General features: G+C 37.8%; 3 protein-coding genes across 4 annotated transcripts in view; all 3 read right to left on the bottom strand.

Moving 5' to 3' along the window:
* Positions 1-19,670: 19,670 nt before the first annotated feature.
* Positions 19,671-31,204, bottom strand: LOC309511271 (5-hydroxytryptamine receptor 3A). The gene is made up of 9 exons (XM_082186365.1): positions 26,655-31,204; positions 24,314-24,474; positions 24,178-24,222; positions 23,694-23,803; positions 22,839-23,011; positions 21,644-21,804; positions 20,633-20,843; positions 20,361-20,492; positions 19,671-20,086 (listed from the first exon to the last, which is right to left on the bottom strand). Exons 1-9 carry the CDS (start codon positions 26,692-26,694, stop codon positions 19,839-19,841), a joined length of 1,281 nt encoding a protein of 426 aa, XP_082042491.1. The 5' UTR covers positions 26,695-31,204; the 3' UTR covers positions 19,671-19,838.
* A 361-nt stretch (positions 31,205-31,565) lies between these two features.
* tsen54 (TSEN54 tRNA splicing endonuclease subunit) lies at positions 31,566-51,167 on the bottom strand. 2 transcript variants are annotated; one of them, XM_082185916.1, is made up of 12 exons: positions 51,147-51,167; positions 44,908-44,999; positions 42,666-42,824; positions 42,520-42,583; positions 40,251-40,334; positions 39,952-40,050; positions 39,692-39,744; positions 39,471-39,575; positions 37,253-37,794; positions 35,564-35,624; positions 35,273-35,386; positions 31,566-32,847 (listed from the first exon to the last, which is right to left on the bottom strand). In XM_082185916.1, exons 1-12 carry the CDS (start codon positions 51,150-51,152, stop codon positions 32,700-32,702), a joined length of 1,527 nt encoding a protein of 508 aa, XP_082042042.1. In that variant the 5' UTR covers positions 51,153-51,167; the 3' UTR covers positions 31,566-32,699. The 2 variants fall into 2 exon arrangements, with proteins under 2 accessions (XP_082042042.1, XP_082042043.1); XM_082185917.1 differs by lacking the exon at positions 51,147-51,167 and having other exon boundaries at positions 42,666-42,838; positions 44,909-44,996.
* A 20,830-nt stretch (positions 51,168-71,997) lies between these two features.
* foxj1a (forkhead box J1a) overlaps positions 71,998-72,089 on the bottom strand; it is a 7,942-nt gene continuing 7,850 nt past the window's right edge. Inside the window, exon 3 of the mRNA XM_082167889.1 lies at positions 71,998-72,089. This exon is cut by the window's right edge and continues 1,774 nt beyond it. The gene's annotated coding sequence lies outside the window, so the exon portion shown is untranslated.

The following is a 72,089-nucleotide window of genomic DNA, read 5'->3' as shown; positions in this document are numbered from 1 at the left end:
TTATTTAATGCTTTGCTAACTAGCAGAAGACACTAGCAGGGTTTAAATCCCAGTTGTGCAGGCGGGGGCATGTTGTAACACTGCGTTACAATGTGCCCCTATTAGAAATATGCTATTATATTCTATACTATATTCTATAGAAAACATGAGAAAAAGGTGAATAAAGACTGAGAGTCAATGTTCAGAAATGACTAATTATTTATTTGTTTTGAACTATGTTGTATAGCTGTGTTTTCATGTGTTCGTAGTCAAAACTCAAAAATTAGTTTATATTTAATTATTAAAAATTGCCATTATTTTATATGAAAAAGTTTTTTAATTGTATTTTATTAAGAAAATATTTTAGTTTGTTTTGTACATTTTTTTTATTAGATCAGATAACATTTTAAGCTGTCATATGTTATGTTACAATGTGCCCCACTCATGTTACAATGTACCCCACCTATGGGGCATGTTGTCACATTTCACTTCCATTCTTTCGGGGTATGTCAAGAAAAAAGTATACACTGTATTACTAAAACAAAAACACATAATTGTACAAGATATGTGGGAAATTAATGTGGGGAAAAATAAATACTCTGAACCATAAGTAGATTTACACAAACTGAGAAAGTCAAAAAGCGTTAGGTTGTGCCCCGCTCTCCTCTACTTGACTTATACTGAGAGAAAAGTATTTGGCCTATACTTGTACTCAATCTTTTGATCGAGATATATTTGAAAGTACAAGTATACTTGGCTTGAAGTTGTGTTAACTCTTGATTGAGTAGCCAATTAAAAATACTTTTTTTACATAGTTTTTCATATACAGTCTCATGAAACTTACATTGTTTGAAAATATTGATTAAAATATTGATATAAAACAGATATGTTTCTAATTCTGCGTATCTATTTTTGAGTAGGCTAGTCCACTGGTAGTGCACATAGGAATTTACTCTAATTCTACTTTACTCTTTCCCCACCATTGACTGAATTTTCCAGCTATCCATGTTTTCACTGTTATACTGTAGGGGGCGCTATATGACACATCTTCTTCTAGTACAGACAGTGTTGCCAACTTAGCAATTTTGTTGCTAGATTTAGCAACTTTTCAGACTACCCTAGCAACTTTTTATTCAAAAAGCACCTAGCAACAAATTTAGCAATTTTTTCAATTTATTTGGCAACTTTTAGCAACTTTTGGAAAGTGATTCTAATCCAAACAACACACGTACAAGCTAGCTAAATAGACAGAGCGGTTCATTCATAATTCCTGTGGAAATGTGGAAATCGCTGTGAAAACCGGAAAACAAAAGACAATAAGCGCAGGGGCGGGGCTACAGGTCTATATAGCCAGGCACAGAGGTTGCGGGCGGCGGCAGCAGCAGCAGTAGCACGCATTTCACATTTTTGGAAAAATAATTTCATGTTTCACTGGTTGATAAGAAAATAGCCTACATTAAATGTAATTGTAAAGTGTTTAACTGTACAATATCAATGTTGTATTTAAAAATGAAAAAATCTGATCATGAAAAAGTGTTATTTGTATTACTTTTACAAATACTGTATGCATGTAGGCCTATGTATACATGTGTGTGTATATATATATATATATATATTTATTTTTTTTTTTTTTACAAACAAATCTAAATTAGCATTTCAAATAGGCCTAATATACACGTATGACATAATGGCGTAGTGTTGCGTTGCGATTACGTAATGTTGCTAAAGGCAGATCAATTTGTTGCTAAAAGTTGCTAAATGACGCTGTGACGTCATAGCGCTATGACGTCACAACGTCATTTAGCAACTTTTAGCAACAAATTGATCTGCCTTTAGCAACTTCCCCTGAAAATGAGTTGGCAACACTGAGTACAGAATCTCCAGATCAAAAGACAGGAGAATAAGAAGCTGAAACAAGCGATAGAAGATTGCTCACTCAAATGTAAAATAACGTGATCATCAAACATTAAACAGCTTGTAAATCAAAACTGCTTAATGTTTCCAAATGAAATGAAGGGTAACCCATGAAGAGAAAACGACTGTGAAGCTTTGGGGGTGTTGGACTCGATCTACTCCATCTGTGTTTTGATCACGTTTCTGAATTTGTCTTTGACAAAAATTAGATTTTCTCATCTTTTTTGTTTAAAACGTTGCCTTTATTTATGAAACTTACCAACATTCAAGTCTTGATAAAAAAGGATGCATGAAGCTAATAAAATGTTTTTAAAATTAAAGTACAGTTAAAGGTATTTTTCAAGTATAAAAAATAACATTTGAACATATGGTATAGGCCTACTGCAACTGCAAAAAATAATATATAAATAGTAAACTAAGTATAATGTTAAGTTCGCTTAAAGAATACTTGTAGTATAAAACTACTTAACTAGTAGTTTACTGAGAGTAAACTAAAAGAAAACTTGCAAGTAAACTTCTAGTATAAAACTACTAAAGTTTACTGAGAGTATACTTCAAAGTTGCTACAAGTATTAAAATAGTAAACTACTAGTATACTCATAAGTTCACTTGCAGTACAAATGAGAAACGTAATTATGAACTAGTTGTGCACTTAAAGTTTACTACTGTTACACTTATAGTACACTTAAACATATACTTTTATATACTAAAAGTGGGCCAATTTAGTCCCAAGCGGTATTAAAATAGTACACTTACAAGTTTACTAGTACATATTGACATTAGTATACTTACTACATAATGTATATATAAAAACATTACTTAAGTATACTTCATAAAATTATCTTTAAGGATACTTCTTTTTCGTAAGGGCTAGTGGAGTCAAAAACATTGAATTACGAGTTCAAAGCACATGAATAACAGAGAGAAGTTTTGTTTATGAATGACAAACTCAAAATTCATGACTCTAGATGATAATCTTCTCCAGACAGGAAATTAGGGGGAAATATCTGGACAGAAGTCATGTAGTGTATTCGCCTTTAGACTACAGCATTTTTAATTATTTTTTAAAAATGTACAGTTATTTATTATAGCGCTTTAAACAATGGATATCGTTGCAAAGCACCTTTATAGAAAATGAATGATTCTACTGTGTCAAAGCTATGTCCATTTGTCAGAATGTACAGTTCTAAGATAATACAGATCATGCAGTTAGCTAACATCATCTGTTAATTTAGGCAGAAACCTAAATTCCAAATTTTATTATAGCTTCATGCATTATTTATTTTTATCAACACCTGATTGTCGATTTGAAAGTTAAGTAAAAAAAATTTAGCATTCAATTTGGGGGAAAAAATTGGCTATGGAAAAAAGAACACGTATTCAAGACATAATTAAAGAGATTTCGAATTTAACTCAAACTTTTACCCACCCATCCAATAACGATGTATTAGAAAATGTGCAGAAAGAATTAGACCATATTTATCAAGAAAAAGCCTAAGGTGCTTTTGTAAGATCTAGAAGAAAATGGCTGGAAGAAGGTGAAAGTACATGTTTAGTCTCGAGAAAAGGAAGTAATCAGTAATCTGGTTAATCCGTGCGCACTGGTAATCATATTTTTTTCAAATAAAGACAGATAAAGCTAATATTACACACAGTTGAAACGATATGAATATGACAGTGGGCATCTGATATAGCACAGCATATTTTAAAATGAAGGATTTAAAGTTTTTCGATCGCGTGGCGGTTCTAGACCATTTCAACTGGGGGGGCCAAGCTGGGGCCAGTTGTACTGTTAGAGGGGCCAGTTTAGACCTTATTGTTGTCATATCATTTTCTGCACTGCACTATAGGCATTAACAGGCAAAATACCATGTTTACAATCATTCAACAATGTATTTGCATTTCCATTATATTTTTTAGATTTGCATTACATATTCAGAATCAGTCACATTAACTGTATTCTACGATTTTTGAGTTTTTTGGCAAAAAGATCAGCAAATTCATCTAGATTTAAGGCCTTTGCCCTCCTTGACTCAATACTTAGAACACCTAAATTGCTTAATCTGTCATCTGACATTGTGGACCTGAGATAGGTTTTCACCAGCTTTAGTGCATACAATATAATATACAATTAAATTATGCTTATTTTAAATGTATTGTGCAGGCTAGGTATAAAAAATATAGGAAAAACCATGATAATATGAAACGCTTCAAAACAGAGCGCACAAAGCGCGTATGCGCATCGCGGGTGCAGAATGATGTGCTCAAAGCAACATGGAGTCACAGTGTTCAGCGCTGCACAAGTGCGCATTTAAAAGTTCACGGCACAAAGCGAAGAAATGTCGAGCGCACAAATCCTAGTGTAGCCTATATCTGTCCAACAGTTTATTGATCATTTGTTTCTTCACATAGTGAAGTTTTAAATTCCAGTTATTGTGCGTTTGATGCCGATTCATAGTCCTTGTGGTGTGAACAGGTAGCGAGTCTTTTTAAAACAGCAACAAACATAAAATACAAATACACAAAATAAAGTCATTTTATTCAAATCCACAGCCTTTTATCTACAGCTCAAGCATTATAATGTGAATATATCATACTGGAGAGACTTTTACCGTGCATCCTGCTGTAACCGGACGAGGCGCGCGCGCTGTTTGAATACTGAATGGAGAATGATTGACAGATGAGGGAAAACGAGTTTCCATAAACTTTAATTTAATGATGTAAATAGACTTAAGCTATGGAATGGCTTCAGATGACTTTGTGAAATTATAATCAGACCCTCTCAGACCCAAGTCACCCAAACTGACGGGAAAAAGAGGCGCAGAAAAGCGCTCTTTGAGATGGTGGTCTAGTGGGTTAAACCACTGAACTGGTAAATCGAAGGTTGCTGGTTCAATCCCAGCAGTCACCACCAGTGTGTCCTTGAGCAAGACACTTTACTCCACGTTGCTCCAGGGGGATTGTCCCTGTAATAAGTGCACTGTAAGTCGCTTTGGATAAAAAGCGTCTGCCAAATGCATAAATGTAAATGTAAATGTTTGCATCCCTGTTTAAGTAAAAATACTCAGCACCATGAGTTTGTTGATCATATATTTGATCCTTTTTCAAACTGCCACAAACTAACAAACGGCAAGGTTAAGATTAGCTGATCTAACGTTACACTTCTGTAATGCATTTAAAACAAATACAACATATTAACAACTTTACTCACCTCTATATTTCCTTCTTTGCTTTAACTGTAATATTCGCGCAAAACGTCCACCAACTTCTGAATAGAAAAAAACCTGCAGATCCGATTTAAGCAGTCCCTCTAGGGTTACATTTGTGTTCCGTGTGTTGCCACTGTCTAATAACGGATCATGTGAAAAACAACGATATAGCAAAAAATAGTTTTGTAAAAATTATTTCACACTCCACATTTAGGGGGGCCACAAGGGGGTCCAAGCTTGTTGTCACAGGGGCACTGCGTAAACTAATGAAGACGGGGAATGTGAGTAAGCGCTGTGTGATCAGGGGCCTGTTTCAGAAAGGAGGTTCAACCAACTCTGAGTTAAAACTTGAACTCTGAGTTGACTTACCCTGAGATGGGAAACTCTGAGTTTTCGGTTACAGAACAGCTGAAATGAGTTAGTTCAATCAACTCTGAGTTGACCTATACTCTGAGTTAAGCGCGTGCACCACAACTATAAAAAGCCATTATCAATGGAGCACAGATATTATGAGTCACCATGGCAACAGCGCCAGACAAAAAGAGGTCTGCACGTTTCTCACCTTTACATTTTAATTAGTTATACAGTGTTGGGTGTAATTAATTACCAAGTAATCTAAATACTGCAATTTAATTAAAGGGATTACTCTTAATTATTCTGTAATTTAAAGTAAAATCTGATGTAATTGCATTAGACTATAGAACAATTCTGTATATTTAACATACATTTTTAAAAGGTATATTTTTTATGTAACCTTCTCCCTCTACACACTTTAGTCAATTCAAGAATAATTCATGCAATTGTATATTGTTTATTTGAAAGCATTAAAAGTGCAGTTTCTTGTCTCTCGTTGTATTGTTCAAGTGGTTGAGGTTGATATGGGATTTAGTAATTAGTAATAAGTAGACCTTCATCTAATTACACTGTTGAAGATGTCATTTGTAGTTAGTAATACAAGTAACTTACTCAACTGTTATAATATCAGAGGTGAAAGAACAGTATGTTATTCAACCTAATTTTAATTTTCATGTAGGGGCAATCCTGCAGGCATTAAAAGAACATGGCAGCAGCTGAAAATGAAATATAAAAACATAATTCAATCAAGTAAGGCTTGAGCATATCATGGGTGTAGGTTACCTGACTTTACATTTGACATAAATAACTAAATAGCATCCAGTGTCAAGCAGTGCAGCAGCATTTTTAGCTGAGGGAATTCCTGGACGGACTTCAGAGCCAGTCACTCCCGAAGATCCATGGGCCTTCATAAAATGTAAGAGGTTTACATGTGTCATTTTTTATAGGCTATTTTTGATATTTCCATTTATTTTACTTTGGGTTGGTTTTTTTGTTGGTCCCAACATATTCTGATGGTAATATCTGTCTTTTGGAGCCTCCTGTCCCAACAGAACCCCAGGCAGTTGTAAGTAGCCTATCAATACACCAGAAATTATGATAAATAGTGTTATAAAGTTATACTCAACCAAATGCTCATCTTCACATGACAATGAGGATTCTGCTGCCACAGAGAGGTAATGTTAATATTATGTGTCTACACATCACACAATCTACACATTCAGATTTTTTTTCACATATTTATGTGGAGTAGCCTATAGAATATAAGTTTATATCCAAGTAAGTATAAACGGGTATTCTTCTGTTGCACAGATGAACACAGTTCAGTGATTTTCAGTAAATGCCACAGTTTAATTCAGTAGAATTTGTTTACAACTACATTATGTAACTCTAATCTACTACTGTATTTTCATTTGCCAGTTAAGGAGTTATATAGACTTCATCTTATATATAAAAAAAAAAAAGCAGTAAAAATAGCAATATTTTATTTATTATTTTTATTAATAAAAATGTACTGAAAGAATGAATGAGGTGTTTAAACACCACTTCCTCTTTAAAAAAGGGGAGGAGACCGAATTAAACTCTGGGTTTACCGAAGAAAACCTGCTCCCGACCAGGTTAGGTTCACAGAGTAAGTTACTATGGTAACTGACTCTGAGTATAAGTTACCTCTCTTTCAGAAACAGGCTTGACTTACTCTGCTTTCTCAGGTTTAACATACCTCCCATTCTGAAACAGAAAACTCAGAGTTTCCCTCATTTCAGGGTTAACATACTCAGAGTTTTCACTTAACCTCCTTTCTGAAACAGGCCCCAGGTGCTGGTGTTCTCAGCGCCGCCCGTCAAAATAAAAGTCCCGCTTCCAACACATCGGCTAATCAGAAAAACGTATCGGCCTGTGCCGATATTTTAAAAATGCCAAATATCGGCCGATATATCGGCCTTGGCGATATATATCGGTCGACCACTAATTTAAGCCCTGTGTGTTACCTTGTTCATTGTCCGATCTACGTCGTACTAAGTGTGTGTGTACCTTCTGCCTGTCTTTGTTGTACCAATTTGATTTATATTGATATAATTAAAGGGACACTGTGTAGGAATTTCTCCCATCTAGTGGTGAAATTGTATTTTGCATTCAAATGAATAATGCTCTCCAGCGCCTCACTTTTTCAAATGCGCGTTGCATCTACGGTAGCTGTTATGTACCAAAAAGCTATGACAGGATGTCTTATAATAGCACTTCGAGTTTTTCTTGGTGAAACTGAAACTTGAAACAACGAAAAAAAGATTGTTAGTTATCAATTACTGACTGTGAAAAACATTAACTATGGTAATTAGTAGTAATGCCTTCTTTACTCGTTATATTTTTTGAAGTACGTGCATTGTTAGATATCATCATCATCAGAGCCTTCTCTATCGTTACTTTACTCAATAGCTGCTATTCATCAAAGAGTCTGTTTAACTTTTAACTATAAATGTTCTACTGTCTATATAACATAGCTGCCAACTTTTGAGTTCTGTTTCATTCCTACTGACCGCCAGAGGCAGTGCAGAGCACTAGTGGATAATCGCTGCGCCAGCTAGATAGATCGAGAAGAATATAACAAAAAAGTCACGTCATGACGCAGACCGAGACGCGAGGATATAAACCACAGTGACTCGGTGCCCAGCCTCTTTCGCTTTCTCGCTTTTGATAGGTCGTTTGTTTTCACGCTGTCCCGTGCAGCTTACATGAGTTGCGAGGATTCGCCCTCCCAAGCTGTGACAGCGCGCTTTCCACACCATCATCAGGACGGATATCTTGGATTATTTTCTTCATTACGTGAGTGCATACGATTATTTGTTGTTGCGTCGGTGATACCCTGTGCTTCACGGTACTATCCGGTGGCTGGTTTCGACCGCGTTTAGGTTGCGTTCACCGCAAACCTATAACGTTATCTGTTATATATATATAATATATATAATCATATCTTAGATTCATTGCATACTCGCCGTAGTGCTAGTCATTGAATGCCTCGCGGTTCTATCCGAAGGCAGACTTGACTTAACGTTACTTGTGAGAACGTTTCATGCTATAGAATTTTCGGTTCTATCCGAAGATTTTTTCGAACTGCTCAGTGGGTGCTATTACAGTTTTAAGTGCCTACGGTGCTAACCGAGGACGTGTTATTGACGGAGTCATGGATCATAGCTCTCACATCTCCGTTTCAAGTTGCAAATTGTGTCCGAATACGCTTCTTCCCGACGACGGACACGATCGATGCCCATCATGTTTAGGCGCTCAACATCTGAAGGAGGCCCTGACTGATCCGTGTTTGCATTGTAGTATGCTACCGATGTCAGAGAGACAGCTTCGCCTTGCTGAGTTAGACATTAACTCGCCTGTTACCCTCGCACAACAGCCGCGACGCGCTCAAAAGCGTCGCGCGTCAGCAGCGGCTGGCGCTCCGCCTAGCAAGAAAAAATCTGTACTACAGAAAGACACTTCAGAACACTTGTTATCGAAGACTGTAGCTTCTCTCTCTTCAGAAATGATGGAGATGAAACGTCTTCTTCAGTCTCTACAACCCCCAGTATCGGCACCACATACTGAGAACACACCAGTGGATGAGAGTGATTTCCAACCCCCACATGATATAGATTTTGACGCTCTCTCCATGAGCGCGTCTAATTCTCATTTTCTTGATGGAGAATCGGTGGAACCTGCCATACAACCCACCCTCCCAAACGATGTCTTTTCTAACCTATATGCTACAGGTGGTTCAAGCGGTGGGTCTGTACATTCATCGGGCGCAGGCCCATCTGCTCCAGACGATGTGTTATCTGTTCTGCAGATGGCGGTGGCTCGTTTGGGTCTTGACAAATCACCTGTCCAACCCATTCAAACCAATGTGTTCTTCAGACAAGCTGCTGATAGTAATGTGTTCACAATGCCACCGTGCAAGGATTTTGTGACAGAATTCTCCAGTGCACTTACCAGTCCCAATGTGCCTAGGAGGAGGTCAAAGACAGCCCGCACTCTTGCAGCAATGGCTGAGGCTGACTCCATCGGGGTAGGACGGGCGCCTGAAATTGAACAGCCGGTTGCAGCTTTGGTGGTATCACCAGATGAGGCTCTAAGAGGCAATGTACGCTGCCCGAGTGCACAATGTGGACGCACTGACACTTTCTTGAAGAAGGCATACGAGTCGGTAGCCTATATAACTCGAGCTGAGAATACTATCTGCCAGCTGCTTCTTGCCTGCAATAACACATTAGAGTCAGCGAGCGTTGACGCTTCTGCATCTCAGTTCTTACAGACGGCTCTGTTGACTATGGGCCATGTGACTCGGGAACTTGGGACACTTTCAGCGACCCTTCTAACAGCCCGGCGTCAGGTATGGCTTGCTCAGGCAAGGTTACCTGAAGATTGTAAGAAGACACTGAGAGAACTGCCAATTGTACCAGGACATCTCTTTGGCCCCAATGTTTCTGAGGTACTGGAGAAGAGAATGAAGTTGTCAGAAGCCACACGACAACTGACTCAGGTTCCACGAGCACCACCTTTTAGAATGCCTCTAACTCCGGCTCACCCACGCTATCCGAGCTCGGAGCATCGAGTGCGACAGCAGAACGTTTCTCAGCTTCAGGCTCCACAGCGGCATAGAGGGGCTGAGGAGGCCCAGGGACGCCGCCCTTTTCACCGTCACCAGCAGGGGAGACCACGTCAGCGCCCCCCCACAGGTCCTAAAGGCAGAGGCCAAAAACCCTGAAGCTATGGGGCCGGCGGTCGGTCGTTTCACTGTGCAGCATCTACATTACTGGGAAAATTCAGTGTCCGACCCCTGGGTTCTGGCGACTTTGAGCAGGGGATACACTCTGCAATTCCGACGCCGGCCTCCCAAGTTTTCAGGAATCTTTCCGACAGTTGTCAAAGATGTAACCAGTTCAATGGCCCTTTCCTTAGAAATTCATTCACTGTTACTGAAAGGAGCCATAGAAAAAGTTCTTCCCCTCAGTCAGAGGGACGGGTTTTACTCCACGTACTTCCTTGTTCCAAAGAAAGATGGCGGTTTTCGTCCAGTTCTGGACCTGAGACGCCTAAACGTGTTCTTAAAGTCTCTTCCTTTCCGAATGTTACGCACAGTCGACGTTCTTCGATCTGTGACGAAAGGAGACTGGTTTGTGAGTGTGGACTTGAAGGACGCTTACTTCCATGTTCCCGTTGCTCCCCACCACAGGAAGTTCCTAAGATTCAGCTTTCAGAATCAAGCCTATCAGTTCAGAGTTCTACCATTCGGTCTATCTCTGGCTCCTCGTGTTTTCACAAGATGCATGACTGCGGCCCTGACTCCTCTTTGGTCCAAGGGCATGAGGATTCTGCCCTACTTAGACGATTGGCTGCTCTGCGCCCCAACAAGACGACATGCGTTACACAACACCAGGATTGTGCTGGAGCATATCCAGAGGTTGGGCCTTACTGTGAACGACACAAAGAGTCACCTGGTCCCAGAACAGACCATAACCTTCATAGGAATAACACTCAATTCAATCACAATGTCTGCCACATTGTCTCACGCACGAACAGACAATATTTGTCAGTTACTGACTCGTTTCGGTCAGGGGACAAAACTTCCTTATGGTGTCCTTCTGCAACTAATGGGGATGTTAGCCGCAGCAACATCCGTGATCCCCTTGGGCTTGCTTCACCTCAGGCCTCTTCAGAGGTGGAGCAACAGCTTAGGGCTAGATTCAGCGAGACATCGCCATTGCATGATTGTCATTTCGCCTGCCTGTGTCCGTGCATTGAAACCCTGGAGAAAGGTAACATTTCTGAAAGCCGGTGTGCCTCTAGGGGTGGTGTCCTCCCGTCGAGAAGTGATCACGACCGATGCTTCACTAACAGGATGGGGGGCAACTTGGAACCAGAGGGGAATTGGTGGTCACTGGTCACCCAGGGAGGCCTTAGAACATATCAACGTCCTGGAGTTGAAGGCAGTGTACTTGGCTCTACAACACTTCTTACCAAACCTGATGGGTCGTCATGTGCTTGTCCGGTCCGACAACACGTCGACAGTCTTTCATTTGAATCATCAGGGCGGCACCAGGTCTCTGGCGTCTTTACTGCTAACTCACAAGATCCTCACATGGTCTCAGGGCCGGCTGGCCTCATTAAGGGCAGTTCATCTCCCGGGATTGGACAATCAAGTGGCGGATGCTCTGTCCAGGGATCTGCTGCTCCCGGGGGAATGGAGACTTCACCCGGATGTAGTACAGTTGATTTGGCAACGGTTTGGCAAGGCAGAGGTAGACCTGTTTGCATCGGAAATGACCACTCATTGCCGCTGGTGGTTCGCGAGAGCCGAGGCGTCCAGCCCATTGGGACAGGATGCATTAGCCCACGAGTGGCCGAGTTGCCTGTTGTATGCATTCCCTCCATTTCCACTTCTGTGGGAAACATTACATCGTATATTCCTAAACAAGCACAGGGTGCTTTTAGTGGCACCTCGATGGCCATCCAGGCTATGGTTTCCTCTCCTTCTGAGTCTGTTACAAGGCGAACCATGGCAGCTTCCCACCAGACGGGACCTTCTTTCTCAGATGCACGGCCGTGTTTGGCACCCAGATCCAACTCGTCTTCAGCTCTGGGTTTGGCCCTTGGGTCCAGATCACAGTTAATGGATTGTGAACCAGCAGTAGTGAACACTATCGGCAACGCTAGGGCTCCTTCGACACGACAGCTTTATGCTGCTCGTTGGAGGATATTTTCTTCTTGGTGCGGGGATCAAGGAATTGACCCAGTTCACTGTACTGTGCCGACAGTTTTGAGTTTTTTGCAGCATCTATTTGACGACAACAGGGCGGCCTCCACTTTAAAAGTTTACGTTGCTGCCATATCTGCTTATCATGACCCGGTTGCTGGTGCTTCCCTTGGGTCTCATAACCTTGTTTGTAGTTTTCTGAAGGGAGCGAGGCGTTTAAAGCCCGTTCGTTCTACTCCTTTTCCTGTGTGGGACTTACCGCTTGTTCTAGAGTCCCTTTGTACACCACCATTTGAGCCGTTAGCTGTGGCAGATATTAAGTGGTTGTCCTTAAAAGTGTCTTTTTTGTTGGCCGTTGCTTCCACTAAACGTGTTGGTGAACTTCATGCCTTGTCAGTGAGTGAATTGTGTTTACGCTGGTTACCAGAGGATTCTGGGGTCATTCTTCGGCCTAATCCAGCCTTTCTCCCTAAAGTTTTGTTACCACAATTTGTGAATCAGTCTATTCATCTGGCTGCTTTTCAGCCGCCTTTCAATCACTCAGATACAGATGGGGGGAGGTCTCATCTTCTGTGTCCTGTACGAGCTTTAAAGTGCTATATTAAGTCTACTGCTTCTTTCAGACAGACAGATCAGTTATTTGTCTGTTATGGTGAGGTACGCAAGGGTGCGTCTTTATCCAAACAGAGGCTATCACGCTGGATTGTCGAGACGATAAAGTTGGCGTATAATAAATCTCATCAACCCTTACCAGTGGGTGTTACTTGTCACTCCACTAGGGCTGTGTCTTCGTCTTGGGCCACTTTACGGGGAGTTTCCTTGGCGGATGTCTGCGAAGCTGCTACCTGGTCTTCTCCATGTACCTTCGCGCGGTTCTACAAGGTTAACGTGGCTGCTTCCCATGATGTGAGCTCTGTAGTCCTTCTGGAGCAACCCTGATGTTGCAGGTGGGTGGCATTCCTCATGACTGTGTTGATATGCGTCATCCACTAGTGCTCTGCACTGCCTCTGGCGGTCAGTAGGAATGAAACAGAACGCTAGTTACGTATGTAACTGTGGTTCTGTGAATTCCGGATGACCGCCAGAGTCCCTCGTCACTCGGAATGCGCGAGAAAGCATTCTGAGGCTGGGCACCGAGTCACTGTGGTTTATATCCTCGCGTCTCGGTCTGCGTCATGACGTGACTTTTTTGTTATATTCTTCTCGATCTATCTAGCTGGCGCAGCGATTATCCACTAGTGCTCTGCACTGCCTCTGGCGGTCATCCGGAATTCACAGAACCACAGTTACATACGTAACTAGCGTTTTGCTTGGAGTGAGATTTATGGAGGAGCGGGGGGTGGGGGGGATATCTACACAAGATAGGCATTAATTTTTCTCAAGAAAAAAACAACTCACCTAATGCTGTAAACATACAGAAAGATACATAATGCGTTTTTTTATTATTATAATAACTTTATTTAATGATATAAATACAAATATAATAAATATGTAATATAGTACACATATTTAGCAAAATACTCTTTATAGCTCTTTTTTTCTAGCCAACTAACTGCTAGCCTTTATTATGGTCATTAAATGGCTTTCCTGAGGTAAATGTTGTGACATACATAATTGTTCTCCAGCTGTTTACCATTTGTTTGATTGATTGGTCGATCATATAATGTATGAGGAATATACATTTCGGTAAGTTGTACTGTATCTTTCAACATTGTTCATTTGTGTTTATTTACTAGCTAGAGATGATCGGTTCACGTGCCGCTAGGGATCCGTCGTGACTCGCGTCACATTTACAAGCGCCAAAAACAGTATTGTTTGAATTTCGTAATAAAAGTGACAGAATCTGAGAGCTGAGATTTTTTTATATCATAAGTAACCTGCTCTGTCTATTCTGTCAGTCTCCATGTCCTCTTTGCTTCGCGATAAAGTACACAACCAAGCAATGAAAAAAAAGCTTGTAATTAAGGCCGTAACATTGACTTACCTGTCGAGAAGAAAGCAGGAAACTTCAGCGTCTCTTTTGAAAGCTTTCTCCTGCGTTAGCTATCCCGACATTAACCCTTGTTTTTGTAATCTCCGGTCACGTTTCCTTTTACGGTCTATTTTGAACTTTTTCGACGACGAGGACTCCTTATCCTGTGACTCATTTGTATGTGTGATGGCCGACGACGTGGCCACACAGCAAGGCGGTAACTAAACCACACACACTGACATGCCTTTTCCCCTTTTGTTTGTTTACATGTTATTTTGATTGTCCTTTATTACATTTTATAATTAAATCTTTTGTTGCAGATCATCCTATATATTTCATAATAAAGACACACACAGATTTGGTTCATTTTACCCACTTTATTTATAATTTACACTTTTACCATACATGACTAGGTTGGGTGCACACTTTCTAGTTATTAGTGGTATATTGTGTTAACGTTTATTTCTTTTGAGTTTAAGTTGCTTACGTGGGAAGAGCAGAAGTTTGGCACTGTCTGGGACGCTGCGCTCTGGTGGGGGTCTATTCCAATAAAGGACCGGCTGGTGTCAGTTGCTGCCATTTTGTTCTGTTGGGCTAATCCATGTTGCCAATTAGTTGGGGGGTGTATGATTGACTGTATGTTTGTTTTGTTTATTATAATTCTATTTGTATTTTGTTGATGATAATTATTTGGGTAAATTACTTTGGTTTATGACCTATTTCTTTATTTCTGAAGTTAATTACTTTATTTATTGTAATTGTGTTAAGTGATGTTTGTGGTGTTCCCTGTGTATGTGTAATGGACTAGTCCTTTGTGTATATAAGTTCCCCTTGTGTGTCATTTGGGAGGTCATGTTGTTTTGTTAGTTGGTTTGATTACTGTTAAGTTTGGTTCTGTTCAGTTGATCCTTTTTATGGGCCCAGACCTGACTTTATTTTGTTCAGTTTTTCAAACTATTTAATTTGTAACTTTGTTTTTGTATTTAATAAATCATTTTTGGTTGGAAATCCTGTGTCCTTTGCCCTTGACTGCTTGGTCCCTCACAGTATGTATGAATGAACGGTGTATAAATAACCGTGCAGTGCAGCCTTTTAAACTTGCCGGTGCAGTGACAAGCGCCTCTCACTGCTCTGCTCCTCCGCTTCTGCTGGCTTCAGTCACGTGACGCTGGTTCTGAACGAAAACGCGTTGTGGAAACGCGTTGGCCTAGTACTTTTTGTCCCTCTCTGCTATTATAGTTTTTCAAGATGGCGGAACTACATGGAAGCCTCCGTGGACTTACCCGTCCCATGTATATAAAGATAATAAATTCTTCGTTTACGAGGATTAGTCTGATCATTGGCATAGGTATTTGTACACCATTGAGGGCATATTTATGAATAAAAATACTGATTTTAGATAATAAAATACCTAAAAAGCTACACATAGTCCCTTTAAGGGAAAATGTAAGTGATTGTTGAGTATTAGTGATGAACACCTGCTGTTAACAAAGCAGAATCACTGAAGGAAAGAGGAACACAGAAAATAGGGAAACACAAGAACTACAAATGACTTCCAGCCATTACACATTATTACACTTATTATTAACCAGTATAACAACTTTATTTCTGTCATACATCTACATCTACAGAAGTTACTGAGATGTTTTATTGAAAATGTTTGGGTTGAAGTTACCATTATGGAGATCAGTGTTTGCTTTAGTTGGGATGCTGATTCTCTTGCTGCTTGAACAGTGTTTTTGCAAGTCACATTTGTGCACACACATGGTTTGTGAATGATTGCGGTTATATAGATTATAATGACAAAATCATCACATAGCCCGTTCATTCACTAATCTCAATCAGAGTTTAATCAGAGTTTAATCCTTTATCAAAAGTGTTACATTACCACCACTGTGAACCTACAGCAATGAGTTACAATGATGTTTTTTTTTTTTTTTTTTTTTTTACGAAACAGAGCTAAGCTACACTGTCTTGTAGAAACACAGAGATATAAAAAATCAGCACGTCTCTCAACAATGGTGGCAATATCTATATATTTTTTTAATTCATGCAGCAGTGCACGCTGGGAGTTTAATACTGGAACCCAGCATGCATTGTGACATGAAACTTTTGATTGTCACCATTGTTGAGATTCATATGCTGATTGTTGATGTCTGTGTGTGTCTAAGTTAAGCAGGAGTTCAAAATATTAAAATGTGATTTCAATATATTTCAGAATAACTGATTACTACGGAGCCCCCCTAGTCCCACTTTGGCAAAAAAAAATTATTATAACTATCTTGTGGCCTCAAGATAGTAACTCGTGGCCTCAAGATAGTATCTCGTGGCCTCAAGATACTAACTGGTGGCCTCAAGATAGTAACTCGTGGCCTCAAGATAGTATATCTCGTGGCCTCAAGATAGTAACTCGTGGCCTCAAGAAGTCAAGATACTAACTCGTGGCCTCAAGATACTAACTCGTGGCCACGAGAAAGTAAGTTTTTTCAAGGCGAACGTTCCTTTTAATGTTTCCATGGCGACGCGTCACGCGATACACCGCAGCCACAATAATACTGTATGACAGATGTGTCGCTTTTATTTAGCTTTTCCTTTTTTATTCAAAATATTCACAAACTTGCTTACCATGTCATCAACTAGCCCCTGAGAGTACGGCGCCACATTTAGAATGTTTAGTGCTGCCAGATTCAAACTGTGCTTTCGCGCATTGGCTGGCGCTGAGCCAGAGTCGGACGCGTTCAGCGCTGTCATCACAATAAGCAGTTTTTTCAACTTCATAATGTTTATTTTTGGTTTCAGATATTTAAATACACATAAGCACGAGTAAAACAATACATTTGGAGTTTGTAAAACACACTGATGTCTGTGAAGCAGCAATAACAATCTATTCAAATATAATTTGCCGACATGTGTTATTCAAGACAAACATAGTGCAAGACAAGGAACTATAAAGTTTACTCTATTCTTCTCAGTTCACCGGCCACTTTCTTGCATTTATTTCGGGAGAAACTGATGAATTTACGTGCTGTAAATCCGACTGACAGGACAACATTGCAGCGCCCATCTCATGTTATTATAGATCAAGATTATTTATAAAGGTTTTTAAACAAGCCAGAGTCGGACACGTTCAGCGCTGTCATCACAACTAAGCAGTTTTTCAACTTCATAATGTTTATTTTTGGTTTCAGATATTTAAAGCTGCCGTCGGCAACATTTTTTTGATCATATTCAGTGTAATCGACACTATAATCCGACAGAACAACATAAATAAGGTGGTTTTAGAAAAAAACCCGAGCTTCTTACTCCACCTGGAGCGTGTTATTTGTTTTGCAAAAATCCAGCGCTCCCGCTTCATCAGGTCCAATCAGCGCAGGGGGGTGTGAGATCTGACTGTCAATCACAGGTCGTGCACACGCCACAGATCCCCCCTCACTCGCGCACGTTAATATCACATGCACACGCCACGCCTGAAGTTCGCCTGGAGATTGCATGAAGCGTGATGGCGGAGAGAAAATCTACTAACAAGCTTCCAATTCCTCGGTTATTGCTATCTATGGATAGATTAGCCAGGCAGCCTACCGCCGAGTCCATGGTGTTGATAGATGCTGAAGAGACGGACGCGTTCACAGAAAATCAGGTACACACGCACAGTGACGCACTGACGAGCACGACCTCGATGGGAGGGTGCTCGCTGGTAGTGGGGAGGGGCATGAGAGTTGTAAACATTCAAAATTTTGGCTAATGACCCAATCTGCCAGACTTGCCGACGGCAGCTTTAAATACACATAAGCACGAGTAAAACAATACATTTGGAGTTTGTAAAACACACTGATGTCTGTGGAAGCAGCAATAACAATATATTCAAATATAATTTGCCGACATGTGTTATTCAAGACAAACATAGTGCAAGACAAGGAACTATAAAGTTTACTCTATTCTTCTCAGTTCACCGGCCACTTTCTTGCATTTATTTCGGGAGAAACTGATGAATTCACGTGCTGTAAATCTGACGGACAACATTGCAGCGCCCATCATGTTATTATAGATCAAGATTATTTATAAAGGTTTTTAAACGACTAAACACACTCACTTACACGTATGTGAGAATCGGAATATCAGATAGGCTAGTTGATGACATGGTAAGCAAGTTTGTGAATATTTTGAATAAAAAAGGAAAGCGAAATAAAAGCGACACATCTGTCATACAGTTTTATTGTGGCTGCGGTCAATCGCGTGACGCGTCGCCATGGAAACATTAACATGGAAAAGTTCGCCTTGAAAAAACTCACTTTCTCGTGGCCACGAGTTAGTATCTTGAGGCCACGAGTTACTATCTTGAGGCCACGAGATATACTATCTTGAGGCCACGAGTTACTATCTTGAGGCCACGAGTTAGTATCTTGAGGCCACGAGTTACTATCTTGAGGCCACGAGATATACTATCTTGAGGCCACGAGTTACTATCTTGAGGCCACGAGTTAGTATCTTGAGGCCACGAGATACTATCTTGAGGCCACGAGATATATCTTGAGGCCACGAGTTACTATCTTGAGGCCACGAGTTACTATCTTGAGGCCATGAGATAGTTATAATAATTTTTTTTTTGCCAAAGTGGGACTAGGGGGGCTCCGTAGATTACAGAAATATTGTTGGATTTCATATGGTAGCTTCACAGATATATGATAAATATTAAATAACCATAAGTTTAAATCTTATACACATGATAAGATCAGAGAATCAGGCATGTCCAGAATGATTATGGCATTATCACAATGTCCAAAAACATAAACGTTCCTCCATATTTTCGAGGTTATAGTTCCCCGAGAGGACTGGGATCAAACCGAGATGGGAGAGCCACAGCGGATCTATTTTTTCCTCCCAAAGGACCAGGCAAATGATTATGCCGTGCTGAAGAAGAAAATTCTTGTCTGTCTTCAGTCTCTGTGCCGCACAGTAAGTGCATAAATACATTTTGAGCCTTGTGTCCCCATGCAGATTCAGGCTTGCTCAACTTGTTGAACCAATTTAAAAAAATAGGGCTGGGAAATGATTAATCGCACCCAGAATAAAAGTTTGTGTTTACATAATATATGTGTGTGTACTGTGTATAATTATTTTGTATATAAATACACACACGTGTATATATTTAAGGAAATTATGTTATTAATATATAAAATATTTAGATATAATATCAATTATATATAAATATACAGTACATACATGCAAATATTTCTTAAATATATACATGCATATGTGCATATTTATATACAAAATAATTAAAACAGTACACACACGTAAACACGAACTTTTATTTTGGATGTGATTACTGTTGCCCAGCCCTAAAAAAATGCAGCAAATGTTTTAAGAAGCTTATTTTGTGAAACTTGATAATAAAGAATGGAATATTTTCATCCTTTTTCTATTTTTTATGTCAGAATAGAATAATTAATAGTATAATTATTAAAATGATCTTCACTCTAAGAAAATGGCATTGCTGCAAAAATTTCCTTTTGGAGCCTTTATTTTCAAGTTAACGTACTTCAGTAGAATGTACAGTACAGTAACTAAAAAGGAAAACTATTGGCTTATCTATATTTTAATATTTCTAATGAAGCATGCAGAAGTTACGAAAGCCTGCATCTCATGTACAGGCCTATAAGAGGATATTTACTCATGTGAACCAAGCCATGGACAGTGATATCAGAAACACAATAACAGAGGTTACGTACAGAAAAAAGAAGATAACATGTATTATTGTTGCCACTCTGGTCCAGCACAGGGGTTTCCTCTCTTGATGGTTTTGATGAGCAACCGCCTGAAACTCCATGAGGATCTGCTTCAGAACGTTAAGAGTGTACAGCCGCTCTTCACTGCTGTCTGCAACTGAGTCTGAAGGGTCCGTTGTGTCCTTTACGCTCTCTGTGAGAGGAATTATACATGTGTTTGTTTGAAATATAAGATGTTTTATCATGGATCAATTTCTTTTGAAGAACCCATATAAGAGTGAAATTAATTTTCATTTTTCCAAGCCTGCTGCAAAAAGTTCAGATATAGAAAGCTCAGATAGCATTTACAGCTCATGAACAATAAGTTCATGGAGCAAAGATGCCAACATCCAAATCACATTAAGATGAGTAATGGATAACTAACTAATACAATGCCCCTCGTTATTAGATGTTGGGTGAATATTTACCAGAAAGAGCAGATGTGCTTTCCATCGCTGCTACTGAAACTGTCTGATTTCCTTTAGCCATCAGAAAATTCACAAAAATAGTCTCCAGAACACTGATGCCCATGAGAGTGAAGATGACAACACAATACATCCCTGAAAAAAACATTTAAAAAATAATAATTATAATAAAAAGTCAAAAGTTTTTTTGGGGGAAAAAAATATGTTTTTGAAAGCAGTGTCTTATGCTCACCAATGCTGCATTTGCAATAAAAAGCAGTAATATATAAACTCACCAATCAGAGGGATATTACTGGCAGTCGAGGGCAGCATGTCTTTAAGAAGCAGCAGTAACACAGAAATAGACAGAAGCAAAGTTACTTTAAAACTAAGCTTCTCTCCTCCACTTGAATCGATGAAGAAGGAGGCCAAATCCAGCACAAGGAAGTACAATACTGGCATCAGAAAAATAATGACATACAGTAAAGGTCTCCTCTGCATGGTGATCTGCAAGAACAGAAACCTCTTTAAATGCTTTATCAGAGCAGCTTTACATTAACACTGGAGACCGGAGCTAGTTGTTACAAGGTCTGTGTCTTATCTGTAAGGTTTTAAGTCAAAAGTTCTATGACTGAACACTTGTTGTCTCTAGTATTTTGTAATAGCTGTTAAATGAATGCTATGAAGTTACATTGAGATGCGTGAACTATATAATGACGGAATTTTTTATCTGAAAGGTGAAAAAGAATACTTTAGCATACTTTTAAAAAGAGTAGCCTACTTATTATGGAAATCATATACTTTGAAAGAATATACTTAAGTGTGATCTGAATGTAATGATTTTGGACACTTAACTGCGAGTTATTTAACAGTTAAATGACAATGTTGTCAGGGAATATACCAGACTCAGGTATCAGGTGAGAAGACAACACAGGTTTATTTAGCAGTACAAGTGTCATTGTGTCCAAGCCTAATCTCACAGTTACATCATTGTTTTACAATGACAGGGTTCCGCTGTGACAACTTGCCCCATAGACAGTATTGTGACTGCATGAGTCTTATTCTTACTGAAGTGACTTGAAGTCAAGTCAAGTCTTCTTCATTTATATAGCCGTTTTAACGATGTAGATTGTTTCTAAGCGGCTTTACAGTAACAAACGGATAATTTAAGGTAACAGAGATTGTTTTGGCTTTATAGCGGTTCTTGAATAAAGATATTTTCCAGCTAAAGTCAGTTTTATTAGAAGTGCACCATTCACATTAATGATAATCTATAATTATGTGATTCTTATCGTTCTGCTCTGTACCGTATATATCAGCTGATCCTGGTCTGGTCCTAGAGGATTGGCACTGCCTTTAGAAATATTTATACTGAGGAGTTCCCACTCTCCCTGAGTCTGAAAGGCCTTCTTGGAGCTGAGGGTCAGGAATGATGCATCAGAGAAAGGGTTAATTAGGAGCTCCTTGCCTGAGAGAAAATCAACAACAGACTTAATGACTTTAATTTCAAATATGCATAGGATGGGATTCTTTTGTTTGTCTCACTACCACATGAATGCATAAAGGGGGTCAAACTGACCCGTATTCACCAGTTGACCTTCTATTTCTGCCATGATTCTGAAGGTCACATACAATGGACACTTTACTATCCATAAACCATGGGAGAGGAGTGGAGAAAGGCATGGAAGTGACATAAATCACTTTAGCTCACATGACAATGCTAACATGGTGGTGGATGATGTACATTCAGACTGCATTCATACCACACACATTCATACCACACACATATACCACACACATTCATGCTTGATAATATTCATACTTACATATATATTTTGTAACAGTTATTCATCAAATGTAGAACCTACTCAGACAGTATATGAGAAAACTAGAGAAAGGCTATAAAAACTTCCCACAAGTTTGCTTAGAAATGTCTCTGTCTCTCTGAAAAGATCATTTTCACATGGTCTGTGGGAGACGTGGGGAGTAAAGTTGAAATGTTTGTAAAGTTAAATCTAAATGAGTTTGTTAAGAAAAAGAACACCTGCATTTTATAAAGAATAAAGTTCAGCTTTTGTAATGCATATATAGCCTACAAGGAAAGTGGACAAATAAACATGTTTAATATATGAAAACATTTGTGTATCATCAATTATTTCATTAATAGGACACCTATTTTCAAAGAAAACCATTAATTTGAATACGGGTCATTTTGACCCCCTTTATGCATTTGTGTACTTTTTTGGTTCATACATTCTAGGGTTAATAATCATGTTTGCCAACATCAGGGTTGTGCACCAACATGCATATTTTGTCCGAATTAATGATGTTTTTGATTTCTCCTGGATTGTAATGTTGTAGGCTATATTTCTCTTCCTTTATTTCAGTTCAAATGCCAATTCAACATCCTGTGTGTGGGGCCAATTCCACTCAATTTCACGTTCAGTAACTGAATTCTTTGCCCAACCCTGATCATCATTGATTTCGGAGTTTCAGATGTACTTGAATGTATTGGAGACTGAAGGGTAAAACTGCAGCTTTGGACGTCAAAGGGAAACTGGTGAAGGTCCATCTTGCAGGCCGAGGTCAGAGCTAAAGTGTTAGATGTGAGAACAATGCCTTCACAACGCAACTGCACATGTTGATTCTCTAGTGTCGCAAACTCTGTCTTGATGCTAAATAGAAAGAAAAAGAAGAAAAGTAGTGCAATAAAATTAAATGCAAACTTTAAAAGGTATAGATCAACCAAAAAATACAAATTCTGTCATCCATTACTCAACCTCATGTTGTTCAAATGATTTAATTAATCTTCAAAACATAAATGAAGAATCTTTTTTTTTATAAAATTTGAGATTTCTGTCCCTCCATTAAAAGTCCATTCAAACAAAATGTTCAAGCTTCATTAAGTTCATAAAGACATCGTGAAATTTATCCATTTGATTTGAGCGATTTAATCCAAGTCTTCTGAAGGAATATAACAACTTTAAATAATAAGAAGGTTTAATTTAGGCTTTTATTCACATTTATTCGGTTTAAGGGAATGAAAGTATTGTGGGTTTAAGACAAAATGAGGGTGAGCAAATGATGCCTGAATTTTCATCTTTGGATGAACTAACCAACCCTTTAAAGACTATGGAGATTCAGAGCTTTTTTTTCACTTATAATATTATGTAATGGATCTTGATAAAAACAGACTAGGAGATATTTCTTTCCTAACATTGGGATCTGCAGCCAGAAAGTGCTTGGTTTCACTAAATGCTGGAAAGTTGTCAGTTCTGAAAGTTTTTGTAAAACCCTTCCTTTCTTCTTCCTTAGTTACTTAGCAAACCATGCTGAATTACACAACATTTGTCATACCTTTCAATTATGTTGATGTCTGGAATCCAAACCATATCTTTTTTAATTGAAGAGACATTGATCCCACAAAAGTCATGAGGATTCCATACGGTGAACTCATTGTACCAACCCTGCAAAGTTTTGGGTATAACATTAACAGTAATTATAACTTGTGGTCAACCGACTTGGTCCAATGTAACAAGTTTAATAAGTGGCTTTTAAAATAAAAAAGAATTAAAATGTAACTTTGTTTTAATTTTTTAATATCTACATATATAATATGTGACTTAAAATAAATTAGACCTTTCAATGTCTCGCTTTGGTTCATCAGTCAAATAGTTACTGGGCGACGCCAAAAATTATGTTCAGATGGCCTGTTAATTATAGCTTGACAGTGTATCAACAAATATTATCATCATTTTTTCCAGATAAAACATCTGATTACACACGTCATGGTTTTATAAGTCGAGTAAAACTGTGTGAAAAGGGTTCTGAAAACACTTACAATTATAACTGTGATTTGTGTTGAGATGCTCTGGGCTTTTTCATCCTTTAGGAAGAAAGAAATGTTGAGTGGTGATAATACAACGGCGTGACGTCCGGTGTCATTGACATTCAAGTAAATTATGCTGGATTTATACCACTTCTGTGATGGAGGTCACAAGCAGGTTCATATAGATATTGGTAGGAGTTGTCCAGTTATGCACGGGCCGTAGGGACGTCATCTGAACGTCACTGTTGTCCAAGCCGAGATGCTCGATAAGTGCCCTGTAACTGCAGTTTTCAGCAGCAGACACACACCCTGCACAGATGACACTTCATGTCCGTCATTTACACCTTTTTCTCTGTTCAACATTCACCCTTCCATAAATATACTTCTCAACTAGTGTGCTTGTTCCAATAATAACAATGCTAAAAGGAAGATATAAAAATGCAACAATGCTTATAACCTGTTCGGTGAACATGGTTTCTCCAAGTAAAACATGTTCCTGCATCAACATCTTTGTTGATCCTGGAACAACATTCCAATCAACCAATCAGATTTGAGTGTCGAGTTTACAGTTTATGTCAAGTTTAGGCTTACAGGGTGCTTCAACATCAGTAGGCGCGTTTCCATTACAGATTTGAGCAACACTTGAGTCATTTTTTCTAAATGTCGACAAAAAACTATTGCGAAATTACGGCGTTTCCATTAACTGATGTTATGCGACTAAAACAAAATTTTTCCTTTCGCGATAAGTAAAATCATTACGTCCGGTGACCTGTAAATGTGCAAAAACTGTTTCCATTGCAGTTTTGCGAAATATTTCTTTTTCGAATTGCCTGAAAAACCACCTCATGCGAGCCTAAAAACTTTTTTGCAATAAATGGGAGTTTTTGCGAAATTGACGTGTTTCCATTGGGCGTATTTTCAATTCGCAATTTCAATTTGTGCAATTTGAAGGGTAATGGAAATGCAGCTAGTGTTATTCACCTATCATTTCCCTCTGGTTTTAGGGATAAGTTATGGGTAGGGTTAGGTTTAGGGGTAAGGATAGGGTTATAAGTACATTTTCGGACAGGAATGTTGTTCCAGGATCAACAAAATATGTTGAACCGAACATGTCTAACTCGGCAAAATCACTGTGACCATAACTGTTCTTAACTGTTGATGTAAAAAAAAAAAAGAGGTATATACTTTAGCATACTTTTTAAAGAGTACTTATTGCAGAAATAATACTTTCAAGTGCAAACTGAATGTAATGTTTTTCGAAAACTTACATGCTAACTGAAAATTAAATGAAAATGCATTATACTTTAAGCAGTTAGCTGAACTTAAGTGTTTCGACCCACTTAAGTAGGACTTAAGTACATCTTTATATGTAATTGCATAATTACATCTACTGTCTTTAAAGGGTAACTAAACCCTAAACCAACTTTTTTTAGTTAATGATCTGTAAGAATGGGGCTTTATTAGTGCTGTTCATTGATTCAAGTAGTTTTTTTGACATTTGTGTTTAAAGTGTTTTAATTTTACAAAATATGGTGTAAAAACGTCTGAGTGCTGCCCTCTTCAGGTTGAACAGTGGCTACTGCAGTTGAATTTTCCTATTGGAAGTTGTGGTACCCTCTGACGTCAGAGGGTACCAGCTAACCACGCCCTTGCCTGCAGAGAGATACGTCACAGATGCACGCCCCCTCTCCACTGGGCTCTGCCTACTTTTCCAGCATTTTTCAAATATTGCCAGTGGGTGGAGTCAGGCTCTGACCAGGGGTTTAGTTACCCTTTAAAGGCACACTATGCATTTTTCCATTTTTGTCAAACAGCGACCTCTAGAGTCGGTGTGGAGTACTTGTATTTAACGTTACTGTCGTAAATGCCACTCGCGCAGAGCCGTCTCTGCAACGGAAAAATGCACAGTGTGCCTTTAATATATAAATAAAGTCACAGCTGAATGTACTGACAAGCATTTATGATAAACTAAAATAATGTAATTTCTATTGAAACTTTAATGTCATGTATTTAAATATATTTATAATTACACATTTGTAATGATGAATTTGCAATTTAGTACACTTAAAATATATAAACTTAATACTTAAAACATAACGATTTAAAATTTTTAATTTATTACAAAGTGCACTTTTTAAAAGTCTACTTAAGTGTGTTAAGAAACATATGAGTCTCTCTTTAAGTGCACTTAAGTGGCCTTTTATTTTATTAATATTATATTATCAGCAAGTAGTTTTTTTAAATATACTTTTAAGATCTGACATACACTACAAGTAAATGCAATTAAGCTCACTTCTTTTTCATAAGTGTAGATAGCTAAATTAAATATACATATCAAATCAAAAGGCTCTGGATCAAACCAAAATGCAGTATTTTTGTGCAAATTCATCTGTCATGTGACTACATGACATACACTCATCCTCAAACACCAGAGGCAAAACTGCACAACACAACAACAGAAAGAGTTAGACAGTTAAGAACCGACTTACCGACTGAGACAAGATAAAATATTAGCCACCGGAGATCCATGGCAAATAGTCAAATAGAGATGCAGTATTGAACAGATGGCTGTCATTTGCTCACATTTATATCATGTAAATGAAAAGCATGTCCAACCTCCTCTCCTGTTCTTGTGTGTGGCCAAAAAAAAAACTATTCAAACTGCTGATGTCATACCTATATGTCATTAATATACATGCTTTGTCTGATGTTGTGGATTGTGGATTTATAAGGGGTCTTTGTTCTAAACAGAGACACTTTGACACCATTCTAGCAATCTTTTCCAGACCATTATTATTTAGTCTTCTTGAACAGAACTTAATCAGATTTAAATAAAGTTAATTGTCAACCATGATTTATATGCTATATTTACCTGTGCATGTAACATCAAACAGACGGATAAGAGATGCAACAAAACCCACTGGTGCAAATGCAAACAAACTGCAGTGAGTGAGTCTAGACCTTTGTTCAATACTTCATTCAGAGCCCTTGTACCGTACAGTGTTGTTTGCATTTATTCATTTAGCAGATGCATTTATCCAAAACGAGAACAACGTCCTTGATTATGATTTCACTTTTTTAACTTTAGTTAGTGTGTAATGTTGCTGTTTGAGCATCAACAAAATCTGCAAAGTTACGACGCTCAAAGTTCAATGCAAAGGGAGATATTTTCTTTTATAGAAATAGTTTTTTAAGGACTACAACAAACCGCTTATAGGGACTACAACAAGCTTCTTCCTGGGTTGGTGACATCACAAACCCTAACATTTACATAAACCCCTCCCCCGGGAACATGCAACAACCCCAGCAAACACAGAACACAACGTTTTAACAACATGGCCAAGAGGTTGCTATAAATACGTTGTGTGGTGAAGGTTCTTACGGTACTGATCCACTTGTCCGTGCAACACTTCTGTCGCGCCGCACTCCACTTTATTCCTATGGGTGACGTCAAGCGACTTTAACGCGCCTGCAAAGCATTCCGGGAAGGCGGCGCTTCATTTGGAAAAATGCTGCGCGTCAAAAAGCTGGCCGATGCCCATCTTTATGCAAATGAATTCCGTTGAACGCGACGCGACTATCCAATAGAAGTAGAGCATATGGAGACGGGGGGGGAAGTCTCTCGCGGGTCCTTTGTTCTAGACTGGCCGCTGGCCCAAACCCCGCCCATAGCGGTAAACTAAGGAACGCCCATCAACGTACAAATGTGGGGAGGTGTCGCGACACCACGCGACAGTCGTGTCGCAAAAGTGGATCTGTACCGTTACAGCGTTGTCACAGTGTTTGACATTGATTGTTCAGGGCCATTGCTTAAGGTTGTGTCTAGGGTGTCTGGACAACCACTGGACGACATATGTACTCGTCACTGCCCTGAAGAGTGTAAATCAGCCTTTTAAATTTCAAGTGCCCTCATTTTTCATCGAGCAAGGATACAAGAGAATTGTGTTTAATTTACCTAATTATTCAAACACAACCTAGAATTTCATTGTCTAATGTGACTTGTCTTGCTTCCCAGGAAAGATGTCATCTTGATGGCAGTTTATGTCTCTTTGCAATCCAAATTTATGCCTCCAAGTCGATGGCACCTTCACACAAATGCAAGTTACCCATGCCATTTGCACAGATACACCCCAATACCATGACATATGTTTGCCTTTGCACCTGTCGCTGATGAAAGTCTGGATGGTCCCTTTCGTCTTTGGGACTGAGAACTCGTCTGTTTTCCCCCAAAACAAGCTGAAACATGGACTCATCTGACCACAGCACACATTTCTACTGTGTCTTAGACCATCTGAGATGAGCTCGGGCTCAGAGAACTCGCCGGCATCTGCACATACAACTGATGTATAGCTTTCTCCTTACGTAACAGAGATTCAAGTGGCATTTCTTGATGCAGCGTCAGACTGTGTTAAGTGAAAACGGTTTTCCAAAGTACTCCTGAGCACATGTGGCTGTATTTAACAGAGTAGCATGATGGTTTCTCATGCAATGCCTTCTGATGGGTTCAACAGAGGTCTCCTGCCTTGCCCTTCACAGGCTGAGATTTCTCTGGATTCCCTGAATCTTGTGACAATATTATGTATGGAAGATGGTGAAAGACATACATTCTTTGCAATCTTGCATTGAGAAATGTGATTTTTGAATTGTTTGACAATTCTCTCATGATATTTGGCACAAAGTGATGAGCCATGAGCCATCTTTGCTTACAAAGACTGAGAGGCTCTTTTACACCCAAATGCGGTACCCTCAACTATTACCAGTTCGCCTGCTCATTGTGGACTGTTTCTAAAGAGTTGGATAATCTAACTTGGATAATCTTTTCACTTTTATTTGGCCTCTGTCCCAACTTTTTTGGAGTGTGTTGCAGCCATCCAAATCAAAATGTGTTTCATATTTACAAAATACAATTATGTTGGTCAGTGAAAACATTAGAAAACTTTTATTTGTACCTTTGTCAGTTAAAATAAAGGTTAAAAACTATTTACAAATCACAGATTCTTGATTTTATTCTGTACAAAATGTCCCAACCTTTCTGGAATTGGGGTTGTAGTAAACTTTTAAATTAATCATAATTTTAATAACTAACATTTATTTTCCTTGCAGGAAATAACATTTATATGCTTTTGAAACCTAAATGTTTCCAAACACTTTGGTTAAAGTTAGTTAGCATGTGTGTGAATCATCTCCGAATATAACAAAAGGGGAAATGAAACTATACAGATGTTTCAATATATAAACTCATGACTTGTCGTCCGACTCGAAGCCAGTTGTCGACTGTAGACATAATATAGTATAAATATTATTAAGTGTCGACTATAGATGTTTGGGCGTCGGGGAAAATCTACCTTTTCTAAGACTTTCTCTTCTGCTGACCTCCAAAGCAGACAATGCGCTGCTCTGTGCTTCTAAAGCTGGTCATTGAAGAAGAGGGAGTACCTAGGCGCATTTTTATTGCTTTAATAATTGATACCCAATTATTGAGGGAATATAGGTTTGAGCGTCAGTCAATCCTTTGTCTCACCGCAACACTTGAGCGTTACATTGAGCACCAAACCCAAAGGAGTCATGCACTCCCAGCACTGCTTCAAGTTAATTTCTTTGAGGTTTTTTGCTTGCTGTACTTTTCAGTCTGTCCACTGTCAAATCCACTGTCTGCAGAGCTGTCCATCGAGCAGCCTGTGTCGCCGAAATGACATCTATGTGAAATAACTTCTTTTTTTTTTTTTACTTTTGGGGGACAGTGGTTATCCCTGTCATTCATGGCTTATGACACCTTTTAGGAATCAAGTAGGAGCTGCACAGGTAAAATTCATTTAAATAGCATCAGCTTAGCTATTTAGATGAATAAGTCTAACAAAAGCAGCGCATACTCAAAGTGCAAACTCCTAGCCTGTGGCGAAAAGAGGGGGGTTTGGGAGTGAGGAAGCAGTGCGTCTCTCACTGCCAGCGCACACCCTGTATGTCCCGAAGAGAAACTGCTCTCACTTTAATCACTGAAAAAGCAGTCTTTCAGAACCAAAACAAAAACCCTATGCCCAGCCCTCCTCCGGGAGAAGGAGAGGTGCGTTCACCACCTCCTGGGAAACAGCAGTCCCCTCCATCTCTGGTCGCCCGTCTCAGGGCCGCTTCGTTGACCGTTGGGAAGCTTTAGTGGTGGCCTGGGGGATGGGCTGCATCATCTTCTTGTGGGGGGACTCAACGCCTCGGTCTGCTACTGGACTGCCGAGAGCTGCTGTGCAAAGTCCTCGACAGTGTCGCGGAAAAGGCCACCTTGCGAGATGGGAGCGTCGAGAAAGCGCACTCTGTCGACATTTTGCATGTCTGCAAGGTTTAGTCAGAGATGGCGCTCCTGGACCACCAAGGTGGACATTGTTTGGCCGAGGACCGGCACCGTGAATTTTGTCGCCCGGAGGGAAAGGTCAGTCGCCATGCACAGTTCCTGAATCAACCCCGGCTCAGAACTACCCTTGTGCATTATGAGTGGTCTGGTGGACTTCCAGGATGGCCATCGCATGCAAGGCGAAGGCGGCCTGTCCATCGGCACTGTAAACCCTAGCATAGCAGCCAGAGCTGCCGTCGTCTCACAGGCGCCTCGGACAAGTGCGTTTCCTCCAGGCGGCAGCACTTTGCAAGCATAAATACACTCCACCTGGGGAATCCCTTAATGGCCCACCATCGAGGGTAGTGAGAGAGAAATAACTTTTTTAAGCAGATTTTGGCAATGTCGTTTGCCAAAGAAAGGCGGCGGCCCGGGGCAAGCATGGCTGTCAAATCCGAATCTGATTCAGCTTGAGCAAACACCGCTGAAGCTCAGCATCATCTTCCTCTCCAGAGAACAATAGCCCTCTATCTGATGCAGCTATCGACATCTGATCCTCATCCAGAGCGCCGAGTGGGTCATCGTGATGGGAACCCACGCTGTCATCTGGCACATGACATCTGGCTAGTTGCCACTATAATAGTATACTATAATAGAAAAAAAACTATAATAGTATATCAATGATACTAAAATACCACTGCTGAAAAAAAAAAAAATACAACAAAATACAGTACAATACAAAAAAAATTATTATTAAAAATCTTATTGTCATGCATTATGTGACATGAGAATCAGACACATGTGGTCAGTCTATTGTGCCAGCGTTTACGAGTATTATGAGTGTAAAGTATTATGAGTGTAATCTAATGCCTGATTCCTCTGAAACAGCTGTTCATTACACTGACAGATGAATGTGAAATGAGAAGTCTGCTTACTGACAGCTTAATCAGCCATTAATATACAATCGTGATGTAGTATCTACCATGATTCATAGTCATCTGTATGACTCTGTCCATGCAGTGACACCAAGTTGAATGTACACAACTGTAATTGAATCTTATATCACCACTTCAGCTGTTGATGTAGTGGGTAATGCTTTATTGACTCAGTATAGCTTTCCAAAGGCATACAGACGGAGCGAATAACTAGCGTAGAAGTGTCAGATAAGGTGGTGTGCAGTTTCACTGGGGCTTCAACGATATTCTCATTAACGCTTAGCACATAGTACGTAGTTTAAGACACTTTATATAAAGTGGGTCCCAATTTATTGTTTGATGGCTCTATCTAAATAAACAGATCAAACTCAAAATGCAATTTTAACTTGGAAGCTCATCCAAGAATGTAGATGCAGAGATGTGGGCGTGTGGATTCACAAACATGGCAGCACCCAGATATACGCTGTTATTGATAACAACATCAGATAACACAGATTGTTCTATTGAGTTATTCATTTAATTCCAATGCCAAACTTTGACCATTTGAAATGCTCATCTTTCCCATTCTTAACAGAATATGTGTATTGTGGCGACCTTTTCCACTGAAGCACAGTAATGAATAAGCAGAGAATGATGAACAACCACCATCACCAATATATGTGAACCAAGATATCTATATATTATTTCCAATATGGAGTACACAAACAAAGCCAAAAACAAAACTTAAAAATGATACCCTGAAAGCTTTTTCAATTAAATGTTTCTTCAATAAAAACAATATTGAAATAATGAAATCCAACCAGTAGAGATGGTCCTGAAGACAATACATAATTAACCTACCAAAGTAGGCTTTAATGTTTTCATTTTTGATGACATAAATGCTGGTGTAGTTTCTGGCATAACTTGCACATGACAAATTCTTAACAGTTTTTTATTAAAATGTAATTAAATGGTTAGTGCACCCAAAAATGTAAATTCTGCCACCATTTATTCACCCTCATGTCGTTCAAACCTGTATGACTTTCTTTCTTCTGTGAAACACAAAAGAAGATATTTTGAAGAATGTTTTTAATCAAACAGTTTTTTGTTCCCATGGATTATTTCCAGTGGAAATAAAAAAATAAAAAATGAAAGTCAATGGGAACCGTTTGATTACCAACATTCTTGGAGTGACATGAGGGTGAGCAAAAGATGACAGAATTTTCATTTTTGGGTGAACTAACTTTTAATACCCTGAGATAAATACCCATTTTTTTCAGTACAGTTTTAGAAAAGCTCCTTTAATACACATCGGTTGGAAGTTTGAAATCCTTGAAGCAGTAAAAAGAGATGTCACCATGATCCACCACTGCAAACGTTACTGGGACATCATTACTTTGGAAGGACAGCAGCTTCATGGCATGCAGATCTGGCACGGGACCGTCAAAACTGTCAATGAACGAAGACATAAATCAGTTGGCATGCTCAGATCAGGACCTTTTCAGACTGGACAAATTCCTTGTCACATGTTAATAATAATAAATATAGCTGAAAGCAGCAATTACAGGGCCAAGCACTTAATAAGGCCATTATTGACATTGATGGACATAGACTTTATTTAAGGAGATTTATGAACCTTGCAAAATTCACAAGGCTTAACACTTGCCATAGACTGGATTTGATCAAACAGTCTTTAAACCGCTAACCTGTTGCTTTACACAGCATGCCACTCATACACCGTGGTTTGCTTAATTTAAAAGTAGTGCATTTTTTACATGAAAAAGTCATATTTTACTTGGTGCTTGTCGCTTATCATTGGGCGACACAAGGAAGACATGCTTTCAACCAGCTGTCAAGGTTCAGAAAACAAAAGTTGGACAATGTTTTCAAAAGTTACGCGTTTTTTGCAAAAATTCTCATATCTCTGGAACACTAGGTGGCGCTGTGATCAAACTCCTCAGGTACTTTAAGGACATGCTGTCAATGATCCCTACCTAATTTGTTTGCCGATAATGTCAAATCGTTTAAAAGATATTGCAAATGGTGGACAGTAGGGGTGTAACGATACACGTATTCGTATTGAACCGGTTCGTTGGACCATTTTTCCTGCCGACCAAAATTTCGTTATTTCAAATGTAGGCGCGTTGCGCGTGGCAAGCGCGCTCATAATGTAAGAGACGCCGGCGCGACCACAACATTGCCCAACATCAAATGGAAAACGTAATGCAAGCGGAACAAAACTGCTCGTTATTGTGTGGTTGAAGGACCGTTTATCAGTTTGGACCAGTGCAGCGCGAGCCGATCGTGATCATGCGACACTGTTACTACACAGCGCTAATAAGAGATCCAGTAAAGAAAGCATTTGAATTTGCCACAGAAGTAATAACATCGCTGCGAGATCTAGTGAGAAACATTCACATTTCTCCGTTATTAACTGATCAAACTAAGAAACATTGTGCCATGAATGAACTATCCAGTGTCCACAGATCAGCAACATTCACCATGGATTTACTGTAGTAACACTAACTGCAACCATGGAAGTTTGTTAGGAATAGTAGGCCATAATGCCTTCAAGTAACATTACGTCAGTTTTATTTTGACATTATGAATACAATTGCTGCCCTCAAATGTTAATCTGAACTAAAATAAACCTTTGTTTATAACTACTACAATATTACATTTCATTTTTTCCAAGGAGCTGTTTTGTTTTATATGCTCCTATGAAGAGTCAATTATAGCTCTAGAATTGATCAAAGTAAAAAAAAAAATCATACTTTATGATGTTAGTCATAAAGATGTTAATAAAAAAGAGATGTTAATAAAAAAAAAAGAATAAAAAAAATTTAATCAAGGAAATTTCTCTGGCATTTCTTTATTTTTGCTGTATCAAAAACATACCGATCCGTACCGAACCGTGGCACAAGTGTATCGTATTGAACCGAACCGTGAATTTTGTGAACCGTTACACCCCTATTGGACAGGCAATTTGTCTGATCTTGGCAAAATTGGTATCTCGAGGGATTTGAATCTGCAGACACCAAGATCTTGACTTTCTGATAAAGATTTCAAAAGTTATGAGCAAAAAAATCCATTTCCGTAATGTGCTAGTTTTTCCCAACTTACGCATATACCCTCAGATCTGGGTGCTGACAAAGTGCACCAAGTTTCGTTTCGATTGATCAAAGTTTGGCCAGGATATAACATCTAACTGGATTTTGGGTCAACATCGGTAACTATTTTTTTTTTTTGTGAAGAGAAAGGTACATCAAAATTCTGTCATTTTGGTAAGAATTGGACCAAATTTAAAGGTGGAGTAGTGGAAAAACTGCATACAGTACATTTCAAAATGGCCACTGCTGTGTAGTGTACTAAAATTAATCTTTGATCACCAAAATTACATTTAAACATAGACATATAAACAACATTAAAAGCTTGAATTTTGCCACAGGGGAATTTTAAAACTTTTGTATTTATTTGAGCTGTAAAAAAAATAAATCAGTATCTGGTCAAAACTTAAATTCATGAACTTCCAATTGAAAGTAATTTGTTTAAATTACTACATTTGTTATGTCTAATCCTAAAAAAAATATATTATATATTGTAAAGGGTAAAAACATCACAGACGGGTCATATTATGAGGCCAAATAGCATATTTCAAACATTTTTATGACTTTATACTTATTCCATGTCATTGCTAAGTACTGCAAAATCATAAAACCAGTTTTCCAGCATGAATCAGCAAGTCTGTGTGATCCAGACACTGTATAACTAAGGCAAAATAACAAAACCAACACAGCAGGAAAAAGACGACCATTAAAGCACGTAATGAATGACTGGACTAATTTCAGTGTATTGTGTATCAGTGTATGTTTACCTGCAGACACACATGCGGCTGTACGGCTTTCCAGGATGGCTCTTTTTAAACTCCGCCACCGTGTCCGGCTGGTAAACATCAAAACTAATCTGCCACTGGTCTGACGGGGACAATCTGACAAAAAATATAGTTTGTTTAAAACAGCAGTTCAATCATCTCAAAGGCTTATTTGACTTCTCTGTCAATTTCGGGAGAAAGCTACCAGGTTTACTCTGACAGCGTTTAATTTCATCCCTCTGAATATGATATGTCTACAGGAAAGAAGAGTACAGTAAAGGTGGGCTTATTCACCTGGAAACTCCCTCAGACCAGCTCGAAGACTTGACAATGCTGATCTGGTCCAGCAGTTCACCTGCACCATAATAATACAAAAAAGATGAATGTCACATGAGAGTGAGGCAATGACATGCATCTTTCACAAACATTACATTTTCTAAGCACAAAAACCAAGATCATATATCAGACAAACCTAATCATCTAGTTTGTATCTGTTTGACACTGAAACCTCACTTTAGAATAATTATAATCATCATTACAAACCTATTTTAACTACTAAAAATGTATTTCACACATATCAAATTTTTTACATATAATCAATTTATAATTTGTACATAGTATAAATAAATTACATTGAAAATAACCCTTTAAATAACATTAACAGTAAAATTGCTTAAAGCATCAGGTATCATGAACTTGATAATATCAATCTTGGTTAATTTATAAACAAATACATTTTTAACATTTACTATTACTAAATTACTATTACTCAATGTATTATGAACTAACATTATATTATCACTGTTATTATATTATATTATATTATATTATATTATATTTCTTCATTTAACAATTTTTTACTTGTTTGGTTGTTGTTGTTATTGTTGTTGTTGTTGTTGTTGTTGTTATCAAAAACTACAGCTATTAAAACAAATTTTTTTTTTTTTTTTTTTTTTTACCGTAACTGATAATGTAACCTTTGCAGTTAACTGAAATAAAGACATACAAAAATTACTAAAACTGAAACAGAAATAAAAATAAATTAAGGATATATAGAAATGGCTAAAAAATGTAAGATTTTTTAAAAACAAAGCATGTAATTAAAATACTGAAATTAAACAAATTAAATTAAAATGAAATAAAAGCTAATTCAAAGTATTATGATAGTGTATAAACAATACTAAAATAACTTTTAATACCAATTTATTTAATTAATTTATTGCTAAATGTATTTACATTTCTTTCTTTTTTCCATTAAGAAAAGTAATATATTTATTATTAAACTAGATTAATAAATACTATAAACAATTATTGTTTATTGTGAAATCATGATATTCACTAACTAATATTAATTATAAATTATTATTATTATTATTTTGATACAGTCATGTAATAAAACCTTATTAGAAAGAATAACCAAATGCTTCTTTATTCTTATGTTAGCTTCACCAGATATTATGCACAGACCGCTGATGCATTTAGTCACGGAGAACAAAAAAACGAACACATTAAAGTGACGGGTATTTTCTAAACCAAGTAGGGCTGTGAAACAATTCATCGCGATTAAATCGCATCCAAAATAAAAGTTTGTGTTTACATAATATATGTGTGTGCGCTGTGTATAATTATTTTGTATATATATAAATACACACACATGCATGTATATATTTAAGAAATATTTGCATGTATACTTTAAATACTTTTAATATTTAAATATTTTACATATAAATAAAAAAAATTTCTTAAATATATACATGCATGTGTGTGTATTTATATATACAAAATTATACACAGCACACACACATATATTATGTAAACACAAACTTTTATTTGATGCAATTAATCGTTTCAAAGCCCCACCAAACAGAACGGCGTCTGTTAGTTTGAGTGGCCCCATCAGATCTTGTGAGTTTGAGACAGGGTATCTGTTTGACCAAACAATGGAGGACAAGGTTCGTTCTGACTGAATGAGTGTTTTCTTACGGTGTGAGGCGCACTGGCCGGGCTGAGTGAGCGGCGTCACCTCCCTCTCCCACAGATGTGCGGGTCTGTCCTTCTGTCCCCGTCTCCTCCTGTCCTCCAGCAGCTGGAAATACTCCACCCAGTTCCTGCAGCGCCGCACCTCCCGGTCGCTGTTAACATCCCTGTGGTAGCGATCGCGCTCTCTCTGCCGCTCCCTGTCCCGGTGCGACAGCTTCTCCTGCTTCATGTTGAGTCTGCTGAGCCATGGAGCCACGTCACAGTCGCCCACCTCCAGAGCGCCGGGTAATAGGCTACGGTCTGGGGACTCCAGGCACACGGAGCGGCTCCTACGAGAGCCCAGGTCTGGGAAAGAGATGCTGCTGAAGTCCCAGCGAGGAGCCGCGCTCTGGGCTTGAGGAGGTGGAGGCTGGACATCCCTCTCCATCCACCACGTCCTGTCAGAGGCATCGGCGGACTCCACGGGCGATTCGCTGCTCTTAACTAGCTCGTCACTTTGGTCTTCGGGTGTCGTCTTCTCCACTGGTGACGTGCTCTGTTTGTCACTGAGGCCGATCAAGACAGAGATGAGAATAGTGAGTAAGAAGCGGCAACTTTCCAGTCTCTCTCTTGAAACCAACACGGAAGTGACTTAAACTGCAATTCATCGACTGGCCGCTAGAGGCAGGCTCCAAAAGAGAGTCAATCCCATATATCCTCCATGTTAAAATGCCCAACTTTACAGCAGAAAAAAAAATGTTTACAGGCTGGTACAAAATGTGGTTTTGGTCTATACAGCTAATTTTGCACTTCATGACAACTGCGAGGGCGGTGAATTATTTTATAACTCATCCGTTTAAATTATATTAAGCCTTAAATTTCTGCATAATTAAAGGCGTGGCCACTTGAGTGACAAGTGGATTGCCGCTGCTGTCATTGGCCGTTTGTCTGCTGTCTGTTAGCCATCACGTCACCTCGGATAATCCGCCTCTTTGCCCATTTTCGTTTATCCGGGAGTGACGTAAGGTGACACGCTGCCAAGATGGCGATGGCCGGCTCCGCTCACTTTGGGCTTCAAAAATGCTCTTCAGAAACCTACGGGAGACGTCAAGGACACTACGTACATATTGTTTTACAGTTAGAACTTAATGCTCTTTGGTCATTTTTGACTGAAAAAATGTACGTATTGTTTTACCTATTTATTTTTTACTTTATCGGAAAGGTACGAAACTTGGTAAAGGTTTTGGCACTTGCTGTGTGAACAAAAAAAATCATGGACATGATTCAAAGAAGTTAAATGGTCCTGAAAAAATAGTCACACTTGTGGTCCTTGTGATCAAAATTACGGCATTGGCAATTAATGGGAGACAAATTTCATCTAGTGGAAACGTTTAGTACTGCGGCCAAATAAAATCTGACTGAAAGCTCTTTTTTTTTTTTTTGATATCAAGCTCAAATTTGAAACAAATTATTTCGATTTATAGCTTTGATTTTCTTAAATGAATTATAAATACATCGTAAATATAATTTAGTACTATAAAATCCCCTAAAAATACTAAATATTAAATAAAAAACAGTATCGCACTAAAATATAGTACATAAATGTCATTGAAATAAAAACAAATTCTGTAATTTTTGACCGACATGCGAAGAGCACCAGAAGGTTAAGTAGAGTAGTTGGAAAATTAACAGGGGCTTGGGCATCCTGCACAATTAAACAGAATCTATAACAACCGTCACGATTAGCAAAACGTGAACATGAATGAAAAGTGTTGATTGCGGCCAGCGTTGCCAAGTCGGGCTGCTTTTAAATTGTTGCCGCGGTTTGATTGTTTTCCCCGTTGGTTAAACTCGTTCGTATTTTTTATAACCAATAAACTTATAATTGAAGTTTCAGAGCCACACCCACCTATTACATCATCGCCACGGACCATCGGTAGTTCGAAGATGTTGGCAAGCTGTTTCAAACTCCCGAAATGAACACTAAACGAACTTTGTTTTGGCCTGATTTTGTTCTAAATGACGTCACACCAATTCATTCGATTTCGCTTTAAAGGGCACATAAAAGTTTCTGCCAATCTCATGTTAATCTTGAGTACCTATAGAGTATGTAAATTGTATGTATGTATTACCACTCCTACTATACACACCTAAAAATAAAAATCATAATCCAAAATTGTAACTATGTAATGGTTAACGTGCAACATGAGCATCCAGGAGCTGAAGAAGACATGAGGTGTACCTGGATACAGGACTTTGAGAGCGTTTCCTCTTCAGCTGTTTTCTCTGCTTGTCCCATGATGACGCCGGCAGATTCAGCTGTCTCTCATATGTGGATGGGACTGAACTGTGTGAAAGACGACTTTTATTGGACACTGTAGTGAAATATCTCATATCTGATGATATCATTTTGGTACACGCCAACGAAATTGATTGTGCTGAGGATAAGTACATGATTTTTACCTGGGGTCAAATCTGTTCACAACATACCCAAGCCTTTTCAAATGTCCAAAAACCTAAATGAAGGAAGACAAATTACACTTATGACTCAGTATATGTTCACTGTACGTTTTGCTCTTCTTTGTTCCAGTGGTTTGGAATTTTCTTCTGATGGTGACTATGTATATTCATTTTAAACATTTGTCAAAAGTGCAAAATATTTTTAACAGCAAACAATACTGAGTGCACCTTTAAGAAGAGTGTTTTCTCATCAGGAGACAAACCTGATACTGATGAAGAGTCACAGTCTCACTAGAGAGAAAGCGCTCATATCCCTCCTGAATGGACAACGGAAGGTCCCGGTAAAACACCTGCACATTGCCCTGGATTAGGAAGAAAACATTGCAAAGATACAGTTTACACAAAAATACTAAGCCGGTTTCAACACTGATGATAATCAGAAATGTTTCTTGAGCAGCAAATTAGCATATTAGAATGATTTCTGAAGGATCATGTGACACTGAAGACTGCATAAATATACAGTTCCCATTATAAAAGATAATAGCGTGATATGTCCACTCACACATTCCATGAGGTAGAGAGCCTCTTCGGGACGCAGGTACTGCTTCCCTCTCTCTGAAAAACCCATCGTCTGCCAAAATTTCCCCTGCAAACACACATGATCATTTCTAATGCCCTGTTTACAGCTGGTATTAAGATGCGTTTCAGTCTATCAGATCACAAGTAGACGAGGGAGACACATTCACGTTTACACCTGGTGTTTTAATCCGTCTCGTTTGTCCACTTTCAATCACTTCTGTCCTGATTTCTTCGAGGAGAGGGTCTATGAGCGGGTAAATGTATGGATTTTTTTTCAGATCTCTTATCAAATGGACAAAATAATAAGCTCACGCAATTTACAAACTCCCATTGCAAATCAGGTTTATTGGCAAAATGTCCAGACTTTCATCTGTTTGCAATGAACAAATCAAGCAAAGGTAATTGAAGCAGCTCAACACAACAAATGTTTCAAAGTGATTTGACCGAATTCAACTGAAAATGCAACTTTTTAATGACTTCTGCAATCTGACTTCTGAAATTATTCCACCCCCTGAACAGAATCCCTCACAAAAGCACAAATCAAAACAGGTGTAGTCTCAAGCACACCTGATGCAACTAATCAAGGGCTTCATTAGTTGCACCAGGGGCCTGTACCATGAAGGTAGCTGAACAAACTCGAGGTTACAGGATTAGTTTTGAGTTGACAAAACCAAACCGATGCAATCAGGCTTTATTGGTACCATGATGCAGCTCATCAACTTTCTCTGTCAACTCAGGCTTTGATCCTTAAGCTATGATTACTCCACGCGCGCGTGCACATAAAAGAGTGACGTCGACACTGAACAACCAATCGCGGGTAGAGCGAGAGCGATATATTTTTCCGCGGAGGAGCAAGAGATAATCATTCATAATTACGATGAATTTAAATATGTATTTCAAGCTCGAAACAATACGGTCTCTGCTGCCAAAGCAAGAGAAGACTGTTGGAGAAAGATTGCTGATTGTTAATGTGTAAGTTAAACAAATACGTTCTATATTTATGTAAAATTATGTATGTATGTGTAGCCTATATGTGTAATATAGCCTATAGCCTATTTTTATAATATATAAAAAATGATACATGCACATTTTTTATATATTATAAAAATAGGCTATAGGCTATATTACACATAGGCTACATATATACATATATACATAATTTTACATAAATATAGAACGTATTTGTACTACTAAGAAAGCTAGGGAATCCTATCATAAGATTAACAGAATAATAATAAATATTAAAAATAATTCTTAACATGTATTATATTGTATAGTAGCCTACATTTGTGCAATTTGCTTTAAAAAAAAAAAAAAAAAAAAAAAAATGTGTACATGTGATGTCACCCTATCAATATATCTTACCGGCAGTTTTATAAAAGCCCTCTTTTATGGACATGGTCGATAACTGTCCGGGGAACACTATTAATGAAACTATTCATGTACTCCTGCAGAACGAGGACCACCTTGCGAATGGTTCGACAAACCGTGTTTTCCCCTATAGCTTCTGTGCGTCACCCACCGTGCAAGAATGTACCACTTGCAAAAAAACGCAACGCAATGCCATTTGCGTTACAGTAAGTGCATGAATTCGACGTGTTAAATTCTTTATGTGCGGCTCAAGAAGTTCGCAAAGATAAGACATTCCTTCCGCGGAAAATCTGTATCTTTCATACAAGTAACTATCAGGAAAGGCAAGGGGATTTTGTCTGGCTAAAAACTCTTTCTCCACGAAGTGCTCGTCAAACAATTTGCGCTGAGATGTCACAGGATTTGGAAGAAAAGGTGAAGTCATTGTAACAGACACTGGGAATAAGTTACGTCACCTATATGTTTCTTTGCTCTCAGCTGATTGGTCAAACTTCAGTCTGAGATCTTGAATCCAGAACATAAACTGCCCCGGAGCAGGTTAGCCGTGCAGCGTAAGATACCATGGCAACGAACACCGATTAAAGCCAAGCTACTTTCATAGTACCTAAAACCCAGGGTTGGCGGAAACTAAACTGAAACATAGCTGGCTAGCCACCTAAACCGGCTTCATGGTACAGGCCCCTGGTGTGCTTGAGCTAGAACACATGAAATAACATCCCATAACGTTTACGCTTTAGGTCAGTAGGCGGAGAGTAGACGGTCCTTTGTGGCTGTTTGAACGCATCCAAAAACGTATCTTAACGGCAGGTGTAAACAGGGCCTGACAGTTGCCAATGAACAGATGGAGATGATGTTTCATTTGATGTTTGACATGGACTCACTGCTGGTGACTGCAGTTCCACTAGTCTTTCCTCAGGGGTCCAGACAGCTTTCACTAGATTCCCTCTGTGCGGAAACACAAACGCATCAGCTTTAGCCTAGCTCTTCTGTGCAGTGAGTGAGCGTGTGTTTATAAGACATCACTCACAGTCTCTCCACCCTCTCCTCGGCCAGGAGCGTCCAGTGCTCGTCCAGACTCTGCTGCAGACGGGCCGTCTGCTTCTCGGACCCATCGGGCAGGAAGTCTTTCTGACCCCTCACTGGTATCTTATGGCTACGGGATCTCGCCTCAAACAGCTCTGATGGACTGCATTCAAAGCCAACACAAATATAAAGAAATGCAGAAAATGTAAATATGCAAATATAACTAAAGCACGTCTAAGAGAACATAAACCCAGACTTAACAATCGGAACCCTGTAAACCTGACTTATGACATAATAGTCTGGAAGAATATTATTTGAAATGGAACGATTTATGTGAACCTTTAGACAAAATATAAAATAAATTAATGCTAAATAAAAAAGTGTTTTATGTTTTATGTCATATATATGACACATCAGGCTTTTATGGCTCATATAGTATGATATAGGGAGAATTTGAAGCTCACACTAGAGGAAGAACAAAACACCTCACTTTTATTCAGAGGCCCAAACTGAGCAAAAATATGCAGTTTGGTGCAGTTGCTGATATTTATAGGGTCAAAAAGTCAGATGAAATTCTGATAGCTTATAAATGTAAATCAATGAGATTTTTTTCAGTATAGTGACTACTTACATAAAATGGATATAAATATCAGTTGTCACTCAATATCTCTCAATCTTAGTAAGATGATATTTAATGTTTAGTTTGTCCAAAGGCAAAGCTCTGTGGTTTTAGAACATTGAGATTGAGAGATGAACAGATAAACGTTCCTCAAAAGCCTGAGAGATTTGATACTCATATCTGAACATGATTTTTTCACCAAATGTTTTAGGGATAGTCAAGTAAATCTAAGTTTTTTCAGGTACAATAAGGGTTCATCTTTGAATATCACTAACAATATAAATGTTAATCTTTTGTTTACTTTATAATAAAAAAATATGCTGATGGCATAAAAGTTATGACTGTCCATGTCTGTCATTTCCACCACAACATGCTTAAAAATGAAATATGAGACAAATAAGGTTAATATTTCAGATCAGAATATTTTTTTATTGTGCATCATTTTCAATCAAGCAGTAATTAAAGGTGAAAATATTATTTGTGTACATTTAAGATTATGCACCTATTATAGCAATGAAATTAGCCTTAACAAGACTACAGAGTGACAACTTGTTCTGCCTTCATTTCTAAATGTTAGCAATGTCATTTCCACCACAATTGTTACATGTCATGCATTATCTGAGGCGTTGGGGAAATGACATTCGTTCATCGTGGTTCAGAAGAAATACATAATTCTAGTGTAATGCATATATCCACTATTGGAAATTATTTAAATAAATAGTGTATAATGTGTAATGTGTGTTTTAAGGGATTGTAATGTTCATAGCTGAAACACCCTTGAATAATGGGCGATATAACATTCAGTGATCGGACGAAAACAAATGTGAGTTCCTCACATATTCAGAGTCATAATAAAATTCTGCAAACAAAGACATTTCTCTAAACTGAGAACATCTTCTGTCATATCCAGGTGTCACATGATCTAACTTTTGCTAGTTTTGGGTTCTGTTTTGGGAGAAACGAAACTGTTCGAAACTTTGAATCAACTGAATCAATAGATGATTCATAATGATTCGCTGTTTCGAAGCGCTCGAAACGCCACACGCTGGTCTCAAAGTTTCGAACAGTTTCGTTTCTCCCAAAACTAACAAACAAACATTTCTTTAAAAAACAAACAAACAAAAAAACAGTGTAAATGCAAGGAAACCTTTCACTAAAACTCAAACTAATTGAATATGTTTTATGGAAGGTGTTCTATTGCATACAATGAATGATCAATTCAAACAATTAATTATAAAGGCATTATAATAGGCCTATGTGTCATTTTATTAAATTGTAGGGCTTGTTTTGTTTGTTTTATGGAGAGCCAACTGAAACTTTGAAATATTTCGAAACATTTATGATAAAAGGAAGCCTCGTTTACTGAAATCACGTGACTAAAGTATTACGAATCACTGATTCGAAATAAATGATTCGCTTTTCAAAGCTTCACGAAGTGTGTGTTTTGAAAGCGCCCTTCTTCACTGGTGTTTGCTGCTGTCTAGCGCATGTTCTGTGCTTCGGTTTCAGCACATTGACGCGAGGGTAATATTCACTTGTGTTACTGCAGATCACGAACAAATAAATGAACTATATCGGCACAAACAATAAACAACTGTTTTTACAAAGAATAAACGATGACAGTTACCTGAGCAGCTCCTGGTAAACATTGGGTTTGTGAGCATCTGTGGATGTGTCTCTGTCTGCCATGTTTACTGCTGCCTGTGTGGGTTCGGGGTCCTAGTGCGCAAAGTATACAATCAATGTAGATTATACATGCGATTGTGCGCCTTTACCAATAGATGGCAGCACAGCACATATCTACTATATAGACTACTACATATTTGTTCGTGGGGTTTTGTTTCGTTTAGTTAAAGAATCAGATGAAAGTTACAAACAGAAACAGACTGTTAAAGTACAGTATTAACATATTAAATGACATATGAGAGTGCTGCAGGGATGCTGCTGTGTTATTATTTAGTCCAAAACCTGGAAACGAGCTGCATTTGAGCACTTCCGGTTCCTCGTGTTTGTTTTTTTTTTTTGTTAAATGCCTGAATTAAGGTTTGTGGTGAACACAAAGCCCAAGATATGTTCATGTTTTATTTTACTAGATAACATACATCAGAAATGCCCTCTTGTGATTTTTTTAAGCCTTTACTTGTCTTGCAAATGGCGGTTGATAACAAGTGTCTAAATGGGATTAGCCTACGGGTTGTCAGAGACATTAAATGTCATCAGGTTGAACAGGTAAACTCATCTACTCACTATTCACTTTCACAGCCTCGTTGTGATTATAGTCAAACTATTCTAATTCAACTCTGGGGATAAAAAAAAAAAATTATATAGACTAAAAAGTGAAATAGTTGTTTGACATTGAAGTCATGTGACCATGTAGTTTTATTCATAGCCTACCTTTAGGCTTCAAAATTCATAAGTTGTGTTCATTTGTGAAGATTACCATGATGGACAAAACTTGTCAGAATCAGAAAAGTTTTGCAAAGCCGATGGAAAAAATCAGTTTTGGGTTTTAGTTTATCATTATGACTGTCAATACATTCGCCAATACACGTTCACCATATTTCCACAGACAATAGAAGTAATTATGAAATTACATATAAAGAAGTAGGCTACTGAAGTCCTACAGTTCAAAAACCCAGCTAACAAAAGAAATTATAAGTAAGTTTTGCTAACGTTCCCATTAAGGTTATAAAAATGTTGTTTCTGAATGTTCTCTGAACATTTTATAAAAAATTAAAATAAACATTTATATACTTTTTTTTTTTGAAAATGACCGATCGTTTCACTAAGACCCATATTTCTCGACTGGGATCGTGTCGAGCCTTTGAAGCTGCACTGAAACTGTGATTTGGACCTTCAACCCGTTGGACCCCATTGAAGTCACTATATAGTGAAAAATCTAGTTTCTTTTCGACTGAAGAAAGAAAGACATGAACATCTTGGATGACGTGGGGGTGAGTAAATTATCAGGAAATTTAAATTCTGAAGTAAACTAATCCTTTAACAGATAAACTTTTGTGGAAAAGAGCTGTAAAAGTTATATTTCTATGGCCCACAACAATGATGCAACATGAGGGTTAACAATTTTTTAGACAAACTATTTATTTCAACACTTGATTTCTGCTGGCCTGTTCATAGTGACTCTTAGATGAAGCGCCCTGGCTGTGGCTGGTCTCTGAAGTGCTGTCAGGGGTATCAGGTGAAAGGTGTGAAGGGTGATGTGTGTTTGTCCGTATCACACATCCAGCTGTCTTTTGTTTGACCTGAATGGCACACACAGCTCAGGCACCTGAGACAGACACCTCACAAACCAAAACACTGCCGCCACCACCACCACCACCACAGCTCCTCCACCCCCTTCCTGAAAGTCAACAATAAACCACGCTTCCAGTAAGCCAGATAGCTTCCCAAGTCCTACCCTTCGCCATGGAAACAAACGCCTTGAGCTGACAGTGGTGTCTCTCTTGACCAAACGAGGCCACCCATGCAGAGAAATGCATGGCTCAGCATGACACTTTCTGTACGTATATATATGTGAAATGTGACCCTGGACCACAAAACCAGTCACATGCCTCAATTCTTTGAAATTCAGATCTATACATCATCTGAAAGCTGAATAAATAAGTTATTCAAACAAATAAATTGTTAGGATAGGACAATATTTGCCCGAGATTCATTTTAAAATCTGGAATCTGAGGGTGCAAAAGAATCGAAACATTGAGAAAATCTCCTTTAAAGTTGTCCATTTATGTTGGCGATTGTGCTGCATTCACTCACACAAATACATGTTTTATATATTTACGGTAGGAAATGTACAAAATATCTTCATGGAACATGATCTTTACTTAAGTTTTTTGGCATGAAAGAAAAATCGATAATTTTGACCCATACAATCTATTGTTGGCTATTGCCACAAATATACCCGTGCGACTTGTGACTGGTTTTGTGATCCAGGGTCACATATATATATATATATATACACACACACCCAGGCCAAAACGTGCCTGGGTGCTTTGAACATGAAAACCTGCTTTAGATAAAGAATATTTATCAATTCATTTATTCAAGTTGCTTCTTCATTTTTCCTGGTCTCCTCTTGTGAAAAAGAAGCATTTAATGTGCACTCGTCGTGTACTTCAACTCTTAAAAGTATATTTTTAAACAACTTGCGGTTTATATAATAGGCTGTTAATGAAATAAAAGGAGTGCACTTAAAGAGAGAGACACTTTCATGACTTAGTGTGTTTCTTAACACACTTTTAAATCATGTCAAATTAAACGTTTCACATTACAGTACATTTTAATAATCTTTTGCTGTGTTTTAGTAAAGAAGTGCACTTATTTTGATGTCTTGGCAAACATACTAAAGCACATTTATAATTTTAATGGTAGTGTATTATTTGATATTGCATTTAAAGTTAATATATTTTAAATGTACAAAATTGTCATACAGTTACATGACTTCCTAGTTTCAACAGAAATTGCATTAAAGTATATTTTAGTTTACCATAAATGCTTGTCATTCAGCAGTAACTTCACCATATTTCAAAGACAAGTACGTAATTATGAAAACACATGTAATGATGTACTTAAGTGGGTCAAATAAGCACTCTTAGGTTCAACTAATTGACTTATAAAAATGCACTATAACCCATTTTCATTTAATGGCAATTAACATGCAGTTATTTGTGTCTGAAACATTACATTCAGTTCGCACTTAAAGCTGCAGTCCGTAGCTTTTTTGGGTTAAAAATGAACCAAAATATTTTTTTGAGCAAGTACATCACCAGCCAGTGTTCAGATCGATTCAAAACGGTAAGCTTGTAATAATGTTTTTAACTCCAGTGGTACTGGTGAATTTCCGCGGGAAATTCAAGCATGTTTGCGTCATTACGTCACATGTGTACACATAAAGAAGAGTCTCGGCTAGTAGGCTATGAGTGTGAGGATGTTGGAGGTGGAGATTTATAGCCTTTCTCACAGCACTTGTTATAATTAAAATTAAATTAAATAAAAAAAAGAGACAGCAACCGGCCCATGCGAAAACAAGGACAAATATCGGAAGGGCATTAAATGTAGTCACGCAATGCTGATGTTGTTAACATTAACAATTTGAGAACAAAGTATAATTTGCACGGTTTGACGTGATAGGATAAGCGATCGTTAGATTTAATCAGTGCGATTTACTGCGATGCTTTTTTCCCCTTAGTTGGTCAGAACAAAAGTGGATGTTACTAACTCGTTCAGATGAAATTTTCAGATGAAAACTCTTATGTTGGTCATACTTCCAAAAAGTAGGATCTGTGATTGCGAATGACAGCACGCCGGCGCGGCGACTGACGGCCACATTCTCCTCAAAACATTGGATTCATCCGCGCTGTGCCGTGCCGAGGCACAACCCACGTAAAGCTGATAATTCTGCGAATAACTGCAATTGCAGATTTCGAACAGAGATGGCGACAAAGAGGAAAAACTACGGAGTGCAGCTTTAAGTATATTATTTTAAAGTATAATATTTCGGTAATAAAGTATGCTAAAGTGCGCTTAAGGGTCTGTTTGAAATGTTTATCTCGGTTTTGTTTTAAATAATCCGTTTTTCACTTTAGTGTTTTGTAATGTCCCCTTCCCTAATGACATCATCTTCCAGAAAGTGACATCACATTTACGGTTGGAAAACATCAGTACGCATTAACAATGCATTTGATGAATTATGTTTGTGTCACTTTAAAACAGTGTCACTGCGCAAGAATAGTTTTAACCCTCTGGTGCTCATCACGTGTCCTAAAAAAAAAATATATATATATATATATATTCGTCTCCCATTCATTTCCAATGCAGTCATTTTTTATTTTTTATTTTTTTTCAGGACCATTTAACTTTTTTTCTATCATGTCCATGATTTTGTGTGTGTGTGTATGTGTGTGTGTGTGTGTGTGTGTGTATGTGTGTGTGTGTGTGCGCGCAAAGCAAGTGCCAAAATCTTTTCCAAGTTTCATACCATTCCGATGAAGTAAATAATTTGAAAAAAGAGCCCCAGAGTTAATGTTGTGTCAAAGCAAAACCTATGATATCTAATCATTTACAGCTACATGAAATACTTGAATGAGCAGTGTAAAGATTTTATATGGTTCTTTATACAGTTCTTTACAGATTTGTGGTCAGTTACGTCAAACAACGCCTGCGCCGATCCAAAAGTGACGCTGAAGCTTTGTGTGTGATTCTCTTCAGCCCATTCAGGAACGCTTAACTGCCGGGTCCTGGGATGTGTGAAGGTCTTTCATAGTATGTGACTCTCTAATCCGCTGGTTAATGCACTGAATTGGGTCTGTCTCATCTAAAATCAGCAGAGCTGTTGGTTTTTTTCCCGCTTTTTGTGTAGACCGTTGATGTGCAAAACACTGTGGTGAAACAGACTGCCAGAGAGGTCATATTAAAAGGTCAACTTGATTATCAACTCTAGTCTTATTAAGAAAAGAGTTTGGGTAAATATGTGTTTCTCAGACTTACTTTGTTATTTTAAATCCTTTCCAATTCAAGCACATCTTGTGTCATTTTTCTTCACTCTAAACAAATCTTGGGTTATTTTTTCTACCCAAATCATGGGTTGAAACCCCCATTTTGGGGGTTATTTTTCAGTATTTTGGTAGTTGTTGTGTTGCCCAGCAGCTCCTGGGTCAGATGTAACAACCCAGTGTTTGGGTAGTTTCCTTGTGTTACCCAGATCCTGGGTCAGACATAACAACCCAGGGATTGAGTTATTTATCGCTGGCTTTTTGCCAACTCTTCAGGAGAGAGCAGAGCAGCTCCGTCAAATTGCTTTCGGTAAAATACAGGTTTGTGTACATTTTATTTCATATAAATTTGTTGTTGTGCTGTATATTGTTTAATTTTTTACAAAGCAACATACAGGGCAGGTGTGATGTGAGTCATCTATAAACGAGTGTCGCATCGATCTTTTCGCGTGATGGAAACGCCTGATGTCTTGCATAAAATGTTATGATTTTATTCAAAAAGATACAGAATATAAATACGTATGATGTTAAAATATGTTCTCAGAACTGTACACTGATTGTTTATGGACAGATTATGGAGCCAGTCGTCGCATATTTCGGCTATGAGTGAAACGCAGGGCGGCGGTCTGAAGTTAGAAGTTCTCCCGCTGAACACGAGAAGCTCCGGTACGAGATCCAGCGTCCGTTACGGTGGAAACGGGACAACAGAGACCGGTCAATTACACTTGAATTACTTATAAATGTTTCATTTTTTACTTCTAAATTTTGATAACCGAGCTTAAATGTTGGCAGTATGTATTAAAAATGATATAAAATATACTGTAAAATATGATTGAAAATAAAGGAATGATCATGCAAGCCAGTGGTTGTATCAAGTATTTCAAAAAGTTTAGAGGATTTAGAGGATAAACAACCCAAATTGCTCGGTAAAATTAACCCAACATTTTTTCTGTCCTATATTTACCCAGCCCTTGGGTTGAAAACAACCCAAATTGGGTTGTTTTTAACCCAGTGTTTTTTAGTGTTGCATGATCTCAGTAAAAATTATAGATCAAATTGGCAAATTTTTAGAGGGGCTCAAACACCCACTTCATTATGGATTTACCCTTTTCTTGCAAGCTCTCTGGGTACAAAAACAAACAGTTGGTGGTTCAAGTACTGCTGCCATCTGATAGGATCAATTTCAGTTTATTTCAGTGAGTTTCAACGCAAAGGAAACCTCTTAGTATTCTGAAAATCAAAGGGCTCTCAGTCCCTTTAAAGGGTTGATCCTGTGCAAACAGGTCTGCGGTGCAGAAGCTGACACCGTTGAAACTATTAGCAAACAAAGCCACGCTAAGGACAAATCATTTACCTTCATAGCATCACAGACTCATCCGGGAGTTTTGCTTCCTTCAGCACTAATCTGTTAATCGGCCCGCTTTGTTTACACTCCTGCACGTTCAGTCAGTGATGCCACTCGACGCAACACTGCCACATGTAGCCTGTAGTCCTAAACATTTCCAGAGCCTCTAGTCTGCTACTGTATGCTAATGGCATTAATGTTTCAGTCCAGCTGATCAAGTCTACTAAACAAAAGGCTGACTTGCTTGATAAAGACTAATTTAGAAGGTTTAAACAAGGCTAGTTTGACGAAGTCTAAGTATTATCAAGTTGAGTAAGTCTATCTGTTTGAGCATGACAGACAGATTAAAATTCAAGGACATTTTGTGACAGACTCTAAACATTTTAGCAATTGAATCAACTGTGAAAAAGAGGGCTAAAACTCACCTCACGCAAACACACTGCCCCTCACACACCTCGTTACAGTGTAATTATACATTTAAGTACTGCGTAATATTAATTAACTAAATGCACTTACTGTAGGGTTAGGGTTAGGATTAAGATTTGGTTTAGGGTTAGTTGCATGTAATGATGCATGCAATTCATAGTCATTACAGTTACTACATGTGTAACAAGGACACAAATATAAAGTGTTTCCATATGTGCTTTTAAAGTGTATTATTTCCTTATTAATCCTCAGTTACACTTTATATCGTTGGTCCACTTTGGGAACTTTGCAACTACACGTCGACTAACTCTCATTGGAGTATTAGTACGCTGTACTTAGGGTACGTTTACACGACAACGATACGCTTAAAACGGAGACATTTTTCCTTCGAGTTTTCCGTGTACAGACGACACCGTTGTCAAAATGATCCCCATTCACACGGATCCGCGAAAACGACAAAAAACGCTGTGTTCTGCTGCCGGGCCAGTAGATGGCGATGAAACACTTTAAACTGAACATGTAATATGCATGTGCATGACGTCATCGTCTTCAGAGATTCACATTTTGTTGTTTACATGGAGACCATGTTCAAAAACTTGCACTTTGAAACAGGTTTCAAAAGTTTGCGTTTTCAGGCTCCCAAAACACCGTTGTCGTGTAAACGAACGGCCAAAATGCATAAAAACGTTTACGTTTTTAGTTGAAAACGGTGTCGTGTAAACATATTAGCAGTCAGTAAAATGTATGTTGTGGAGCATCAAAATAAAGTGTTAGTAGATATTAAGCAGACAGTCTACTAATACTCTAATGACTGCTTGTCGACATGTAGTTGCAAAGATACTTATAGTTAGTAGAATGTTTAAAGTGGAAATAAAGTGTTGCCATTTATGTTTTTTCACAATAGAAAGTGTCATTTTTGAGATTTTGGCTTAGATTGTAATGGGAGAGTCCAGTCAGAAACAATACATCCTAAGTCAAACCATCTGAAGAACTGAGTTTGGCGGATGCAGCTTGAAAGCACCAAGCGTCTGTCTAATTACAGTCAAAATTTGTGATGGATTTAAATGAATAATTGTAAATATGTGATCATCCATTACAGGAAAACCATCAACCAATTGGTTGATAAAACTTGAACGCTCTAGCAGGAGTTGGAGTCAGAATGTCAAGTCTGTGCAACAACATATTGAAGGCTTTGTCAAGGCAGAACAATTATTGTTGTATTCAGTGTTCATAAACCTCCAGTGACTCCAGATATGAGCTGATTAATGTGTGTATATGGCATACGGGCAGCTTACTTTCCTCCTCAAGGTCACAGTGTCCTAGTCTATTCACCCTCTGGGAGATTCCACGCTTCTAGAATGTTCTAGCTGATTCCCTGCATGGCTAATTTTGTTTGTGTGTGTGTGTGTGTGTGTGTGGATGGGGGTAGATTCTTCCCCTCTCTCTCTCTCTCTCCGGTGTGTTTGCATTCCTCTCAGTTAATAAGTGTTTGTCTGATCCCAGAGCAGGGGCTAAAGATCACCCCACGCAAACACACGGCCCCTCCCACGCCTCGCTGTGAAAGAGCCAGCGAGAGGGACGCTAAGCTAATGAGTGTCATAAATTTCATGGGCCTTCAGCTCATCCATTAACCATGATAATATCCGGGGGACCAGCACAGATCAGATCTACCGCAGTGGGTCACGTGACCTGTCTGCATGCCAGCACACACATACGTTCACTTTGACGGTACGTTTAGCTTTCAACCCGGTTCAAAAGGCCAGCTTACTGTATTGTGTTTTGGTTTCTTAACTTGCGTAACTAGAAAGACTTTTAAAAAAAACTTTGCCTCCTAGACCAGCATCAAACAAGCATAAAGCACAGTGTAGAGTATACACTGCCAAAAAAAATTAAAATTATGACACATTGTTGTGACTACATTTGTCACATGACCTCAACATTTGCATGTTTAATTCATTCATTTGGCATCCATGTAGTTGTACAGGTTTGGAATGACATTAGAGAGAATACATGATAGCAGACTTTTCATGTTGGACTTTTACGTTTGACAGCCCTGATTTTCTGGTTCGTTCATTTCACAGTGCATTGCATTGTGGGATAGATACTATAAATTGCCCATTTTGGTAAAAGTAACAGGGTATTTACAGAACATTTGCGTGCTGTACACCAGTGCTGGGGGTAATGCATTACAATTAACGTGCGTTACGTAATCAAATTACCTTTTTTTAACAAGTAATGCTTTACTTTTAAATTTACAACGAAATATCTGAGTTACTTTTTCAAGTAAGTAACGCAAGTTACTTTCCCCCCCTATTTATTGATTGGATCCTATTCTTCTGCAATCCAGAACAGCAGCACAACTTAAACGGCTTGTTCGAGCAGCGCCCTCTACTGTAAAGACGTGAATTTGCATTTACTTCAGCCTGAGGCTTATTCATTTCACTTTTGGTGTAAAAGAGCCCTTAAAAAAATTGCCAAAAGTAGAACTTTTTTGTTATTAAAAAATAAACAAGCAAGCCCAGCCCAGGTGAGAAAACGTAACGCAAAAGTAACATCACCAGAGCTTGACATTAACTTTTTTTTCGCTCACCAGCTGCTGTGGCTAGTGGCTTTCCAAAGTTACGAGCCACTCAGCATTTTCACTGGCCATAATTTTGACATCGAGAACATGGAGAAAAACTGCCATATAGATATTTTTAATATTATCTCATAATTTGGCAGCAGGTTTATTAGGCTGCTGTCACTTTAAGACCTGACACAAGGATCCATTATACTGGCACACATGCGTTTTCTTTCTCAACGGTTTACGTTCACATAAAACATAACTGACTGTGTTTACGTGAATACTCACCAAAACTGGCATTTTGACATTATTTTGTGTGTATTTGACTGTTTAATGTCAATAAGCAGCGAAAAAGAACTCAGTTTAGTTCTGAGAGGCGGCTTTATGTGCACTTTGGGTGATCTGCAGGAATGAGTAAAATTATGTGCAATACGCGAAATTCAAGCCTTGTAACCACACCAATAATCATCCGGATCAAATGAAGCGAGTGAGTGAGGAGAGGCGGGTTTGTGTGTCACAACATTGCACTTAGTTCATTTTTCAGATGTTTTTTAGAATTAAAAAAAATTATATATTAAAATGTAACCCACCAAAGTGGTTAGTGCGTTTCACTGCTGAAATACACACGGATTTGGCTGGTTGTTGGGTGTTAATGTAACCCATTACTTTCCATTAAAAGAAACTAAGCACTTTTTTAGGGAGTAACGCACGCAATACTATAAAACTTGTTTTCTTCAAAAGTAACTTTCCCCAACACGGATACACACAGTATACACATTATATATTACAGAAATAGTGAGCTATTCTAAGCACGTCCCAGTGTTGTTATGTCTGACCCAGTCTGGCTACTCAAACAAACTACTGGCTACTCTAAAAATCCCGTTTAGTGCCACTAGTGGCAAAGGAATTACACACTTCGCCTTTCAAAAACAGTATCAGTGTTGATTGGAAAGGGAAGGGGCTGTGGGAAATTGCTTGAGAAGTCTGTGTTTCACTTCATCCTCCATCTGTTCCAATCAAGTCATTTAATGGGAGAAGCCGCCACTAACAGCGGGTCCTATTGCTGGGGGTGGAAAACTGAGAGTGGCATCGGAGAATGCCTTGGCCGAGCCAGTCTATGAGGGGGTCCCAATTTGGATCCAGCATTGGGGCTTTTGTCAGGTTTTTGTCACCACGGCAGCTCACCTATTGAAGGCTGCGCCTCAGATATGTAAAGCAGCGTCATTTTCAAGTCTTTTGCTCCACTGGGAAACAAACAAAGAAATAAAGAAATCAAATCAAGGTTTATTCTGGAAAACAACAGAAGGGGACATCTTCCATGAGTAGCCATAGTAAAAGGCCCTGGCAATGAGGAGGCGACCGCGAAAGAAAAGAAGTAAATGCAAAAATGGAGTAGGGTGAAAGAGTTTACTATGCTCTTGTTTGCTTAAAGTAGGCTTTTTTTTCTTTTCTTTTCATTGAGTGTAGCCAAGTCCTGCAGTCGGCTTGGTGCGTCTCCCACCCAGCATTCAAAGGCAGGTCCGGACTTGCCAGTTCAAGGTCGAGCCGCGTCCGCCAGTCTTTCCCTGGCTACCGTGGGCCTTGTTTATGTTTGTTTGTTTCTCGCTGTCACTGTAATTCCCTCTCTCAGGGACAGTCTTCAGGTCTCTCTTGAGATCAGGTGTCAGGTGAGCTCTTCTCTTCCTGCTTTTGTATGTGATAAACGTGTCCCGTTTAGCGGCTGCATTGTTTCATGGTCGCCACAACAGAAGCTCCATCCTTGACACCTTCGAGATTGAATAACCTTGAGCCGCCGAACCTGTACCTGAAGGTGCCATTCAGAGCACGAACTGCCGTGAACTGTTCCTGAAAATATAGGCTACCCGCTGCTTACGTGCGACAGGTCTGATTGTTGCTATTGTCGTGATCTTGCAATGGAAGGTTAGGCTAGTATAATGCTAAATGAATGAGATGTATAGTTCTCTTGAAGAAAATGATGGTGCCTTTGTGACTACGGTAGACGCACAGGCTAGAAATGTTCTTAGAAAACAATACCCTACAGGCTAATTTAGCTTTACAACGCATTTGATTACTTCATAATCCCAGTGAATTTTTCATGGGAGGTGCTCCTATAGTCTAAAAAAATGAGGAATAACAATAACTCCAGCTGGAGAAACTTCCTTACAATGAACTGTATAAATATATACCATATAATGTATGCCATCTCAGCACCAACATACTTGACCAATTTGAACGTTAATAAGACATAATTCACATTTACTGTCCAAATAACATACATGATGTTAAAATCAAGCAGTTAATATTAACTTAACAACACAAAATGTAGCATAAACACTCTGATGTCTTTAAAAATAAAGGTTCCCAAAGAGGGTTTTCAAAGCAATGGCATTTTTGGTTCCCCAAAGAACCTTTCAGTGAACAGTTCTTTCTTTCTTTTTCTTCTTAGTGTGAGAACATTTTAATAATCCAAATAACACTTTTCCACTACATGGAATGGAAAGATTACATGGGTGTTAAAGGTTCTTCATGAGACCATCAATGCTAATAAAGATCCTTTATTTCAAAATGTTATTTATTTTTAGCATACACAACTTACAATTTTTTTTTTTTTATATATATATACAGTATATACACACACACACACACACAAATAATAAAATCCAAACAAAGTGGTTTATGCAGAAATGCCTCTTTCCACATAAATTGTTATATTCAAACTTATAAAATCATGTTTATTTGCTTTTTAAATATTTAAGGCAGTTACTCAGTGTACTAGCAACGACCAAGTGTTTAGTTATTGATAAATGCCAGTCCAATTATCCATATTATCTAGTTGCTTATTAGCATGCATATTACTAGGATATTGGCTGTTTATTACTACTCATAAAGCACATGTTAATGCCTTATTCTGCATCCCTTAAACCCTCCTAAACTTAATAACTACCTTACTAACTATTACAGTTTTTCTCGATTGCTTTTTTACACTATAACCAGGCTTTTGAACTACAGTTTTTAAAACCATAACGCCGTTTATCAAAAAGCACACCCATTCCCCTAAACTATAAACACTATTCCCCTGTTTTGACACATGAGGCAGATTTGCTGAACTGTCACTGCCAAACTCTACACACAAATCCCTTCATTTCTCATTGCCTAGACCATGTTGTCATTTAGAAAGCACTAGCATTCAATATTGTTCACTCAAGTCAGCTCAGCTTCAGCTCAGTTAGCACACAACTACCCAAGTGGAAACACAGTCAAAATAAAGGAAGAGTAGAGGAGAGCGGGGCACAACCTAACTCTTTTTGACTTTCTCAGTTTGTGTAAAACTACTTAGGGTTCAGAGTATTTATGTTTTTCCCACATTAATTTCCCACATGTCTAGTACAATTATGTGGTTTTGTTTTATTAATACAGTGTATATTTTTTTCTTGATATACCTCAAAGAATGGAAGTGAAATGTGACAACATGCCCCATATGACAGCATAAAATGCTATCTAATCAAATCTAATCAAAATAATATACAAGACAAACTAAAATATTTTCTCAATAAAATACAATTATTAACTTTTTCATGTAAAATAATGGCATTTTTTTAATAATTACAAATAAAATAATTTTTGAGTTTGACAACGAACACACCGGAAAACACAACTATACAACAGTTCAAAACATAATAATTTCTGAACATTGACTCTCAGTGTTTATTCACCCTTTTTCTCATGGTTTCTCAATAGAATTCATAAAAGTGTAGAATAGAATAGAATAGAATAGAATAGAATAGAATAGAATAGAATAGAATAGAATAGAATACAACATGCTCCACCTGCACAACTGCACAACTGGGATTTAAACCCTGCTAGTGTCTTCTGCTGGTTAGATCAGCATTAAAGAACTATCTCAACTGTTAAATTACATATTGGAGATTAAAATAATATAAGATTTGTCTAATTTAAAATAATCACCAAAAATAGAGATAAGAAATTGACTTTTGCTTTGGTTAAATACATGTTCAGTGATGTCTTCCAAAGATGGGTTAGGTTAGGGTTAGAATTTTGAATTCTGAATTATTCTGAATTTTGGCGCAATTTTTTCTCTATGTAGTGTTTTTATGGCAAATAGTAAATACACTAAATTTCGTCATGCTAGTGTGTGGAAGTATTTAAAACAAGGGTTTTACAACAATCCCGGAGTTAGGTTGTGCCCCGATCTCCTCTAGTAGAGGAAGAGGAAGGGCAAGGAGACAAGCAGTCTCATATGAAATTCGTGCCACTCTAGTTGACCATGTCCTTGTCCGTGGTATGACTATGAGGGTGAGGGAGGCTAGCTTTATTGATAAAAACTGTAATATGCAGTAAGTCATAGTTAATAGTTAGTTAATAGTGAGAATTGGACCCTAAACTAAAGTGTGACCCCAATTTTACAGTCGTATTCTACATTACTATAGTAATAACTGCTTAATAACTAGATACTAAGCCTAAACCAAAACTTAACCCATGGCAAGTCCATGAAGTTACTTTATATTATGCAGAACATTCTTGGATAAGTTTACTGAAACTAAACTGCTAATAGTTGTCAGGAGTATATGCTGTGTTTCATTGTGTTTGTTCCTGTCTTGATAGTTCATTTTCATTCAGTTCACCTGTTGTTGGTTAATTAACTCATTAGTTCCCTCCTTTAGTTCTGGTGTAAGTGCTCCCTGTTTTGTTCAGTTCTTTGTCCTGTCTCGTCAGTATTAAGAGGTTGTTTCCTGTGTTTCATTGTTGGATTAAAGATTAAATTCTCCTCCGTCATGTGCTTCCTTGCAACAGCCACCCGTGATAATAGCTTTTGGAACATGTAATTCAATATCACTTCAATAGACTGTGTTAAAATTCTGAGATTGTTTTATGATTTTTATTGTTGGATTCAGGATCTGGGTTGGTGGGACCGGCCAAATTCACCATTTTAATGTCTGGTAATTGGTGCATATTTTTAGTGTGACCCAGAAAAGCAATTTCATAAGTTTCATAAGTTTGTGAAGAAATGGAGAAACTTCTAGCTCTAGCTGTTTGTTTATTTATTTATGCTTACATAAAAAAAAAAAAAAAAAACTTGGTCATGTTTAGAAATGGAAAATGGAAATGTCTAATTGTCAGTCATTTCAAAAACCTTGAAGTTTAATTGTTGTAACTACACTTTAGTTCGTAATGCGTCTAATGATCCATGCTGTTTCCAATGATCAATGTTTCTACTTATTCCTTCTTTTCTTAGATTGTTATGATTTAAATTATCATGATTTTAATGGTAAAAGACTGCTAATTGGTTAACAGAAAGTTTCCGTAATATATACGGTAAATAACTGTGATAGATCTAACCATACATTTAATACATTTTACAGTAAAATACCGTTAAATTAAGTGAAAAAGAACAAGTCATTGAATAATTCACAGTGAAAAAACGTAAATTGACATTCCCACAATGCCCTGCGTGACACTTCACATTTGATGTATTTTTTTGTTTAAATAACTGTTTCTTCATAGTTTTTCTCATTTATTTTTTTCTAATCAGTAATGTACATTGGGGTTTTATGTTACATTTAATGTTGTTAAATGAATGTTTATTGCATTTTTAAAATTTCATGTGTGTTTAGTGTTTGTGTGGAGGACACTGTGCAGCTTCTATAGATTAATATTAACTTTCTTGTGTAAAAGCTGCTTGTGGATGAGCTTTGATTCATCATGTGACTCTCATCACCACTGTGATTGGTGGATATCAGTGTATTACAATGGTACAAAACAGATATTAGTACTTCAATAGGTCAGTAAATTAACATTATACCAGATAATGAAATATGTCTTTTTACTGTAAATTTAAGTGAAGTCTGCAAAACCTAAAACGATGCTACCGTATTTTTTACGGTAAATTTCTGGCAACCACAGCTGCCATTTTTTTACCTTAAATTTAACTTTAATTTCACAAATTTAAGACTTTGGAAGTCCTTAATTTGAAACGCATCTCATGAGCAACATGTTAAACAGCGTTATTAGAGCTGATTACAATGAGCCGTCCAAACAGCAGGAAATGGCTTTGTCATGGGGCTCTTTTGCAGGATCACCACCACCCCCAAACACCTACAAAAGAGCATCACAGGCCTGCGTAATGAACAAAGAGCCTCCCACCGTTTCACTACGTATTGTTTTCCTTATGCTCGCTCACTGTGTGTATTGCCCTCTAAGCTGGTGATGGATGTCGGATTACTCAGCCACTAGTGTCTCACTAACAAAGAGACGCTGGCTCTGAGAACACACACACACACACACACACACACACACACACACCACCTACAGCCCAGCATGTCACAGCCCACTGCTTCCCTGACCTCCACGTCTCTGATATCAGCGCTCATGTGCTAATCATGCGGGCTGCACTTTCATTGTGTGGACTTGTTAATTTTTGTTGAATAACTGCAATAACCCCTGTCTCTGTTGTGCAACAGTAAAACCGAACATACAGTAAGCCGATGGTTGATTGGCCGTAACATTATTACCTATTAGCATAAACAACCTGTCACATGCCTCTAATTCCATGTACTGTAAATCAAAGCAAAGTCGACATAAAAGCACAACCCATTTTATTTACATAATTTCATACATTTTTCAATGTATTTATATATCTTGTCTGGCAAAAAAAGGAAAATCATTTCAGAGGCAGAGCACGTTATTACTTTAATAAAAAAAAATATTAAGGAGAAATTTTTTTTTCTTTTTTTTTATCAGTGCACAATATGGTCATATGTAGAAGCTTAATAGGGTCAATCCTTGTGAAAAAAGAAGTGTGCTGAACTATATTGAATGTGCACTTGTAGTGTACTTCACATCTTGAAAGTATTGTATAACTGTAGTATACTGTATATACTGTAGTGTTATTCAATGTTACATTTAAAGTTAATACAGTATATTTTAAATGTACTAAATTGCAGTTTCATCATTACAAATGTATAATTAAAATATATTTATATGCATGACATCCGTTGCTATGTGAAAACTGTTAGTCTGATCGATTTGAATGGTAAAATAGTCTGTATATATACAATGGTAATAGTGTTAGCAAGAACCTCTTATTGTAATGTCGAGATGGTGGTCCAGGCTGGGATTATAAAGCTGACGGTGCTGATGTTGCTGGTGGACTTACACACAGTCATGCACTCGCAAAATGTACCTTTCTGTGTATGCTGGTTTAGAAGTGCACGTCCTGATTATGCCTGAGTTAAACGCTTTTCTGGGTCAACGTATTTTGTTGATCCTGGAAGAACATTCCTGTCCGAAAAAGTACTCATAACCCCATACCTACCTCTAAACTTAACCCTACCCATAATTTATCCATAAAATCAGAGGGAAATGATGGTGAATAACACTGATGTAGAAGCACCTAACCCTGGTTGTAAGCCTAAACTTGACGTAGACTGTAACCTTGTCCCTCAAATCTGATTGGTTTATTGGATTGTTGTTCCTGGATCAACAAAGATGTTGATGCAGGAACATGTTTCACTTGGTCAAATCAGGCTCTGCTTTACAGAGAGACCAGCATTCAAAACGCAACATGTGCTGGTCGTTTCAACAGGGATATTTTATGACTATTAAGGGCCAAATGATTAAGTATTAAGAATAAGCATTTACAGTATTTCCATTCTGAATTGATTAGGGGTTTATTTCCATAGCAGTATCCCAGACTCCAGCTCACCTTAAAGTCCCCCTGTAGTCAATCATTTTATCACTTAAAACTCATCTTTGATCTCTAAAATTACATATTTAAACTTTTTTTTTCCTTGAAAAAATTATTCATGCCTTAAAATAGCTTGAATGTAACTCGACACCCTTGCCTCATTTAGTATACGCGGTTCTATGAATATACAAATGAGCCCCGCCTCCACTCACTCACACCAGCTCAGAGATCCGCTGGTTGACGATCACACGTTGATCTGATTGGTTACAAGGTAGTTTGTGACGTCAGAAACACCAGCGATTTCAAACCGTGTTTTTGAGACTGTCTTTGGTTCACTGCAGTTTTAAGCAATGGTGCAATGGTGTCGACTTATGAATCTGCACATGGTTTGTCTTAAAGCATATTAAAAACACCACATAGACATATAAACAACACTAAAAGCTTGATTTTCACCACAGGGGGACTCTAAGATGCCCACTCAAGCTCACATTAAAGCTACACTGTGTAGTTTTTTAAGTATTTTATTAGCTAAAATCAATGTCTTTATTCATTCATGTCCTCATTGGTGTAAAATTACCTCTGCCAAAGATCTGACTTATCCTCGAAGCAAAGAATTTCTTATCTTTATTTATATTGGACGGGTAAGTCCAAGTCCAAAGTCCAAAAACTTTTTGAAATTTTGTAAAACTATAATAGCAGAGAGGGACAAAAAGCAGTAGCCTACAGTACCTCAACGCGTTTTCATTCAGAGCCAGCGTAACTTGACTGAAACCAGCTGAAACAGAGATCAGTGAGAGGCGCTTGTCACTGCTCCGGCAAATTTGAAAGGCTTCACTACACGGTACTTCATAATGGAGGATCATACTTATGCCGAGCCAGAGGAGAGGGAATCCTCGTCGCCAAAAAAGCAAAAAATGTCACTCAAAAGGAAACGTGACCGGCGATTAAAAAAAACGAGGATAAATATCGGGATAGCTTTTCCCAGGTGGAAAAAGCTAATGAAGGCGAAAGACTTTGAAAGGGACGTTGAAGTTCCCTGCGTACTTTTCGACAGGTAAGTCAATGTTACGGTCTAAATTACAAGCTTTTTTTCATTGCTTGGATGTGTAATTCATTATATAGGCAGCATAACAGTAGAACATGTATAGTTAAACTCGATGATGTGCTATTGGAAGACATGTTGTCATAGCGGCTACCGTAGTTGCAACACGCATTTGAAAAAGCGAGGCGCTAGAGAGCACTATTCGTTTGAATGCAAAATACAATTTCACCGCTAGATGGGAGAAATTCCTACACAGTCTACCTTTTAAGGCCATGATATACAACAAGCAAAATTGAAGAACGAACTGGTGTGACGTCATTTCGAACAAAATCAGGTCGAAAATGAAGTTTGTTTGGTGTTCGTTTTTTAGAGTTCGAAACTTCTCACTAGGGCTTTGACTTTTGCCCAAAAATCATATTTGAAGTTCGTTTGTTTATTAATATTAATATTCTAATATATTCTAATATTTATTAATAATATTTTGACCATTAAATGCCTTCAGTAAGACCCCGATCCCTCCCCCTCCTCCTCTTCCAGTTTGTGTAGTGATGTAGTGATGTCCTAGTCAGGCGTGGTTGTTGTAGGCGTTGGCACGGCCATTGTTTTGGTATACAAAATAGGCGCTAACCAGGACGCTAACGTCACCTACAGGAGCCCAGATGACCAATATCAGCCTTGCTAATGAGCTCACGATTCACAACTTCACCAGGTGTGAAAAAGCCTCGGAATCTGAATTAAAAACAACATTTACAAGCAAACACATTTAAAAAAAAAAAATGGCCATAACAGGTTTGAATATTAAAGGCTGCCTAATATTCGTTCGAATATCATTATTTAAAAAAATATTCGAATTATATTCGAATAACGAAGTTCGGAGTCAAAGCCCTACTTCTCGCCAAAGCAAACTTTCTAGAAAAGTTCACTCTGGCTGTTAAAAACTTTTGAATTACCATTAATCCGTGACGATGACATAATAGGTGAGTGTGGCTCTGAAGCTCCGCCTTCTTTGACATAGAAATCTTCTCCGGTTCATTTCTTGAGGTCAGACACAAGTAAAAACATGAACACACTGATCCGGTTTTATAGTAGAAACTGAAGTTGTAATTCTAATTGAAAGCGACGCTGACAATTACCCATGTTTAATAGTGTAAAGCTGCTTGCTTTAAAGCAATTTATTGTATAAAGCGCTATATAAATTAATATTTATATCTGAACTGCAGATGATGCAAACATTCACATCTCTATGATCAGATGCTTTCTTAACTGCTGTTTTCTCTTTGTGTGTGTGTGTGTGTGTGTGTGTGTGTGTGTGTTTATTTTGTTATCGAGAGGAAAGCGCGCAGCACATATTTACATATTAATCTAAACATCGCTTTCAGCAGCGTGGACGACATCGGGATTTTCGCTAATAGTATATCACTGCAAAGCTATTTCCAACTCCTTTTTACCCCTAAACGAAGACCAAAAAAAAAAAAAAAAAACGTCACCCCTGAAGAGAAGGGAATAACATGTTTCCCTTTTCATGCGTTACTCTGAAAGGTAAGTGCACTTTCACAAAGACATACGCCATCATCACCTTAATAAATCCTCGTGTCCGCCAGACCCCCTCATACCGCGTCCTGCCAGCCTTCCCTAATCAAACCCCCTCCTCGGCCTGTAGACGCTGTTATGGACCCTTGCCCATTTTGTGCTCGGCCCTCATGACAATAGCACCAGTAGTTACCCAGGAGACTGTCCTTTCATGGTCCGTGTGATAAAAAAGATGTATTCCCTGCCCCGCTCCCCCTCTCCTTCCCCCTCCACCCCCGTCTCTTGTGTCTGGATCATGGGGATCGGTTGAGCACATGAGGGCCGTCTGGGACATCAGTGGCTCTCGGCTCTTCTTGTGGTACACAGTGGCAGAATACCAATGGAGTTGTGCGGGAAACGGTGCAAACCCCGTCCTGAAGCCCAATGGCTCATGTTGACATCCGTGGAGTACCCGCCTCCTAATCCCGGAGTCTGACGTCCCACACGGCCTCCCGTTACAGTAAAAGCCTGACCTCTTTTGATATTTACCCTCCTTTCTCAGTGCTTTCTTTAATTGAGTAACTATGTGACGTCAAACGGGCTCGAGGCAAATGCACAATTTGAGAATTGGCTCTGTTTCAATCAGTGTGAATTTGAGTTGAATTGGACAAAGAGCCACTGCTACCTGATTTAACCCATTAAAATGAGCTTTGTTGGTATAGATTGATGAATCTGAGTTGTTTCAGTGATGTTAAATTACAGTTTTGGCTTGAATAAACCAAATAATTTAGATGCCATTTTTTAGGTTTCTTTTTTTTTTCAGCACGTTAAACTGTCGTGGAAATTTGAAACAAATATGACAAATCATGATAAATTATTATTATTTCTACTTATTCCCTGAAATGTACTACAACATGTCACAAATGCCACTATTTTGTTATTTGTTTTTTGAAAAAAAAAAATATATATATAGGCCTATATATATAATTGACATCAAAATTTGGGGTAGATAATTTTGGAAAATAAATGATAATTTATTACATTTAATGAAAACTATAATATATATATATATATAATATAATATATATAATATTTCTTGTGTCAGGGAATACATATATATATATATAATATATATTATATTTCTTGTTAAAAAGTTTGGGGTCGTAAGATTTTTTATGGTTTTTGATATTCTCGTCTGCTCACCAAGACTGCATTTATTTGATCAAAAATACAGTAAAACAGTAATATTGTGAAATATTATTACAATTCAAAATAACTGTTCTCTATGTGAATATATTGTAAAATGTAATTTATTCCTGTGATCAAAGCTGAATTTTCAGCATCATTACTCCAGTCTTCAGTGTCACATGATCCTTCAGAAATCATTCTAATATAATGATTTGATGCTCAAGAAACATTTCTTATTAACAGTTGAAAATAGTTAATTTTTGAAAACAGTTCAACTTCATATTTTCATATATTCAAATGTGGCAAGTTCTGGCAACTGTGAAAGTTAAAAATAACAGCATTTATTTTGGAATAGATTTTTGTGCAAAAGTCTTTACAGTTTTGTTCAATATAATGCATACCTGCTGAATAAAAGTATTAATTTCTTTGAACATTTAAAAAACAATATTGACCCCAATCTTTTGAACAGTAGTGTATAAATTAATACTGTTAAACATTGATCAGATCATGCCATACTCCATTAGTTGTATGATATCTGCTGGTAAATTAATGAAACCTATATGAATGTTTCTTAACTTTCTTCATTGTAAGTCCACTTCATTAAGACATGCATTCTCAGCTCGGTTTAAAACACACAACCCTGATACTGAACAACGAGGCCCTGTCTTTCCCCTAAAGATTAATGCTTGGCTGTATTTTGGTAACACTGGCTCTTGCTTATAGGGCTTTTTACACTTTTAGTTTTGAACATTGTTAGAGTGAAAGAAAACAAGCGAGAGGTTTAGCGTTTCACCAGTGTGCTCTCCTTACCTGTAGCTATCAGCAAGACTGCAGGATAATCCCTGTATCCGGTTACAGGCCCTCTCATCTGACCAAACCAGCCTATCATCATCATCATCACGAGACTCTTCAGCTGCAGAAACTGCTCCAGTTCCAGACCTCTTCTGAGAGTCACAGTAAACACATTTATCTGAGACAAACACATTAATGAAGAGCATAATCGTATTATCTATCTATCTATCTATCTATCTATCTATCTATCTATCTATCTATCTATCTATCTATCTATCTATCTATCTATCTATCTATCTATCTATCTGTCTATCTATCTGTCTATCTATCTATCTATCTATCTATCTATCTATCTATCTGTCTATCTGTCTATCTATCTATCTATCTATCTATCTATATATGTCTTTATGTCTATATGTCTGTCTGTCTGTCTGTCTATCTATGTATGTCTATATGTCTATCTATCTATGTCTATATGTCTATCTATCTATCTATCTATCGATCTATCTATGTCTTTATGTCTATCTGTCTGTCTATCTATCTATCTATCTATCTATCTATCGATCTATCTATGTCTTTATGTCTATCTGTCTGTCTATCTATCTATCTATCTATCTATGTCTATATGTCTATCTATCTATGTCTGTCTGTCTGTCTATCTATCGTTATCTATCTATCTATGTCTTTATGTCTGTCTATCTATCGTTATCTATCTATCTATGTCTTTATGTCTATATGTCTGTCTGTCTGTCTGTCTGTCTGTCTGTCTGTCTATCTATCTATGTCTATATGTCTATCTATCTATGTCTATATGTCTATCTATCTATCTATCTATCGATCTATCTATGTCTTTATGTCTATCTGTCTGTCTATCTATCTATCTATCTATCTATCGATCTATCTATGTCTTTATGTCTATCTGTCTGTCTATCTATCTATCTATCTATCTATCTATGTCTATATGTCTATCTATCTATGTCTGTCTGTCTGTCTATCTATCGTTATCTATCTATCTATGTCTTTATGTCTATCTGTCTGTCTATCTATCTATCTATCTATCTATCTATGTCTATATGTCTATCTATCTATGTCTGTCTGTCTATCTATCGTTATCTATCTATCTATGTCTGTCTGTCTGTCTATCTATCTATCGTTATCTATCTGTCTGTCTGTCTGTCAGTCTGTCTGTCTGTGTATCTATCAGTGTATCTATCTATGTCTGTCAGTCAGTCTGTGTGTATGTCAGTCTTTATGTCTTCTGAGATAAACTAAAGGATATTTGTCAATATACCCACACACACACCTGTTTTAACAGAATTTTATTTGTTTGTTTTTTCTTTGTTTACCTCTTCTGGTTTGTCTCCTTCTATATTTATCATCTTCTATATTTGTCAGTGTATACGCACCTTTTCTAATGGAATATTTATTTATTTATTTAACTCTTCTGATTTGTATCCCATATAATCCTTCTATATTTTTTATTTATTTACTTATTTATTTATTCATTCTGTCAACGTTTTTTTTTTTTTTTACATTTGAAATATTTATATTAATGTATTTTTTTTTACATATTTAATTATTCTATTATTTATTTATTTAAAATTTGATCAGGAACATTCTTTAAACAGAGAGGGGGTGATAAATTATGGCCAGCTAATACAGTTTTTCTCTGTTGCTTTGGTACATTTCTCGAATCATCCTCGACATTTGCAAAACAGTAAGTGCATTTCTCAAAACAATTCGTACAAATAGCAAAACACCAGTGGATTACCTGCAAAAAGCCAGTCTCTTGCTCAAAATCTTTAGTTCATCTCTCAAAAGTAAATATCTGTGTCAATGAACATGTCAGTGCCATCAGAATGACAAGTCCTTGTGTCATTGTGTACGGATAAGACAGTCAAATAGCTTAGTCATGTTGTCAATAAAACACTGCACTCTGTTAGTATTACCTGATGTAAACTATGGCAACAGTTTGGATGACAGTTACTCTATTGAAATGTACAAAGCTGCGCTTCTTCTGTATGCCATATATCCATTTCAAAAGTACAAATGTACACACTACTGTACGTGAGTTATTGATTGAAAGAGACTGGATAGGATTCACAGTTACAACTTTACTAGTGGTCTGACAAAAAACAAAACATTACAAAATGTACAATATTATTGTGATATAGAAAAGAAAAAGAAATTGGGGCTCAAAGGCGAAAATACAACATTAGAAAAGCAAACACATGAATCCCTTAGGCAGAACTTTGCTTTTGCATGCAGCACTGTATATATGCTTGCCAACTGAAGGTTCATGAGATGCAACTTTGAGCTATTTCAGAGAACTGGTTTCTCATTGGTTGATCTACATTCTCTTCATTGGTGAAAGTCAAGATTCACCTGCACAATTCTTCAATTCATGGCACATTTACAAAAAGTCTAATAGAAATGTGTAGAAAATATGCTTGACAGTCTATGACAACTAGATCAACCATTCTGCATTTAATGACTTATACGATGAACTAATGACTAGATGTTTTGAGGGGTAAGACTATTGCACAGAGAACATTTAATACATTTTGAGCAACATGGCATTAGCAACTGATAATGTAGGAAACCGCAGACAATTGTACATAATCAATTGCATGAATGTACCAAAGCAATTGCAACTTGTTCAAAAGAATGAGAAACTGCACAAGTGACTATGTGGAGGTTGAACAAGTAGCTTTGAGAATTTCATTTCTGATCTGAGAAATGCACCAAAGCGACTGAGAAAAACTGTAACTATCAGACAGAAAAAAATATTCTTATTAAATGAAAAAAAAAAAAGTAAATTACGAAAATCAATTCTTCGTTGGATTTTGATTGATAGGTGTTGTTGACAGGTTTTATGAGATTCTCCTAACAAATGACTGTTCAGTGTAAAACAAAAACATTTTTATGAGGTACAAACCAGTTCTTCCCAATATGAATGGCAGCTCCTACGTAAAAGCACAGTTGATATATGAGGGCGTGGGACGTCGTCCCCGTCGGACCCCACATGGGCCGAGCGAGGGCCGGCCTGACTGGAACTCTGGGGGGTACGAGAATCTCACTGAGCACAAACAAAGCCCTAACACACCCCCCACACACAGAGAGTGTCACCCCCAAAATAAGACCAGCAGAGAGGCTTGTGTAAATCACACACACACACACACACTGTCCTGCTCTATTTGACGTTCCTCCCACCGCATAATAAAAGCAAGAGCACAAGTGGAGCGGAATCAAGCATGAGCTGAGCTAGAGATGTCGCTCTGAGAGGGGGATTCGGTTTTAGATCTTTTTCAAGCTCTTTTACACAACACACACAACATGAGATATCTGTATTGTATTTTAATTTGAAGTACAGTATGCCCATAATAATCATGATAGTGTGATCTCTGAAATAAGGCAGACAGGTGCAGTGTGAAGACTAATTTTGTATCATTGTCAATGAAGAAAGAAAAATGTAGTTGCCCAAAAATGAAAGTTTTGTCATCAATTTACTCAAGTTGTTCTAAACCTGAATGAGTTTCTTTCTTCTGCCGAACACAAAAGATGATATTTTGGAGACTATGGTTAACCAAACAGGTTGATGGCCCCCATTGACTTCCATAGTATTTTATTTTCTACATACAACGAAAGTCAATGGGACCCATCAACAGTTTGGCCATAACCATAACCATAGTCTCCAAAATATCATATTTTGTGTTCAGCAGAACAAAGAAACTCATACAGGTTTAGAACAACTTGAGGCCAAATTAAATTTGTGAAACCAACAGAACATTAACTGACCAACTAGTATCTTTGGAAGAAGTTTTGTTGTTAAACAATCGTTTGATTTATATATGTATAGGTGCATTACCAAATTTGAATAACTTTGAGGACATGATAAATTCAACACAAACGGCCATAGACTGTAAAAATTAAAATTAAAATTAAAATTTAACATTTGTAATAATGCGTTGTTTCAACTTACTGTAAATGTTTGTGCTTGACATGAAATTTTAAGTTTAGTTAACTTCAATTTAGTATACAAAGTATAAGTTAATTTAAATAACTAATTGCAGCAACAACAGAAAATGTGTGTAGGTAACATGAATATATAAATGTTTTTTGGCATAAAAAATATTACTGTTTTGCCAATCCTTTTCGGTTACACTTTGTTTGGTAACACTATTTTACAGTGTCCTTGTTGCATATGTTACATGTACTTACCGTAGTAATAACAGTAAGTTATGCATAATTACATGCAATTAACCCTCGACCAAATCCTAATCCTACCCTAACTCTATAGTAAGTACATGTAGGTGCTTAATATTACTCAGTACTTAAATATATAATTACACTGTAACAATGACACCTTAAAATAAGGTGTAACCCTTTGTTTTATGGTGACGTTGTTAAAGTGTAATTACACAAATGAATCGACTACATAATATATGGCTATGGTTAAGATTTGGGGTAACACTTTATTTTACAGTGTCTTTGTTACATCATATGTTACATGTACTTACCGTAGTAATAACAGTAAATTATGCGTAATTACATGCAAATAGCCCTCAAACAAACCCTAATCCTACCCTAACCCTATAGTAAGTACTAGGGATGTGCAAAGCAGCCGGTATTTGTATCTGTATTTGTATTTGTTGAGGGGGGAAAAGTATTTGTATTTGTATTCGAGTAAAATTCTAAATAGGTGTAAAAATCCAGTTTTTTTGCGTTACACTTCTAATTTATGTTATAGTGTAAGTATTCTTTAATTATATCCATTATAATAATTATGGATATGCAATATTGGTTGATGTTTTTCCTTAAATCCAGCAATGAACATGTAACAACAAATGTCATTGAAAAAAAAAAACATAACTGCTTTTCTGACGGACTGATATTAATAACATAATGACGGCTTTTTATTTCACTTCTCATCTCCATAAATATAAAGCTAATGCAAGGGCTAGAAATCAATAAATTCTTTGCTGATACTTCCTCGTCATCATGGAGAGCGCAGTTCGCACCGCTTTCTCCTTTCCACAAGCGCTTGCTCTCTCGTGGCGTCTGTCGTTGCTATGCAACCGCGCCGCTCATTTGAAATCTGCACGCGCAAAAAACGCGCTATGTGAACAACGTATGACAACGTGACATTAGCCTAATCCAAAATATTTCCATATGTGGCTCTTTCCTCCTTTCTTATCAACAAGTGGATTTACAGCCACCACATCAGCAGCACCGCCGGTCAGGAAACGCAGCTTTTTGAAATAAAGTTTTTCTTGTTCCCGAATACAATTTTGAAGTATTTGTTCGAAATAAGTATTCGTAAAAAACTAATTATTTGTGCCTTTCCGAATACCGTATTCGGGTTCGGCTCCACCCCTAGTAAGTACATTTAGTTGCTTAAAATTACACCGTACTTAAATATATAATTACACTGTAACAAGAACACTGTAAAATAAAGTGTTACCGGATTTGGTTTAGGATTACATAGTAACTTGTAATTATACTGTTATCACTATAGTGAGTATATGTAACGTAACTCTCACCTTAAAATAAAGCTCACCTTGGCACTTACAACATGAAGGTTAGAAAATAATTGTACTGATACGAACAAACCCACAAAAAGAAAAAAAAAAGGTTTGGTAAATGAGAGCCTTTTTATTATTTGCTTTAATGACATGTCTTCCCAAGCGATTAACTCATCCCATTTAAATTTACTTAGTACTAACA

This window comes from Leuciscus leuciscus (genome assembly GCF_965113295.1).
Source record: "Leuciscus leuciscus genome assembly, chromosome: 1".
NCBI lineage: Eukaryota > Metazoa > Chordata > Actinopteri > Cypriniformes > Leuciscidae > Leuciscus > Leuciscus leuciscus.
This window is presented reverse-complemented; position numbering and strand designations above follow the sequence as displayed.

Bases quoted from the DNA above. Each gene is read 5' to 3' on its own strand.
- LOC309511271 (XM_082186365.1), bottom strand. From the start codon at position 26,694: ATGGATCTCCGGTGGCTAATATTTTATCTTGTCTCAGTCG. The intron at 24,223-24,313 runs GTATAAATCCAG...TTCTTCCTAAAG, and splicing joins TGACCTCCATCACAGAAGTG to GATGAAAAAGCCCAGAGCAT. The intron at 20,844-21,643 runs GTACAGAGCAGA...CTGTTCTTGCAG, and splicing joins AGGATCAGCTGATATATACG to ATCACCATGCAGAGGAGACC.
- tsen54 (XM_082185916.1), bottom strand. The intron at 40,335-42,519 runs GTGAGTCCATGT...GTGTGTTTGCAG, and splicing joins TGGAACTGCAGTCACCAGCA to GGGAAATTTTGGCAGACGAT. The intron at 39,745-39,951 runs GTTTGTCTCCTG...TCCTTCATTTAG, and splicing joins TGACTCTTCATCAGTATCAG to GTTTTTGGACATTTGAAAAG.